Genomic DNA, 56711 nt, shown 5'->3' on the forward strand with positions numbered 1-56711 from the left:
GATCTCTCTTTGCCTATTGACAGAAATGATTTTGCAGAGGGTTACACTTTGTATGCTTTCAATTTATTACCTGATGATGACACCTCAGGAAATCTGTCTGTGATGTCCCAAGGTAACCTCAGGCTGGAAATGCGTTTCCGTACACCTTTAACCTGTACAGTTAGCATGATTGTTTACGCATGCTCTGATTCAATCTTGGAAGTGAATGCCCGAAGACAGGTCTTAGTGGATTATTATTAAGGACCTTTGAGCAAAGACATGAATACCCAAGAGTTGGAAGGGCTCATGAGCCGCTTGATTGGAAAACAATTTTGTGGAGTGATGGCTTGTGATGAATTACCTATTGAGATATGGCCTGAGAGGCCTGCAATGTTTATTGTCAATACCCATCCTAAACACATGCCTGGTGAACATTGGCTAGCTATGACATTAGAACAGGAAGGTGGAAGAAAAATCTCAACTTTTTTTGATTCCTATGGCTTTCCCCCCGGTTTTTCACATTTCCCTAAATCTATTAAAGATTTTTTGACCCTAAACGGTTCAAAGATCTACTACAGCATCAAACAAGTGCAAGATAACCTTTCCACTACATGCGGTCACCACTGTGTATTTTACCTGTGCCAAAGAGCCCGGGGAGTTTCTTTTGAAGATGTTATGTTTCTTTATAAGGATGATTTAAGAAGTAATGATAACTTTGTATCTTGTTTTGTTAGAAAATATCAAAAGTGTTCAAATGTGTGTCGTTTAAGAACGAGTAATCAAGGCGTATGCTCACGTCATATGTTTCAAGAATGCCACAAATGTTAAATTGCTTATTTTTCAAATAAAACATTTTATTGAATTTAATCATAGTCATTCAAAAGTCATTTTCAAAAGTCTAACCACGCCGAGAGATCGGGATTAGGAAAAGGTCCTGAGACGTTCATGGGAGTAAATGAGTTAGCATCATCGCTTTCATAGGGGGGCGGTGTCGTTGGGGCATCTTTAGGGGTGCTGTATCTCGTTGAAGGCTTTTGTTTTAAAGCTTGAATCTGTTGACGAAGCTTATGGTTGGGTACACCCGAGAGGGGAATGTTCAGGATTGCCAGGGCCTTAAGAAACTGACGCCAGCCGGGAGGCCTTCGGTCATCAGCAACCTTGTGGGCAGCCGTGGTACTTTTAAGTAAGTCCACCATATGGGAACCCCTAACAACAGCGCCCTGAAGTATAAACTCTCCAGAATCGTTCCAAGCAGCTAATCCCTTTGAGTCTTTTATCTTGTTCATAATGTATTTAACATTCTTCCGGTTACGTAAAGGCACATGGGTCAGTAGGTCATGCATAACTTTATCTTCAAAAGGCATTTGAGCTTCACCAGACATAGGATCTTCACTAGGTAAGATCGCCGGTACAGGCCTTACCGGGGCCTGGCTATCGTTAGGTTCGACATCTGTTAAAGGGTCCGGTAGGGAAAGTGTTAAATGGTTGGTCTCTCTCTCCCCTTGCTTTACCAGAGTCAAATATCTTTGCATTAGGTTTGTGTATTTTTGGATCTTATCATAAGGGTTCAATCCTTTTCGGTTCAAAACATCCTTCATGGCCGTATCCAAATCATTTTCAGCTGTTTGTCTGATATTTTCAGGACCCTGCATTTGATTTTTAAGTCTATCCAACTCTTGTTGTGGCACCAAGTACATTTTAGTGGCCATCACACCGCGTGTTCAACCCCCACGTCTGGCCGCAATAAGGCTGGTGATGAAGGGCACAGCTATGCTGAGTAAAGGTATAAGAAAACCTCCAGACTGTTGTATACTATGTCTTTTCTTTTGAAGACTGGCCCTTTTATTGGCAAAGAGTTTGATCGCGGTCTTTTGTTTCTTTAATTTTTTCAATTGGTTCAGGGTGAGTGGAATGCGTCCTTTGAGAAGATTCAAAGCAATCTCACATAAGGCTAATATGAGATCTGAAGAACAACTACCCAAGATGGCCTTCCGTCCTTTAGCTGTAGACCCAACTAGCCTTGTCAAGAGGGGCAGGTTTCTTTTTAAACGCAGAGACATAGCGTTTACTTTTTAGGAAGGTATGCAGCAGGCCGCTCCCACGGAAACAGACCTGTACGTAGCCTAAGGTGTTCTGGAGTATTTGCTTTTAAATCCACGATTAAATAAGAAAATGGCTCTTTGGTAGCGTCCTCATAGCTCTCCATAAAGTATGATTTCCTTCCAGAGTACATCTGCTGAGCTAGAGTGCTAATTTGCAGTTTGTCTCTAGGATTTTTAAACAATACCATGTAGTTGGCATTCAAGCTAATGGTACGGCTATTTTTACCTTGGTGAAACACATTCTGGACCAAGTAAAGCACGGACAGGTTTCTATGATGAGTATATTGGGTAAAAGCTCTTGCAATTTCTGGATGTTCGCTACCAGCAAATAGCATATCGTCCAAAACAAGCAGATTGTGTATATGTGGGGGGAGAAGTTGATCATCAGACAGAGAATCGGGTATTCCTTCAACAAACTTGATTTTTATTGTCTTCAATAATTCATCATACAGAGGTTGGTAACAGGAATAACACCATACAATATTGTCAGGCTTTTCAGATAACACATGTTCAGAATTCTCTAAAATACTTTTTACAAAAAAAGTTTTACCACTGTTTGATGGGCCTGCAATTAAGGCCGAAAAGGGCAGTTTTAAACGGGGGTCAAAATCCTCGACAGCCGTCATTATATCTTAAGCTTTAAGACACACTGGGGCTTGTAGCCTAAGTCAGTAGCCAAAGGGCAATGTGGTACCGTCAGGCAATAGCCGTCTCTTGTCATAGACTACCCTGAATCTTTTAGTGAGTGGGGCGTTTCTTAGATGGAACCCCTTTTTATCCCTCACTATTTTGTTGTAGGAGGTCAAAATCTCCAAGTCACTATTCTTGTCATTTACGAACCCGTCGACCAAACGCGTGATTGATTCCAAGTTTACACGCGGGGCATTTTCGTAGTTTTGAGTCACGCCTTTGGCTTTCAACACCACGTGATTGTCTTTAGTCCTAAAAGCATAGCTTTTGGGCCCACATGAGGACCATTCTGTGATATGGTCACCCTCGGCGAGTTCACTAGTTAAACCCCCAAGATAGTTGCTAAGTGGGGGGTTCCAATCCCCCGGCTTGCTTACATAGACCACAGAGTCTGTGTCGTGGTAAAGAACCCGCCGCTGAAGCTGTTCCATGAGGGTGTACAGTTCAAGTCGGGCATAGGCTGTGGTAAATGCTGCAAGAAACACATTTACATTACCTGGGGGTAGAACCCACTTTGGGTTGCGCCGCCATTGCACCAAGGCAATGTCTTGACTCAAGAATGAAAAATGTGAAATTTCGTATTGGTCCGAAAAAACAAATTCCAAAAATTCTTCCGGGTCTTTAATGATCGAAGTTGTTAGCATATGGCTTCTCTGCGCTAACTTCCCCCAAAGGGAGTTCAAGTACAATTTCGAAACATTTCTTTTGGTTTTGTTGACCTGTATTCTGTCAGGGTCAAGAAGTATGCCTTCTCTGTCATGGTAGTCTTGAATGTACTTCTCTTTACTTTCTTGATCTGTGACCGATGCTGGATAGCCTGAAGCCATCTGCTTGCATCTCAAGAAGGTCTTGATGTACTCTTTAAAAAGTGTGTCTGATTTCCTGGAAAAGTTCCACACTTCAAAGATTTTGGCCACACGATACCCCTTCTCCAAAGCCTTAGAGAATTCAGCGGTGACCCAGACACCTGTCAGGGCTCTTTCTTGATCTGAGTGATCACATGGGTTTTCCTGGTTGTTGTTTTCACAGCATGTGCGACAAAGGGGAAAGAAAAGTTTTCCTTTAGACCCCTTGTAAGGCAGCACAGGTATAAACAGACCCCTAGGAGGGTAGACAGTCGCTTTGATTAAACCAAAATAATTTTGGGGTTCGTCAAAGTCGCTGTGAAAAATTTCAGGATGCCCTATAGGATAGCATGAGGAACTCATTACATGAGGATATAGGGATGTAAAATCTACATAGCCTATTGTCTCGTCGGGTTGAGCTACATAACGCAATGTCAAAGCATTGGTCCTGCCTCCAAACAAGGCCTGTCTCGGTTCCAGGGGCTCTGGAGGGTCATATTGGGTAAGGAAGGCCTGAACATGAGGATCCGCCTTTTTCAGGGCTGTCCATTCGTGTTCCCACAAAACCACAACTTTTAACCCGTATGTAGCCTTTAAAGAATTCAGTTTGTCTTGAAACTCTTGGTACATTTCCCCAAAAGTCTTTTGGGTTAGGACACACATGGCCTGGGGGACAAAGCATAATTTACAACCGTGGAAGAAACAACCGTTGTACTCATACACTGTCTCAACACCGTCAATCTGTGTGTATCCATCTACATGGTAAGGCCCAAAAGCCTTCTCCCCCCGATTCAAAGCATGTTGGATAAAAACATTTTTATCCTGGGCTAGGTACTCCAACCATTGAATGGATCCACTAGAGTAGGCCTTGAATTGTCGTCGGTAGTTGTCTGGCGATGGGATCGCTATAGATGCTGGAGTTAGATAGTGTGTACGATAGGTTTTCATGCACGCGGATGCAATAGTTGTACAGCTCCAGGGGTCAATGCCTGCATCTTTGATTACCTCTTCTCTGAATCTGAGGCATCCTTCACGTAGTATAACCACGTCATTGTCACAGTATGATTCCATCTCTTTATGAAAATCAAAAGTTCCATGTCTTACTGTCTCGTACCACGTCATGAATTTCTCACGCTCTTTGGTAGACATTTGATCACAACCGTACATTTCGGGGGCTGGATAAGCTCCTATATAATGTAGATTCTCCTCAGATGTGAAGAAGTGGGGGAAATAGCCTTTGACCGAGTTTTCAAAACCCAAGGCCTCTGGCATTTGAGCCAATCTCATGGGTAAGAAGCTTAAGCTGTCAATGTATCTCTGTTTGAAGGCGTGGTCAACAAAACATAAGATTTTACTCCCTTGAGCAATGACACTGGGCGCCACGCCTTGCTGTATCAAAGGGTTCAGAAGCAGATAGGAGTCATAGGCTCGCGCATTGTGTGCTATAAACGTGAAGTTTCTGTACTGGGCCTTTCTAAAATGTTTTAGAAAGAGTCGGGCGCAATCGGGCCCCTCGGCCGACCACTTTTCACCGGTGAAAGTCATGGTAGATACAAAAATAGGCAAGTGAACCCCTGATTGCTGATTTGTCTCAAAATCATAAAAAACATATTTCTCTGTATGTTCATCTTCAGCCAAGGGCTGAATGTAACACTCATGTGTTACTTCTTGAACAACTTCTGCGTCTCTGCTTTTCAAGGGCCCTTTACAGATTGGGCAATGTATGATTCCACAAACATGGGGTTTAGGGCTGTCTATTTTAAGGTTGTAATTGCAATGACATTTTGGACATTTCTTGTTAATGTCACAAATGCTTACAGATTTACAGGCCTTGGGGTGCCATGTTTCAGTTTTGTGTTTTTCGTAACAGTAGGCCGAACGACATGTGCGGTGACAATCCTCACAGGGTGTCAAGTTTAGCGGTTGCATAGGGCAATGTTTATCCAGACATACTGAACAGTTATAACGGCACGAGTGCCCCCCCTTGCGGGTGTAGCCGGTATGACAGGCTGGACAGACATATGGGGCGCCTAAAAATGCTGTGATGTTAGTTACGGCATAGTAATGCTCATTTTGCACATAAAAGTACATAGTCTTAGGGTGTGGCTCTTGTATATTTTGGAACTTCAAGAGAGCGTCATTAGCCCTGCTGTGGTACAAAACCACAATCTTGATATTCAGAAAGTTTTCAAATTTGCCTATGTCTGAGAAAGCCACAGCCTCCTGTATACCTAAACCCACAGCCTTTTGTAGCTCTTGAGCTTTCTGTAACGCTTCGCGCTCTGTACATCCTGGGCTGAGTAAGTGGGCCAAACCTATGGCAAAGCATAGCTTATTACCATGATTGTGAACGATTATGAGGTAGGCCTTTTTATTGCTTATGATTTCGGACTGCATCAGGCTATCGAGTTTACGTCTCTGCCCGCCGCCCCCTTGTGGTGGCCGGACTAATTGTACTACAAGTTCGAGGGTCCTATCTGCTAGCACGTTTAAATTTGACTGAACAAGGCGTTCTAGCAGGTTAACAAATTGTTCAAGATCTGCTTCACCCCTATTTAAAATAAGCGACACACGGCTCTGCAGACTGTCTCCAAAAATTTCCAACTGTAAGGTATCCCTTGGTTGGCTATAAGCTCTAACTCTATCTACCAGTTCATTCAAAGTGTCCATAAGCATTACGTAAAACACAGCATATTCCCGAATCTGACCCCCCCATGCGAAATTGAAAAACTGTCGAACCTCAATATTGTGGAATTTATTTCGATACAAAACATGTTCACTGCGATCAAGACCATCCCCATCCTGATTTGCTAGACAATTGTCCAACTGTTCAAAAACATCGTATTGGGTTTCAGACTCTTCAGACATGGGTGTTAAAGGCTGGCTTAGAGGTGTAGGTGGTGCAGAATTAAACCTAGGGCTTTCGTTCTGTACATTGTGATCAAGACCTTCCCGCTCCAGATTTGATAGACATTTGTTCAGCTGTTCAAAAACATCGTATTGGGTTTCCTCTTCGAACAAGGGTGTTAAAGGATGGCTTAGAGGTGTAGGGGGTGCAGAATTAAACCTTGGGCTCTCGTTCATCTGGGTAATTAAAGATATGAGTGATTCGGGTATCTGTGATAACCTGTTTTCATCTGCAGACCCTGACTCATTCATACGTGTAATAATTTCAATGAGTTCGGAGGGAATCTGGGATAATAGGTTTTCATCTATAGCCCCTATGTCAATTAGCCCAGAATCATTCATATGGTTAATTATATCTTGGAGCTCTGTAGGGATTTCCGCTAAGAGGGTTTCAATTGTCTCGCTTAGGTCTATAGGGGGCGCCATTTCTCTACTTAAGGATGTGTGTGCTTGTGTTTTTTTACATATGTGTTTTTTAACGGAGGTATTTGCTTGTTTTAACCCTACTGTTGTTTAACATGCGGGGAAGCTCTCTACGCCAGAATGACACATCCTGATTGTATTGATGTTCGAATAGAATACCCATACGACGTTGAAGTAAAGCCTTTCGTGATTTTAAACCCTGTGTAAAAGCCTTGAAAAGCACGGCTTGGTCTATTTCACAAGAGGCTTTTGCCCCACCAGAATTGGCCGCTTCAATAAGGTTGGCCACTTCACAGAACATCAAATCGTCTACCTCAGAAATGTCATTTAAAACTTTGAAATCATCAGGCTTCGCTGTTCTGGTGACTGGGGTCTTTGGCGCCTCCTCGGGATCTAGATGTGTAGCTTCTTGGAGGTCTTTATAAGCCGGCGAGGAGTCTGCATTAAAAATAATACATACAGAAAAATAGGTTATTAACCCTAAAATATGTTTGATAAAAATGTAAAATACATTTCAGATATAAGCCTATATATTAACAATACATTAATTAAATACCTCGGCTTTTTTGAAGAGGGCTGTTCTGAAGAAGCTCTAAGAACTCGGGAACATGTCTTTGGGCAACCCTAATTATAGCATCTGCCTGGTCTGTAGCTTGTGAGCCTGAAATTTAAAAAAAAAAACAGCATTAGTCCATGTTTAAACATATTCAGGCATAAAAATAAAATATATATATATAAATGATAATTGATTCATACCTTGTCCTTGTAACGCTGTCTCGTGAATACCCTCCCAGTAGTATTGTTCGGGTGAAGCGGACCTGTGGATCTGGGCCCTGATTGTCCGTTGGTGTTTAATAGGGGGCGTCCAACGGTCCTGGGTCAGGGGAGTTGACAGGCCGTTTAAAGGCTCTGTTTGCGGCTTGTGTGTAAATACATCCTGGGAGTAGGGCACAATTGTCTCGTATGCATATCCTTCACAGAAACCGTGTAGACTCCCTATGGCACCCGTTCTAGGATGTATTTCCGCTGTAAACACATAAAATAACTTTTAATATAAGATGCCGACACTTTTTGTTTTTAAGGTATAAATATTCTTACGGAATTCTTGAATCTTACTTACTACAATTCAGGGTCGGCGTTGGGATGTAAGCAATTTGTTCCGGAGACCCTACGGCCGGTTCGAGTTCAGTTATATCTCGGAGAATCTGAGTGAAGGTTTGAGAATCTAAAAAAAAAACATTATATAATATTAAAGCTCTAATCATTTTAGCTAATATTGACATTTTATACGTTAAGAATCCGGGCCCTAAGGCCTGTTTAATATTTCTATAATATACAACGTTTTCAAACAATTCCCAAGAACAAACAAATCTAATATATAGCATATGTAAATATTTATTTCCAGAACTAACCTTGAGAAATATCCATGAGGAGGGTTTTTACCAGATGATCTTTTTTAACGGGGTCCGTCCGATAACTATTCCTGGGGGAATGCTGTAGGGTAAATGCGCGAAAACGAAGCTAACAGGGGGGACCTGTTTTGCTTAGCTTTTGTAGCCGTATGACTCGCGTGGTGTCGTATTTTTTCGCGCTAAAACCGCATCAAAGTTATCTTTGAAGCCTAAGGCATGTGGTTCAAACACCCGCCATTTGGTTCAAACATAGGGTATTGGGTGGTGTCTAAACATTAGGTATCTTTTGATATTCTAAAATCTCCGGGGGCTAGCATCTAGATGCTAGGGGTGGGGAGGTCTCGACAGCGCTGGGCTGAATGACTTTTAGGCCTCTGTTTTGCCAGATAGTGTAAACCTTGGTTTCAAACGACCCCCCCATGCATAGAGAGCCTTGAGCGCAGATGCAAGGGTATTTTTTTTAACAAACACCTCGCCCCCTTTTTCTGTTTTTGAAACACACACACACACACACAGGCACTACATCATACGCACGCCCATACGCGCGCACATTGCGCAAGTTTTTTTTCTCAGGGATAGACTGCGCTAAGAGTGAACAAACGCGAGAGTTCATAACGTGGTGAGATTCTGCTTTTAAAACCATTTATTTCATTCAAAATATTTAGTACATACATTTTATAGCGTTACATTCTTAAGGTATTTTACGAAGCCTTTCTTACAGATCCAGGGATCTGATGCAACCACCCCCCATTGTCAGTGTCCAGTTGGTCATCAAAATGCCGGGATCTCTTGCCAGGCTCATCAACACTTGGTAAGTTTTCACTCCAGGGGTACATCCTACGTCGGGCCTTTTGGTCCTGGCTATGTCTCAAGAAAAGCCGAGGCCAGCGCCTTAACTGTTCGCGATTTTTGAAGAGAATGTCCAGCTTATTCATAAGTGTTATGAAAATTGGATAATCCACCCATTTAAAACTAAACACAGGAATAAAAAAGTTGACATCTTTGCATGCTCTGGATGCTACTGGAGAATTGACAGACTTTGTAGCATTACCCGCATCATAAACTTCACAGGCTAAAATTGTCACTTTGTTGTCCGGGTTATAGTCCATTGAAGCAATTCTTAGAGCCTTGAGATCACTGCGTCCGAAGACCTGTTCTTCCAACGCATAGCCTGGCACAGCTGTGCCACTCAGGACCTGTTCAATTTTACAAAGAGCCAGCCTGATGTTTAGCCATTCTCTCATGCCCAGAGCAGGAGAAAAACTCCCAGGTTTTGCCTGATAAACGGGTTTGGGGCCACTGGCGTTGAAGATCTTTACCGTAGAATCCTCCGGCTGGAATATGTAAGACATATGGCCCTCACTCGTACCCAAAAATCCTTTAAAACATTCTGGAGCTTCACACAGAACTTCCTCAATGCTTTGTTCACTGGGTTCATGACAAGCCGAGCATAACATACCATAAATTGACATATGTGTCATTTTTGTTTAATATTCAGGGGGTTTATCTTGTACAATCTTAAACATGCATTGTTTTGGGGCTTTATAAGGCTTCTGCAAAGCCAGCCTCTTTGAAATGTTCATTAACAACCCCCAACACTAGACATCCAGGAACAGTTTGACATGACACCTGGTCACTTACTTACCCAAAAAGCCCCCCCCCCCCCCATCAGGATGTCCTGACCGGAAGCCCAAATATGGGCATGCCCCCCTTCTACAAACCATTGGGGCATCAATCACTACATAGGGTCATAAATCATGATCTTTTTCTGATTTACGACATTGACAACTTGACACTTACCCCAAAGACCCCCACCCCGGCCAGGATGTCCTGACCGGAAGCCCAAATATGGGCATGCCTGCTACAACAGGACATAGGGTCATAAATCATTACATAGGGTCATAAATCAGGCTTGGGTCATAAATCATTACCGGTTGACCTGACAACTGGACCCTTACCCAAAGACCCCCACCTAACCATCAGAATGTCCTGACAGGCAGCCCCTTAGGTTCACATAGCGGTCACATAGGCTCACATAGGGTCATCCATCAAATCTTGACGTGTGACATCTACTTTAATCTCTCTGATGGGCGACACATGGAGGGGGTGGAGACGAGCACAAAGACAGGTGAAACAGATCAGGGCGTGACAAAATTTGGCTTTTTTAATTACTTATTGGTATAAGTATTGCCTGTGCCTAAAGGGGGTATCTAGCCAGCCAGGCAAGGTAGTGTTAAATAGAAGCAGTCAGCCAGTGAGAGTGTAGCCTTTTCTCTCTCTTAAAATATACTTAAACACTAGTGCAGCATACCAGTGTGAAGTGTGCTTGGCTTTTGTCTGTAATAGTATAATAATAAATGCGATTTAGCAGCCGCCTTTATCTAAAGCGACTCACAGTCACGTAGAGAGGACACCAATGGAAAAACTTATTCACAGACCAAGAGAAGCAAGATAAAAATCTATCCAGCTATGACAACTCACAGGGTATTTTCCCTTCTATTGGAAGATAGATAGGCCTACCAATATGATATTCCATGGATAGACTGGTGCCTATGTGGTGTTTTCTGTGTTAGTGATGCACCGATATGACATTTTTGGCCGATACCGATATCCAATATTTTCCTTGCCAATAAAGCCGATACCGATATTAAACATTTTAGCAGCCTTTTAAGCATTCTAGTACAGTTAAATAGTTAACACACACATGGACGCAGCGGTCTAAGGCACTGCATCTCAGTGCAAGAGGCGTCACTACAGTCCATGGTTCAAATCCAGGCTGTATCACATCCGGCCGTAATTGGGAGTCCCATAGGGCGGTGCACAATTGGCCCAGCGTTGTCATTGCTAAGAATAATGAAAATGACTGCAGATTCTACTGGTCATTGTTTTCAGGCTGGTTGTATTGGTGCTAGCTAGGTACCAAGCTAACGCTAGCTACCCAAGAAGTTGCGGTCAAAGAAATTATTATTACCAACGCGGTATTGAAAACACATCGTTCGTGGCCTTGTTTGCTTGTTTGCAGACTTTTTGTACAGCTTTCAGAGTGCTACTGTATCTTTTTTGACACGCAAAGACCCAAACGGCGTTCCATAGTATGTACGTTGTGATGCTATTACTGTGTAACTCCGGTAGGGCAACATCGGAAAAATAGCGCACTTGGTAGTGTGTACCGGTGCTCGACCAGTCGGCGAAAGCCAACATCACACACGACAGAGAACAGTTGATTGTCAAGGGCAATGAATTCCAGTATCTTGGCTTTAATGGATTTTTCCTTTTGAGCTGTCTCGCTGAAATTTTATTGCTCTTTCAAATGACTGCTCGACTTGTTGACTGCTCGATCCACACAGCAGACGTGGGCTAGGTTAGGAATGCTGTGTTGCACGTGTATCGCAAAATATTATGTGGCGTCATTACTAGATGGAAATTACAAGTGTAACTGTGCTCAATGCAATGGCACTTATAAATATAGATCCTTCAAACACCCCCAAACAGGGAAACGGATCCCAATCAAAGGTGTTATCACGTGCTCCACTAAGGCAGTTATTTATCTTATAACTTGTCCTTGTGGTAAAAATTATGTGGATAAAACAAAGCACGAATTAAAAGTATGTATCTCAGAGCATCGTAGCGCCATCAGGTACAAAAACTCGACTTACCCAGTTGCGGCCCACTTTTTGGAAGCAAACCACTCGATTTCGTCTCTGCGTTATATTGGCATCGAACATGTCTCCCTCCCTAGGAGAGGGGGTGACCTTGATCATTTATTGTTCAAACGAGATGCTGCCTGGATCTTTAACTTAAAGACCCTTGCTCCCTTCGGTCTCAACGTAGACTTTGATCTGAAGCCATTATTGTGAATTTGCCATTGTAATTGTTTTTTTGGTCTTATGTAGTCTAAATTGAATCTATGACCGTATGCTATCCATTGGTTTTTTGTATATTGTTCTTTGTATGTCATTTTAATATTTGTGAATTAACCAATGATATTAGGCCATACTTGGCCATGATTACAGACACCTGTGTGTGTGTCTTTTGACACTATATAAACTAATCACCTTGCAGTGTTTGTGATTATACCCAGATGAAGACAGCTTGCCTGTTGAAGCGTTGGACATTACATTTTTGCATCTGAGCTCTCTGAGCAGCTCTCCTTTATTTTCAAGTTTTCCACTCCGTTAGCCAGCACCTCGCCTAAATTGGTGTGCGTTTCTTTTTCCTCTAGATTGTCATTAAGTCATGTACCTAGATTATATAGGTATGCACGTCAGCTTTGATATCGGTTTTTCACATCGGCGTTAAACTAGACATCGGTCGATACCGATGTTGGCATTTTTAGCTAATGCCTCCCTCATACACAGACTAGGAATGTACGATATATCGGTGAACATATCGGAATCCGATTCCTATATGTTCACCGATATATCATGCATTTCTAGTCTGTGTATGAGGGAGGCAGGAGAGGATAAAGAGTGGCCGAATGGGACTGTGAGAGAGGCAGGCAGGGAGAGGGGAGGGTTGTGCAGATAGACCAGAGTGGAGCGGACCCACCAAACTAGGGGTGTGTCAAATGGCTTCCAGCACAGCACAGTGTGATAATCCTAGTGGATAGTTCTATTTTTAACACACTGGCCAGCCGTGTTCTGCCCTGTCAACTTCACTCTGCTCTGTGTCTCCTGCTTGTTGAGCTTCAGTCAGTACGTTGATGCTAGTGGCTCTGATCTGTTGTGCTGTGGCTCGGCTGTGGGACTGGAGGGACTGGAAGGGGGATATAACACCGCTGCTGAAACATAGACCTTCCAACTGGATTGTTTTTGCGCCTGTTGGATGAGGGGACAGAGGGGTCTCTCTACTGCCGTTTTGTGCTTGGTCACTCTATCTTCAAAGGAAATATTGAAGGACTGTTGAGTTTGGAAGCACCCAGAGACTGAAATGAGAGAACAGGACAGAGACTAAGATTTGCAGGATCCAGAGAGAAGAGAGTGGACAGTAGGGGCTGTAAAGCTCATCTTATACTTTATGAAGTTAAGTTTGGACGGGGGAGACAATGTCCAACGAAAGTGACACTGGAGGTCAACCTGCTGCGACAACAACAATCAGCACTATCGCCGTGCAGGCTGGCGATTCTCAGATTATTGTTACTGTGTTCAAGGTACCAAACTCCTAAAATGTTCTTCAGTTGTGTCTTTGGGTTGCTTAGGCTGTCTTTAGTTGTCTTTTTAAGCGTATTTCAGTCCTTGGATTATTTTTCAGTTTGTTGATATGTCAGGTGAACAGAACAGAAGTGCTTAGATATATGTCTCAGAACTCTTTTTTGGTTAGAAATGGCCGTTCACTCCACGGAGATGGAGAAAATCAATCTTTCCAAGCATTTTTAACAGAAATGTTGTCTAATATTACTATAGTGTTATGTCTATATAACAACAAAGACTGGTAATGAATCAGTGCCTGTCAAAATAGATTATTGATCTGTCTGAATCTGATAGACACTGACCTCACAGTGATCATCCATCGATCTCTTTCTTTCCAAAGTGCTGCTGCTATTAAAGGATCTTTCCCAAATGGCACCCTATTCCCTTCATAGTGCATTACTTATCTGGGTCTGGTCAAAAGTAATGCGCTAGCCTACAGTATATAGGGAATATAGCCATTTGAGACACAACCAGAGAAAAGCATTTAATGTTGTCAATGATGTCACAAGCTTGCATAGTCCACATTGTTAAAGCTAGTGTCCTGGGATGTCAATAGCTCTCTCTGTTTGTCCATTATGCTTATAGGACTAGCTCCCAGCCAAACCAGCAGGCTTATCTCAATGCCTCACACACTAACGCCGTACATCTCAACATGTAGGAGACCCTGCAGGGCTTTCCCACAGTAGTGATAATAAGACAACTGACATTAGGTAGGTCTTTTTTTTCAAGTTTACTGTTCTAAGTTATTCTTTTACCACATGGCAGTCAAATACATGGTAAATACATGGTAAATACGTGGGAAAGTTCAAATGTACAAGATATTAGATATGATAAAACACAGAAAGGAGATTGTTTTCAAGTATTAATTAATATTCCTACTAGAGAAGGAAAAACCTATGTTTTGTTTTAAGAGAGATATGTTTGTTGTCCTCTGTTGTATCCTTTGGCGCCAATTTTGCTGACCAATTTTGGTCGTGAGGGGGTAATGGTAACGGTGTTCCCCTGAGTTCCCTGAGTCCCCTTTAAAGTGACTGCCACGGCTGCAATCTAAGGCATGCAATGATTAAAGGGCAAAGCATGCAGAGTAGGAAATAGGCCTAATCTCCACCTCCAGCACCGTCACAGTCACAGTGCCCATGCACACTCTGTGGCTGAAACCAAATAACTAACCACCATTGTCATTGACATATAAATTATTGTCTCAGTGAAAGTTTCCTTACATCTGAAACAACAGGCTACTGTAATGAGTGTGACACTATGTATACATCTTGTAATATAGTTTAACAGTTGTTGGTGATCCTCACACTGCCTAGTATGAACACTTTGTAGCTGTTACAACCACGGTTGTCATTGACAAATCAATTACTGTACCGTCTTTCCAAATATATACAGGCATTATGTAGTAATACTGTCATATAGGCTACAGCAACAGCTGTTGGTGCTTTTTACGCTCAGGGTGACACTTCCACGAAAAGCTTGGCTTTAAGTTAATGTTTGTCACCCAGAGCGGTATCAGTAAGTCATTACGTTAAAGGAATACCTCAGTTTAATGGCTTGACATTGTCTTGGTATGTGTCCCAAATGACACCCTATTCTCTATATAGTGCACTACTTTTGAACAGGGTCCATAGAGCTCTGGTGAAAAGTAGTGCACTATATAGGGAATAGGGTGCCATTTGGGACGTAAGCGCACTAATTGTGTTCCCGGGACAGCACAATATATTGGAAAAGGAGCCCCACGTTGAGGACAACATTTCCATACTCTGTTTACACACTGTGAAATTCACAGAAGGACCATGTGGGTGTCCACAGGTATAATATTACACCAACCTGCCCTGATCGCAGTCAGATCATAAACAACATGTTACATGGCCTTGGCAGGGAAACACAAACAGACCTCGGCTTCCTGCTGGTCTAACTTTGAGTCTCTTTGATACTTAGTATCAAAGATTGTTCCAATGGATACAGACATTTACTCTTAAAGTTTAGTAATAATTATAAACAGGTTGATTCAAGCCCTGAATGCTGATTGGCTGATAGCTGTGGTATATCAGTCCGTATACCACGGTATGACAAAACATTTTATTTTTACTGCTCTAATTACGTTGGTAACCAGTTTATAATAGCAATAAGGCACATCGGGGGTTCGTGGTATATGGCCAATGTACCACGGCTAAGGGCTGTATCCAGGCACTCCTCATGCATAAGAACAGCTCATAGCTGTGGTATATTGGCCATATACCACAAACCGCCGACGTGCCGTATTGCTTAAATATGTACTGACAGCAAAATTGAGAAAACAAACACTGTGTTTTGTAGTGTGAGTCACTGGTGCAGCTGCAGTTGACTGAAGCCAATCCCAACCTGCTGGCGATCGGAAGCAACCAGGATGAAACCAAGAAACTACTGCATGAACACGAGCAGCTCCTGATCAAACTCAAGGTAATCCTCTCATTGGAAATATATGTCACCACTAGGGGGTCCTGGGTGGTGCAGTGGTCAAAAGCACTGCACCGCAGTGCAGAGGTGCCACTACAGCCTGGGGTTCGATCCCACCGACCAGGATTCCCGTAGGATGGTGCACAATTGGTCCGGGGTAGGGGAGGGTTTTCTTGGCTCATTGTGTGCCTGTGACAGGGCAGCACGCCTGCAAGCTGACTCCGGTCGTCAGTCAAACGGTGTTTCCTCTGTCACGTTGGTGCGGCTGACATCCGGGTTAAGCAAGCAGTGTACTAAGAAGTAGGCGGCCATGTTTTGGAGGACACATGATTCAACCTTCACCTCTCCTGAGCCCATTGAGGAGTTGCAGAGATTAGCCCAAAAAATAATAAGAAAATATGTACATTCTCTGCCTCATTCTCGTTGTAGTATTTCTTCTTCATTCCTATAACTAATATAACAGCTCAGGTGATGTATAAATACACTATTCTATTAGTCACAATTTTGACATTATGTCAACATATAACTACACTATTCTTGTCACGGAAGCCTTTATTTTCTATGGTAGAGTAGGTCAGGGCGGGATTTAGGGATTTAGTCTAGTTGATATTTTCTATGTGGGGTTCTAGTTTGTTTTTTCTATGTTGGTGTTTTGGTATGATTCCCAATTAGAGGCAGCTGGCCATCATTGTCTCTGATTGGGGATCATACTTAAGTAGCATTTTTCCACCTGTGTGTTATGGGATATTGTTTGGAGTTGTAGTCACGATTTGTTTGTTTATTGTTTTGTCTTTGCTATAGTTTACTTCTTTAATAAATTATGTGGAACTCTACATTCGCTGCGCCTTGGTCCATCTACAAACGAACGTGACAATTCTATTATTGATATGTCACTATTTTTACATTATGTCAACATATAACTACACTATTCTATTATTGATATGTCACTATTTGACATATATTCTAATGAGACCATGGTGGGCCATGAGGATGAGCTACCCAATGATAATATTAGTTATATAATGTCACTTATTATTTAAGTTAAAAACTCAACAGAAGGGGGCGGCAGAGCAAACAGAGCGAGGCGGGTAGAAAGGACGGGACAGGCAGAGCAGTGACTGTACGCTAGTAGGATAGTATATTTCTCCAATCATATTTGCTGATAGCGATGTTGTGGCTAGAGTGAAATGCTTTCTGTGGCACACATCAGAGTCAAATACTTTCTGTAGAACAAACTTCATGTCAGGATAGGCAACCGAAATTAATAATTATTGTATGTTTGTTATATTAAACATAGAGGAGGGAGTAAAATGTAGGCAATAATCATTTCAGAACAACTACTAGTCGAATAAGACATGGGAGAGATGACAAATTTTGGCAAAGAGATTTATTTATAGACTAATACACTTGAAACAAATTGCCAAACCGAAAACTGCAGACATTACTAGGGCCTCCCATGCCATCAAACCGACATAAATAATTTAATTAAATACAGCCTAACGTGATCAGAAATATCAATTAGCAAGCAAGTCGCAGCAATGAAGAATTGAGTTTGTGCGCGTTCACGTGAGGGGGGGGGGGGGGGGGATTCTGGAAGGTGGGAGATTTTCGGCACAACACCGGCTTGAGACACCATCAATGGTTTTCTTGTCTCAGAGATGGAACATGAAACTACTTCAGTCACTTTCACTGCCTCGGTGGAAGGTGGAATGTTCATAGCAGCCGTTTCAAAGTTGATTTATATTATTTTCACTCAAAGCTTTTTCCCCCAGCCTTGTTATAGACAATAGCTATTTAGATCCAGGCCATTCATTACTGTTGCCGCCTACTGTCAGGAGTTAGTTATGTCTGAGTGCTGAGCATGTTACATCTTATTTTATACAAGTATGATATTATTGGCATAAGCATGTGAACAATTGATATTATTCATGTAAACGTTCCGGTAGCATAGCGGTTAAGAGCATTGGGCCAGCAACCGGAATGTCGCTGGTTTGAATCCCTGAGCCAACTAGGTAGCACATCTGTCGATGTGCCCTTGAGCAAGGCACTTACCCCTAAGCTCCTGTAGGTAGCTCTGGATAAGAGCGTCTGCTAAATGAGTAAAATGTAATTTTCCCTTAAGACATCAGAGTAACTACAGATTTAAACCCCTGAACAACCCCTCTAATTAAAGAGAGATTTTATCACAAAAACAATCCAAAAAAGATTTGCATCCAAATGCACCGTGTCCTTGGTTTATCCACGGCTTTTAATTCAGCTTACTAGCAGCAATCACATAGCAAGGCTTTGAACATTTCAAATGTGTATCTTACAATAGTGCAATTGAACAAAATGTCAATGAATTGCTCCATTAACAATGTTGATTTACAAGTATATGGTAATTTTATGTTTTTAAACAACGTGTCCTCATCAGAGAATGTCAGTATTGTACTCAACGACCGTGTAATATACAGTGACCTCCAAAAGCATTGGGACAGTGACAATTTTTAAAATTGTTTTGGCTCTGTATTCCAGCGCTTTGGATTTGAATTGATACAATGACTATGTGGTGAACGTGCAGACAGACTTTTATTGTAAATGAAAATAGAATATGTTTCTAAACACTTCTACATTAATGTGGATGCTACTATTATTACGGCTAGTCCTGAATGAATCATGAATAATGATGAGTGATAAAGTTACAGACGCACAAATATCATACCCCCAAAACATGCTAACCCTCTCACCATTACAATAACAGGGGAGGTTAGAATGTTTTTTGTGAGTATGATATTTATGCCTCTGTAAATGTATCATTCATCATTATTCATGATTCATTCAGAATTATCCGTAATCATGGTAGCATCCACATGAATTTAGAAGTGTTTAGAAGCTTTGTCAATAAAAGTGACTCCAAAGTGACACAATTCATGAATTTCCATTCATTTCTATTGGGCACAAAATAATCTGAAACACAATCAAAATAAACAGAAAATGTATCCAATAAATTTGTAGAGTCACAAGCTTGATGTAGTCATTGCATCCTATGAATATTGGACCAAATACTTAACTTTTTACTGATTTAGTACAGAAGTGAATTTGTTTCAAAACGTTTGGTCCCCTAAAATGGGGGGACAATACACAAAAAGTGCTATAATTTCTAAATGGTTCACCCGATATGGATTAAAATACCCTTAAATGAAAGCTGACAGTCTGCACATAATCATTGTATCATAAAATCCGAAGTGATGGGGTACAGAACCAAAACAACAAAAAATGTGTCACTGTCCCAATACTTTTGGAGCTCACTGTATGTACATATTGGTGCCAGCCTATTGTAAGGCAGTGTGCTAATAAGAATGTAGCCGGCAAAAAAAACCGGTCCATTTACAATGTTGATTTACATGCAAGTATATGGTAGTGCAATTTTTTAAATAAGGCAGTGCTCTAAACAGAATGCCTCCATTGTGTCAGAAATATGTGTGTATATCCAAAAAAGGAGGCCTGTATAATGCAGAGAAGATACTTGAATGAACTAGGTACCGTATATTTTAGAGACTTTTCTCTTTCCAGAAACATGAGGCAGGCGTGTGGGCCTTGCTGGAGGAGGCAGACAGGACGGCAGAGGAGAAGGAAGATGAAGGGGAGGTGTATGAGGCCATGGCTGTCTCGCTGAGCGACGCCTGGAGAACCCTGATCTCACTGCTAGAGAAGCGCCGGTCGCTGCTACACCTGGCCTCAGAGTTCTTCGACAGGGCTCTCGAGGTAGGTAGGCTAACAGAAAGGAAATGTTCTAGCTACATAGACCATACATAGACCCTGAGCTCACTGCTAGAGAAGTGCTGGTCACTGCTACACCTGGCCTCGAGTTCTTTGACGGGGCACTTGATGTATTGGCCAGGCTAATAAACAGACTGTTATAGCTATACTATAGCTACATAGAACACACATGGAGCATACATAGACCAGACATAGACCCTAACAGATCAGAGCTGTTTTACAGTTCATGTACATGTAGGCTATGCCACAGGGGTTTTCATTGACTAAGCCTGTTACAAAGTGGAATTTCAACCAGTTCTGTGGATCTGAAATGGAAAGTTTGTTTTTCTTTATTTTGTTTGTTGGGGGAAATATAAAATGGCATGATAGCTATCAACACAGAATCCAGTGTTGTTGTTTTGTTATTACTGTGTTGTTACAGTGCGTCTGTTTCCTCCTCTGAAGTTTGCTTCAAAAGACAAAAGAAAACAGCTCATTGTTTTATCAGCTTTGTTAGCATTTGTGTCTACGTACTGGAAAATAAAGATATATGTTTTTTTCCACGAGATAACATTGTAACTGAGAAGGGTCTGTTTGTACTGCAATTAGATATCAGGGGAATTTACTGCCAATGTGTCACAATGGTGCAGTTTCCATGCCATCAGTCCACAGACAGTGCCTCAGAACAAGAGCGTTTTGTGATATTGTAGGCCTATGTGCTGTAATTTAACCAGGCTCTAACGGCTATCCACCCTGGGTGCTGCCACATAAAGCAGACACATTAGAGTTGGTGTGATGATTATGAAACATGATGAGCGGAAGTGTGAAAGATAAAGGAAGCAGATGGTTCCCCCTGGATAACCTCACTGTGGATGTGACTGAGAATTAAACAAATAGCAGAACTGTTTGTACTGTCTGTCCTTTTACATGTTTCATCACTGACCAAACAGTGTTCCTTTTTCAATGTTTTACTTCTTTATTAAATCTATTGTGAATGTACGAAGCCTTTGGAGATCTCCATGAATAAATGTGCAAACACAGAGCACATACTAGGATAAATTACACTGTTGTCTAACTATACAGATAGATTCATGCTGTCTTCCTCCACCTCCTTCAGTTTGCTATCAGAATAGATGAGGCAGAAGAGTTCCAGAGCAGAGAGCAGGAGCTGGCAGATGCGGAGTGTCTGAAAGAACTGCTCATGAAACACAGTGTTATGAAGAGAGGTGGGTATTGTGTTGATACATCTATAGTACAGCCTCCCTTGGAGAAATTCTATATTTATTACCTTTGGCAAATCCCCTTAGAGTAATGACTTCTGGGTCACTGTTCCAGATGTCTGGTAGATGATACACAACCTCAGTCTGATCCTGGCAGTCATTCAGGTCACCCTTGCCCTCCCTTGAGTGAATCATTGTCCTCTTAAAGTTCCTGGAATTAGATGATTTTACCCTTCCTTTCAGTCTCCAAGGCACTGAGATGTAATGAAGAGATAGATATCTGTCAGATGTGAGAATGAGTGGGCTTCATGTTATATCAACAGCACAATAAACTAAAAGCTAGCTGGTTGAGGCTGCTGAAGGAGAAAGGGACCATGATGTCATATGACATCGTAACGGTAATATAAACAACAAGTACTCTCATTCTCATGATAATATTTGATGAGAGATTACACTGTAGTGTGAGATACCTTACTTACTATACAAATTGATCTAGGATGGCTGTATTTACACGACCCACAACTGGATTAATTCATACATTATTTGTATTTTGGCACGTATCTTTTGCAAATAAAAATAGAGATTCTGCACACTACAATCTATGATCCCATGTGGTATGTTGGTGGTAACGTTTTGACTACTTAGGTTTTCATCAGGTCTATATTGTTTTGATTTCCAGCACCTGCTCAAAGACATTGTATCTGAACTTCTAATCATCTTTTCTTATTCTGGCCCATATCTGTCCCTCGGGTCTACTGGAGAAGTAAATGCTGGTTCTAAACAAGAGAGTCTTTCTAATGAGAAACTTGTCAATGGTATCACGTAATTCAGATTTTTGCTGCTATTCGCACTGACTATGTAAGGCCTCCAAGTAATAGTAAATAAACCTCTCCCTCTTTCTCTATCGCTTTCTTGCTCTCTCTCTCCTCTGTCATCGACACCTCCCCCTCTCTTTCCCCAGGCCTTCTGGAGAAGTCAATGTTGGTTCTGAACAAGAGTCGTGGTCTTCTAGACTTCCTGAGAGAGTTCCAGACTGAGGATGGTCTTCAGAGGAGTGAGGCATTGAGATGGGCTGACAGCAGCTATGGCCGGGTGGAAAGTCTGATGGAGATACTGCAGGACAGGAGGAGACAGGTGGACCAACACATGAAGCAGCAGCTCCTTGATCTGGAAGTGATCCTTAACATCTACCAATGGGATCGCCAGGAACAGGAAGTGAGTCACAAACTGTCAGGAAATGTCTATCTAAGATCAATCCGTGTCAGAAATCTCCTTTTGACTTAAAACTTTCACCTATCTCAGGGATGGGCAACATTGATGGGGGTGGGGCCAAAACCTATCTCAGGGATGGGCAACATTGATGGGGGTGGGGCCAAAAATAAATCTGAACTCATCATGAGTTGCCTGCCCCCATGTAGAGTAGAAACAAATGTTCTACCTAGAAATATATAATACCTTCTGGCTTGTTGAGCCATATGGGGTCATGTGTTAAGATGATGGAAGTACAGATGCCTTGTCACGTCCGTTGTTGTAAGAATCGGACCAAAATGCAACGTGGTTTGGGTTCATCATCTTTATCACGTGAACCGGCAAAAAACAATAAAGAACAAAACGAACATGAAGCTATGCAGTGCTCAAGGCAACTATACACAAACAAGATCCCACAAAACCCCAGTGAGAAAAGCTGCCTAAATATGATCCCTCAGAGACAACGATAGACAGCTGCCTCTGATTGGGAATCATACCAGGCCAACATAGAAATAACAAAACTAGAGTACCCACCCTAGTCACACCCCGACCTAACCCAATTTGAGAATAAAAGGCTCTCTAAGGTCAGGGCGTGACATGCCTCTGTGTTTAATATTCTATCTACTGCTTAGTGTAAGGAAGAGCAGTCATGCAGCATAAAACTCTTCCTTTGAAATCATTTACATAAGTACCCAAGAATAAATGCAGTAATGTCCTGACTGCAGTTATAATGTATGGTATTTCATTCAGGTAACCCACTGGTTCAAAAACAAAGCTGACTTGTACTTTGAAAAAGATCATTTGGGCTCAGCTCTCACAGAAAATGAAGAGCTCCTTCAGGAATACAAAGAGTTTGAAGAGAAAGCCAAGGTATGATACTTTAAATATGAATACACTTTGGGACATATTTGCCAAGTGATTGACTGATATTTTCAACAGTAAACAACAAAGCTATAACAAACTTTTATTAGGGCATGTCCAATTTTACTGTAAGTGTGTGACTATTATAATACTAGGGCCATGAGCATGACATCTAAGTGACTAGTATAGAAATAATATTTGATTTACAACCAATCTAATATTCCCTGTGTGTGTCTGTGTGCGTGTGTGTGCATGCTTGCGTCCTGTTCTGCAGGACTGGAGTGTGTTGGTGGAGAAGCTGCTAGCCCAAGCTTCAGAGCTGCAAGTGGGGGAAGCAGAGGGCTGTGCTGAGGATGAGACGGGCCATGTCTCTGAGAGAAGTGTGGCTCTCAAAGCCTTGCACAAACACTTCTGGAACCTCATGATGGGCCGGCTGGCACAGCTACAGGAGAGCAATTCCTTCTTCAGCAGCGCTAACACGGTACAGACACAACTGACTACTATACAAAAACCCCCTTAGGAGAGTAGGTACTGCATTAGCAGTAGAAGGTAGCTAGTGTAACTATACATATCACCTAGAGGAGAGCAACGGCTTCTTTAACAGTGGCAACAAGGTACAGTACATTCTCTACATGTCTTATGGCCATAGATTATCAGGGCCACCAAGGTAATTGCTGATTAGTGGTCCTAGAGATTAAACTGTTCTATATCTATGCTTGTGTACACGTAGCCTTCAGGAGAGAAATTCCTTCAGTGTCATCAAGATAGTTACTGTAACCTTCTTAAGCACTGCCAATAAGGTACGCTTTAACAAAGAAATGGAGGCTAAACTTGTAGGATATAGTCAGACCATCCAAACATGTCCGTGCAGGAAGATTAAAACAACGCCAACAATTTGGCTACTTTCAACGCGTTACGGTTTCACACAACCTAATGTACATATCATGTGCCGCTGCCTTTCGCATGCCAACAAGGTAGCTAGAATACCGTACAAATCCTGTGCCTCTTTCTTTAGCAGTGCCAATCAGGTACCTAGTGTGGCTACTGTAGGCTTGTATTACATATCACCTTGAGGAAAGCCTTCTTTAGCAGTGCCAACCGGGTACCTAGTGTGGCTACTGTAGGCTTGTATTACATATCACCTTCAAGAAATCTTTCAGTAGTAGTTCCAACAAGGTAGCTACTATACATGTAATATCATGTGCCTGACAAATTTGTGATGAGTAATTATTATTGCAGTACTAAGTGCTTACAACTGTATTTGAGGTACTCTACACAAGACTAGGGAACTAGTGACTTTAATTTGATATGAACATGGTGCCCTCTAGTGGACAATAAGGACATACTATTTGTGCCATCTACTGCATCATGAATTGTGACTGTTATTATAATGAGCAATATTACATTTATTCAGGACTTCTGCTGAACCATCTATCATGTTTACATGAGTACTTAATGCATATTGTCCTATCCTCTCATTCCTGTTTTGTCAGGCTTTTGAGGTCCTGGGAACTGTTGAGAGTAAACTTAAGGGGTTGAAGACCCAGACACTATGGTTGCCTGAGTTGGCCAAAAAGCACGAGGACCTGTTGCGAAGCATCAAAGAGTCAGCCAACGACCCTCTTCAGAGAGGGCAGCTCATACTACAGAAGGCCAAACCACAGAGGTAGGGAGGTAATATGGCATCCATATTAGGACATCCTTAGTCCTCTGACTCAAAACCTCACCCCCACCCTAGTCAAGTTTAAAACCTGCTGTGGTTAACAATCACCACAGACTGCTTATCACTGGTGTAGCAAAACAGAGATTTTGAGTAACATGTGATTTCAATAGTAAAGATGTCACTGCTATCACTGTATTCTGAAATCAAATATGCGTGTTATATCCAATGCAGTGTGTTCAAACTAGGCCTTTATATTAATAGATGGATGGATCAAGACTGCGGATAATATGATTACTACATGGAGCATTTCACAGCAGACATGCCTCTTACTATATTTCTAGTTCCCAAGTTGAAGGCGTGAAAAGGATGCTGGGATATGTCAGAGACCGGGTTGATGCTCTAATTCAGGAGTGTCATGCTCACCAAGCACGGGCAGCCAAGAGACAGCAGCTGGTGTCCCAATGTGAAGACCTCATAGACAAGGTAAATCAAATCAAATTTTATTTGTCACATACACATGGTTAGCAGATGTTAATGCGAGTGTAGCGAAATGCTTGTGCTTCTAGTTCCGACCATGCAGTAATATCTAACAAGTAATATAACCTAACAATTTCACAATAAGGTACACACAAGCCTTACGATTTGTCCCAAATGGCACCCTATTCCCTTTATAGTGGCTCTGGTCAAAGGTAGTGCACAATATAGGAAATAGGGTGTCATTTGGGATGAACCCGTAGCTATATTTTTATTGAATTACATTATATTATGCCTTTGAGTTGCCAAAATAAATAGTGCACATACGCCGTACCGGTAAACATGAGACGATCAAAATAATTAAAACAAAGATGGCAACAAAACTGTAGGCTATTACACTATAATTGATCAATTTCACATGTCAGTCACATGAAACATTTGTGAATGGACTTGAAAATGTGTGGAATACTCTCCAAAATGCCGTGTGGGTCGACAATAAAGTGACAATTAACGAAGGTAGAGATGAGTGGCCAAGACAGAGAGGCGCTCGGACAGCAGTGGATGCATACATTCATATTCATTAGGCTGTACATCAAATTTTTAATTTAATAAAATGTTTGTACTTTATTGTGCTTAACAGCCAGTGTGTATTCTTTTTAACATACTATTAACTTACTTTTATTTATTAGGCAAGTCAGTTAAGAACAAATTCATATTTTCAATGACAGCCTAGGAACAGTGGGTTAATGGCCTTGTCCAGGGGTAGAACAACAGATTTTTACCTTGTCAGCTTGGGGATTTGATGTTGCAACCTTTCAGTTACTAGTCCAACACTCTAACCACTAGGCTACCTGGGAAATTGTTTACAACTTGCTATCTATCCCATAAACGAAAATATATTTTAATCTTCTGTGGTTTGGTAACTTCCTGTTCTTCAACCGACTCTGGCTGGACTGAAGAAGACGCACATCTTGGAAAAATTCAAAGTATGCAAAAGAGCCTTCAACTGCAAAGGGCATTGTGATTCCACTCCGTTATGGACGGTCCCCATACAAATGAATGCCATCCGCCGTAACAAAACGGAGTGCTTATGGTTAATGTGAATGAGGCATTATTATGAATGTAATTATTAATGCATGACAATCACTGAATGTCATTCATTACACTTTTTGGTGTTTTGTAACAGATGTCTCTTTCCATTCGTCAAATGGCGGGTGCACAGTGCATTGTATGGATGTGGGACAGCGGGAATTATTTTAGTGGACGAATGTGCGCAGGTAGCCAGGTTTACACAGGAGCCTTGTGATGGGATTGTTTGACAATCAAATGGTTGTGTTTATGCCACATTAAAAGGTTTGCCTAATACATTTTAAAAGTAAAACATCAAATCTTTAGTATTAGGCCCACAGAGATGCTATTAAATGAATAGGGATTCTTAATATGTCTCACTGGGCTGGATTCAGAGTTGAGGTATGTGCAAGTTAAGACTTTTGAATAATATAATTCACTGTCAATGGGAGAGGTGCATAAAAGCATATATTCCATTTTTTAACAGACACTTTCATCCAAAGTAACTTACAGTCATGCATGCATACATTTTAAACATGGATGGTCCCAGGAATTGAACCCACTACCCTGGTGTTAACAAGTATCATGCTTTACCAACTGAGCTCCAAACGACCAGTTAAACATATCTCAAGTCAGATTACAGCCCAGTCTCAGACGAGTAGTAAGGCAAGTTGACAGCCTACGATCAACTGCTAACACTTTCATGTGTGTGTAAATGTCCTTGTATTTCAGTTGACTGCATTTGACTGAATTGTGGAACTAATAAAGTAAAGTAAAAGTCATGTGTTTCTGTCCCAGATCTCTGTGTGGCTAAAGAGCAGCAACGGTGTCCTCTCCAGCAACACTGAGCCAGGCTCCCTGCTCTCTCAGTCTGAAGACATGCTCAACAAACACCTGGAACTCTCCTCACAGACACAGGTAGAGTCAGGAATATCACTTGTAGACTTACTCAACCTTATTCAAATGTATGACCCCTTTGTTTATTTACCCAGCTCTTATACAAAGGTTGGGTCACTTTCTTTCAATTCAGGAATCTCAGTTTACTTCCTGAATGTTGTTTTCAAATAGACCTAACCCTGTCTTGTACTGTACTGAAGTATACACACTACATGACCAAAAGTGCTCGTCGAACATCTCATTCCAAAATCATGGGCATTAATATGGTGTTGGTCCCCCTTTGCTGCTATAACAGCCTCCACTCCACTTCTGGGAAAGCTTTCAACTAGATCTTGGAACATTGCTGCGGGGACTTGCTTCCGATCAGCCACAAGCATTAGTGAGGTCGGGCACTGATGTCCGGCGATTAGGCCTGGCTCGCAGTAGGCGTTCCAATTCATCCCAAAGATGTTCGATGTGGTTGAGGTCAGGGCTTTGTGCAGGCCAGTCAAGTTCTTCCATACCGATCTCAACAAACCATTTCTGTATGGACCTCGCTTTGTGCACGGGGGCATTGTCATGCTGAAAAAGGAAAAGGCCTTCCCCAAACTGTTGCCACAAAGTTGGAAGTAAATAATCATCTAGAATGTAATTGTATGCTGTAGTGTTAAGATTTCCCTTCACTGGAGCTAAGGGGTCTAGCCCGAACCATGAAAAATAGCCCCAGACCATTATTCCTCCTCCACCAAACTTTACAGTTGCCACTATGCATTTGGGCAGGTAGCATTTTCTTGGCATCCACCAAACCCAGATTCATCCGTCAGACTGCTAGATGGTGAAGTGTGATTTACATTTACATTACATTTAAGTCATTTAGCAGACGCTCTTATCCAGAGCGACTTACAAATTGGTGCATTCACCTTATGATATCCAGTGGAACAACCACTTTACAATAGTGCATCTAAATCTTTTAAGGGGGTGGGGGTTAGAAGGATTACTTTATCCTATCCTAGGTATTCCTTAAAGAGGTGGGGTTTCAGGTGTCTCCGGAAGGTGGTGATTGACTCCGCTGACCTGGCGTCGTGAGGGAGTTTGTTCCACCATTGGGGTGCCAGAGCAGCGAACAGTTTTGACTGGGCTGAGCGGGAACTGTACTTCCTCAGAGGTAGGGAGGCGAGCAGGCCAGAGGTGGATGAACGCAGTGCCCTTGTTTGGGTGTAGGGCCTGATCAGAGCCTGAAGGTACGGAGGTGCCGTTCCCCTTACAGCTCCGTAGGCAAGCACCATGGTCTTGAGCTTCAACTGGAAGCCAGTGGAGAGAGCGGAGGAGAGGGGTGACGTGAGAGAACTTGGGAAGGTTGAACACCAGACGGGCTGCGGCGTTCTGGATGAGTTGTAGGGGTTTAATGGCACAGGCAGGGAGCCCAGCCAACAGCGAGTTGCAGTAATCCAGACGGGAGATGACAAGTGCCTGGATTAGGACCTGCGCCGCTTCCTGTGTGAGGCAGGGTCGTACTCTGCGAATGTTGTAGAGCATGAACCTACAGGAACGGGTCACCGCCTTGATGTTAGTTGAGAACCACAGGGTGTTGTCCAGGATCACGCCAAAGTTCTTAGCACTCTGGGAGGAGGACACAATGGAGTTGTCAACCGTGATGGCGAGATCATGGAACGGGCAGTCCTTCCCCGGGAGGAAGAGCAGCTCCGTCTTGCCGAGGTTCAGCTTGAGGTGGTGATCCGTCATCCACACTGATATGTCTGCCAGACATGCAGAGATGCGATTCGCCACCTGGTTATCAGAAGGGGGAAAGGAGAAGATTAATTGTGTGTCGTCTGCATAGCAATGATAGGAGAGACCACTCCAGAGAACACGTTTCCACTGCTCCAGAGTTTTACACCACTCCAGCCGACACTTGGCATTGTGCATTGTGATCTTAGACTTGTGTGTGGCTGCTCAGCCATGGAAACCCATTTCATGAAGCTCCCGACAAACAGTTATTGTGCTAACTTCCAGAGGCAGTTTGGAACTCGATAGTGAGTGTTGTAACCAAGGACAGACGATTTTTACCCTCAGGTCACTTCAGCACTCGGCGGTGCCGTTCTTTGAGCTTGTGTGGCTTACCACTTCACGGGTGAGACATTTTTGCTCTTAGACATTTCCAATTCACAATAACAGCACTTACAGTTGGCTGAGGCAGCTCTAGCAGGGCAGAAATTTGACGAACTGACTCATTGGAAAGGTGGCATCCTATGACGGTGCTACGTTGAAAGTCACTTAGCTCTTCATTGTGGCTATTCTACTGCCAATGTTTGTCTATGGAGATTACATGGCTGTGTGCTCGATTGTATACACCTGTCAGCAACGGGTGTGGCTTAAATAGCCAAATTCACAAATTTGAAGGGGTGTCCACATACTTTTGTGTATCTATAGCGTATGTGTTACCATAGAGTTTTCTCAACCCTGGCCATTTGGTTTTCAGCAAACAGCCAGTGAGGCAGAGGCCATGGCAGAGCTGCTAAAGGAACTGAGAACACTGGGGTGTCCTGAAGCTGCTGAGTTCTCCAACAAAGCATCACTGCTAGAGGAGGAGCTGAAGACAGTCACCAGGAACATCACATCTCGCATCGAGAATATCCAACCATACGTGGGCTTCTTGCGAATAGCAGAGGAGGTTATTTTCTCTTATCATTTCATGAAACTTAGGAAGCTTATGGTTGTTAAATATCTGTACAGTTAGTTTGGTACAGTGGTGTCTGACTAAATATTGTTACATAGTTATGTACAGTGTACATGTATGTATTTCATTCATATTTTGTTGAAAGCACAGGTGATTTAACTGAAATGTGTCAATAACCAAAATGTAAATCAATCTGAAATGCAGTTGGGGAAGCTACTCTGAAAATATAATTTACCAAGCTGCCAGTTACTTAACCCTAGAAGAAGTTAAGCTAGACTAAAGTTACCCTTAATAAGAAAAATATAGTTCAAACTACTTCATGAAAAACTATCATATGTAAATCTGAAATGTCATAGATGACAAATTGCAAGAACAGATCACTTTGGGATCATATGTTAACAAAATGTGTAATTTAGCCTATTAATCACAAAAACAATGTTTCAAGTGAGAATCAGGCAGGTCGGATGCCGTAAAAGAAAGTAAACGATTGCTTACTTCACCCATATTTTAATTTCCTTTTGCAAGAAGAGTAGTGTTCAGTTCCAGTAGTTAGCTGCACAACTACATGGCAAAAAAAAATGTACTACTGAAAACACTACCTAGATTTGAATTTAGTTCAACTACCACCAAGCTACTGCAAAAAGTAGTTAAATTACTAGTTGAACTACTTGTAGTTCACTACTCCACAACACTGCTGAAATGTAATATTCTGAAATGTGTGACTCCTATGCTTGTTCAGGTGGAGGAACAGATGCAGAGTCTACATGAAAGCTATAACAGGAAGCAAGAGGAGGAGGAGAACGAGGAGAGTTTAGTCACGTCTAAGGAGATAGCTGACGCTAAGTGGCAGTCCATGTTGGAACGCTTTCTCACCATGCTGGACCTGGGAAACAACTACATCAACTACTCAAACATGGTGAGAGACATTATTGAGCCTCAACCCCTCCATACACTGTTATCCAGGTTAACGTTGCTAACGTTGAGCCTTCCTATAAGCCATTGCTTTTCTGCCTGCACATAATAATAATAATACATTTTATTTTAAGCGCTTTTCAAGACACCCCAAGTCACTTTACATATACAAGATAATCAGCAGGATAAAAAGCAACAATATCACACATTTAAATAAGTAAGTACAGTATATAAAAGTACACCAAATATAAGGATAGACTAACCATGGACAGCACTAAACATAATGACAGACTAACCAGGGCAGTGAACTAAACAGGGTTTCAACAGTGGAGTCAGTTAGAGAGGGTCTGAGTCGTGAGATGATTTTGAAGTGGAAGAAGGCTGACTTGGTGATGTTTTGGATTTTGTGTCCAATTGACAAAGTGGGGGTCAAATGTAACACCCAGTTCCTGACTGGAGTTGGAGTGGATGGTGCAAACGTCGATTGTCATGTTGAGTTAACCCAGTTTCTTGATGAGGGAGTTGGGGCCCATGAGCATTGTATCTGTTTTGTTGTCATTTAGTTAAAAAAAGTTATTGCTTATTAAAACTAAATGACGATAAAACAGAGGTCATGCCTAAATTAGACAAACCTTACAACCATTGATTATTGCATTTCATTATAAGTATGGTTAGCATGGTTTATTATGTCTTGCTTTGGAAAAATAACTTCCACCCACATCCAGGAGCCCTTCGTAAGGGCTGTAGCATACAGATAAGATCCAGTACCTGATAATAATGGATTCTTTATGTTGACATCGTCAGGTGAGTGAGAACCTGAACCTGAATGTGAGGGCAGCCATCGGTGTGGTGGAGAAGATCATGGAGGAGCTGAACAAGAAGAAGATGGATCTGTCAGACCTCTGGACCTCCTGGCAGCTCCACGTCAGTCAGGTGAAGTCTGTCAAGAAACAGTGGAAGAAATACAAAGAACAACTGAAAAAGGTACATAAAAATAAGTATGCAATGTATACTGAACAAAAATATACACTCAAAATGTAAAGTGTTGGTCCCATTTTTCATGAGCTGAAATACAAGATCCCAGACATTTTTCATCCACACAAAATGTCTCTCAAATTTTGTACACAAATTTGTTTACATCCCTGTTAGTGAGCATTTCTCCTTTTCCAAGATAATCCATCCACCTGACAGGTGTGACACCGGTGCACTTTTTGTTGGGGACAATAAAAGGCCACTCTAAAATGTGCAGTTTTGTCACACAACACAATGCCACAGATGTCTCAAGTTTTGAGGGAGAGTGCAATTGGCATGCTGACTGCAGGAATGTCCACCAGAGCTGTTGCCAGAGAAGTGAATGTTAATTTCTCTACCATAAGCCGCCTCCAACGTCGGTTTAGAGAATTTGGCAGTATATCCAACTGGTCTCACAACTGCAGACCACGTGTAGCCACGCCAGCCCAGGACCTCCACATCCGGCTTCTTCCCCTGTGGGATCTTTTGAGACCATCCACCCGGACAGCTAATGTAACACCCAGTTCCTGACTGGAGTTGGAGTGGATGGTGCAGACGTCAATTGTCATAATGAAACTGAGGAGTATTTCTGTCTGAAATAAAGCCCTTTTGTTGGGAAAAACAAATTCTGATTGACTGGGCCTGGCTACACAGTGAGTGCCCTATGCCCTCCCAGGCCCACCCATGCCAAGTCATGTGAAATCATAGATTTGTTCTTAAAAAATGTATTTCAATTGACTGATTTCCTTATATGAACTGTAACTCAGTAAAATCATTGAAATTGTTGCATGCTGCATTTATATATTTGTTCGGTATATATCCATTACAAATTCCTGAATCACAACCAATGTATTCTCAATTGATCATAAATGCAATCTCATTTAGTGTCAAGAACCCCCCCCTGTTTTTTTGGGGTTTTTAATGGAGTTTTTTTTTTTTACAGACTGTTCATGACCTAAATAGTGTGGAGGAGGTTCTTGTCCCGACCTCTAAAGTAGATCTGGGAAGTGATCTTCAGACTGTGTCCAAGCTACTGGAGAACTTTAACCTAGCTAAGCCCCACTTCCTGGTAAGAACTATATCCTATCGGCCTGTCATAAATAGTAGGTAGAAGAAATAATAACATTATTATGTATAATATTTTTTTACAGAAACCCAATGATTTTATGTTTAATAGTTTTACAGTAGTACCAATAGTCTATGTTAGTAGTTAGTTAGTATACACTTTACCATATGTATACAGTATCTTTACAGTGGCTCTAAGTAGAATGACACTATGCCTACATTTGTGTTCTGGTCCATTATGTGATATCCTATAGATAGATATACATCATTATTCTACTATATCTCTATTTACTGTATGTCCCCTGTAGCAGTTGAATGCAGAGGTAGAATACATGGTGAAGACATCAGAATTGTTGGCACTGAAAGGAATTCCAATAAAAGAGAAGAATGAGAAAGTCACAGAGATGCTTCACCTTCATCAGAGAGTGAAAGATAAAATCAAAGAGTACGAGTCTGTCCTCAACATGGCCGTGAAGTTCCACCAGCTCTATGACGAGGTAACAACACATCGTCTAAGGGTGCTGTACCACCCTATTGGGTACAACCCTATTCCCTAAGGAATAGTGCACTACTTTTGACCAGGGCTAATAATGTGCATTATATAGGGAATAGGATGAAATTTGGGACTCACTCTTACATACTGTATCAGGGAGGGTGTTATCTTTGCTGTAGTCCCTTCAGAGTCATTGTATCTGGGTCTTTCATGGAAAACTATATTTGCGGTGTGTTTGAGAGAACACATGGGATCAGTTTAGGATAGCTCAAAGCTCCCTGCCCTTCACAGACATGTTCAGCTTGAAATGTCACATAAATACTGTAACTATCAGAGAGTTACTTACCTATCTAGCTTTTCTGTAGACACCAAAGAACACAGGATCAGTTAAGTGATGCCCTGGAGATACCTCGTGGACCTTTTTAGACAGAAATGTACCATAAAAGATTGATACTTTGCATGCTTTGCAGGTTTCCCATAAAAGATACCGCAGAAGACACTAACAGAATATGACCGCATTACTTAGTAATTTTAAAATCAATTCTTTAACAGCTGGTGATATACAAACATCATTAAACACACATAGATTCTGATTAGAGAAACAAATAAACAGCCTCCCAATTGGTTCATTGTTTTGTCCCCAGTTGGATAAGCTGTCAATGTTGGAGCCTGTGACGGGGTTCAGTGAGACAAGCCAGGCTAAGATCCAGCTGATCCAGCATCAGGACAGGCAGAGTCACGTCAGACACCTGTACAAGCTGGCTATCTCTCTGGGAGGAGATATCAGCAACACTGTACAACAGTTGGTGAGAAGACACACAGCCACACAGCCACGTCAGACACCTGTACAAGCTGTACATCTCTCAGTAACACTGTCTGCAAGGCAACACCTCATCATTCACCGCTGTTTGTCTGTTTATTTTTATTTTTTATTTTGAAACTTTACTTTAATGTTTTTTTTTCCCCAGGGACAATCCATACTAATGGAATGCTAAATAATAAATATTAGTGTACTTTTGAAGATTGTTACATTTCCTGATCATTATCTAATGATACAAAAATTCTCTTTCCTGCCGTCCCAGCATGACTCAGGTTTCTCTGTACAGCGTCTGCAGGAGCGTCTGGCGAGACTGGAGAGAAGCTGTGTTAACTGGAGTGCTGAGGCCAACAGGTGTGAAGAGAGCCTCACTAGCAACGTGTACTACTGTGTCTTCAAGGAGGAGATCACTGAGGTGAAACCCTCTCTCGCTCACACACACACACACACACACACACACACACACACACACACACACACACACACACACACACACACACACACACACACACACACACACACTGCTTCAAGGAGGAAATCACTAATGTTGGACAGTGAAACAACCCTTTGGCTTTATCTCAATTAGTCTATTAGTGTAGGTTAGGGCTCTCCAACCCTGTTCCTGGAGAGGTACCCTCCTGTAGGTTTTAACTCTAACCCTGTTCCTGGAGAGCTACCCTCCTGTTGGTTTTAACTCTAATTCTGTTCCTGGAGAGCTATCCTCCTGTAGGTTTTAACTCTAACCCTGTTCCTGGAGAGCTACCCTCCTGTAGGTTTTAACTCCAACCCTGTTCCTGGAGAGCTCCCCTCCTGTAGGTTTTAACTCCAACCCTGTTCCTGGAGAGCTACCCTCCTGTAGGTTTTAACTCTAACCCTGTTCCTGGAGAGCTACCCTCCTGTAGGTTTTAACTCCAACCCTGTTCCTGGAGAGCTACCCACTTGTAGGTCTTTGCTCCAACCCGAGTTATAGCTAACCTGATTCAACCAGCTAATTATTAGTATCAGGTGTGCTAGATTAGGGTTGGAGTGAACCTACAGGATGGTAGCTCTCCAGGAACAGGGTTATGCACCACAATTCATCTAACCCAGGCCCCAGATCAAGATCTCAATTTATCTAACCCAGGCCCCAGATCAAGATCTCAATTTATCTAACCCAGGCCCCAGATCAAGATCTCAATTTATCTAACCCAGGCCCCAGATCAAGAGCTCAATTTATCTAACCCAGGCCCCAGATCAAGATCTCAATTTATCTAACCCAGGCCCCAGATCAAGATCTCAATTTATCTAACCCAGGCCCCAGATCAAGAGCTCAATTTATCTAACCCAGGCCCCAGATCAAGATCTCAATTTATCTAACCCAGGCCCCAGATCAAGATCTCAATTTATCTAACCCAGGCCCCAGATCAAGAGCTCAATTTATCTAACCCAGGCCCCAGATCAAGATCTCAATTTATCTAACCCAGGCCCCAGATCAAGAGCTCAATTTATCTAACCCAGGCCCCAGATCAAGAGCTCAATTTATCTAACCCAGGCCCCAGATCAAGAGCTCAATTTATCTAACCCAGGCCCCAGATCAGAGCTCAATTTATCTAACCCAGGCCCCAGATCAAGAGCTCAATTTATCTAACCCAGGCCCCAGATCAAGAGCTCAATGTATCTATCCTAGGCCCCAGATCAAGAGCTCAATTTATCTAACCCAGGCCCCAGATCAAGATCTCAATTTATCTAACCCAGGCCCCAGATCAAGATCTCAAGTTATCTCACCCAGGCCCCAGATCAAGATCTCAATTCATCTAACCCAGGCCCCAGATCAAGAGCTCAATTCATCTAACCCAGATCAAGAGCTCAATTTATCTAACCCAGGCCCCAGATCAAGAGCTCAATTTATCTAACCCAGGCCCCAGATCAAGATCTCAATTTATCTAACCCAGGCCCCAGATCAAGATCTCAATTTATCTCACCCAGGCCCCAGATCAAGATCTCAATTCATCTAACCCATGCCCCAGATCAAGATCTCAATTCATCTAACCCAGGCCCCAGATCAAGAGCTCAATTCAGCTAACCCAGGCCCCAGCTCAAGAGCTCAATGTATCTAACCTAGGCCCCAGATCAAGAGCTCAATGTATCTAACCTAGGCCCCAGATCAAGAGCTCAATGTATCTAACCTAGGCCCCAGATCAAGAGCTCAATTTATCTAACCCAGATCAAGAGCTCAATTTATCTAACCCAGATCAATAACTCAATTGATCTAACCCAGGCCCCAGATCAAGAGTTCAAGATTGGGATTGATGCTTGTCTCTAGAGGGTCTATATTCAAAGTGACATTCCCTCCCTCCCTCTCTCCTCCCTCTCTTTTTCCTTCCCCCTCCATCCATTTGTCTCACGTCACTCAAGAGAGCAGATTCCTCTCCTATCAGCTGTGGAAGGGAAACCCAAATGAGAGGCCTCAATACCAGGGCCTCAATCCCCTACTTATTAGGAATGTCCTTGGCCTAATAATGATTATATCTGCATGTCATATGTAGGCCTGTGGGTGGTACTAATCTAAAGTTTGCACACATCTTTATCAGTGAACATGTTTCATGTTCCAAATCTATTCATGCTACTCTATTTTTACTCCAACACACCCTTTATGGCACAGCCAAGATGTTTGTCCTCTACCTCCATCTAGTGGACGATGTTGTCAGTATGTAAGTGTTTATACAACTTGAGATGCTCTGTTTTAATATACATTTTTTGGTCCATTTCTTATTAATTCACCACTATATCAGTTTTCATTGTTAATAACTGCAATCAGAATGTATTTTTCATTACGGTGTTTCTGTTACCTCACACGGCTTGTTTATACATACCCTAGAAAGGCTCTATCTACTGTATAACACACATTTTCCAACACTTGAGAAGTGAGGGCATAATTATTATTTTCTGGTTAGGTTATTTCATCTGGCCAGCAGAGGGAGCCGCTGTTGCCTCCTGAGAGAAAGTAGAGCGCTCCTAAATATGTCATGAATAAATCACCTTGCTTGGACCATTACTTGGAATACATGTGATACAGGTTGACATACTTCTCTGTTCTCACTATACTAAGGACACCATACAGTTGGCTGAGCATACCTAGACATACCTAGACTTTTACCAGATACTGCTGCAGGGGTGTACTCTTACAGTGCATTCGGAAAGTATTCAGACCCCTTCACTTTTTCAACATTTTATTACATTACAACCTTATTCTAAAATGGATTAAATAGTTTTTTTCCCCTCATTAATCTACACACAATACCCCATAACGACACAGCAAAACCAGGTTTTTGTTTGCAAAAAAATAAATAATGAAATATCACATTTACATAAGTATTCAGACCCTTTACTCTGTACTTGTTGAAGCACCTTCGGCAGCGATTACAGCCTCAAGTCGTCTTTGGTGTGACGCTACAAGCTTGGCACACCTGTATTTGGGGAGTTTCTCCCATTCTTCTCTGCAGATCTTCACAAGCTCTGTCAGGTTTGATGGGGAGCATCACCGCACAGCTATTTTCAGGTCTCTCCAGAGATGTTCGATCGGGTTCAAATCCGGGCTCTGGCTGGGCCACTCAAGGACATTCAGACACATGTCCCGAAGCCACTCCTGCGTTGTCTTGGCTGTGTGCTTAATGTCGTTGTCCTGTTGGAAGGTGGACATTCACCTTTGTCTGAGCTCCTGACCACTCTGTAGCAGGTTTCCATCAAGGATCTCTCTGTACTTTGCTCCATTCTTCTTTCCCTCGATCCTGACTAGTCTCCATGTCCCTGCCGCTGAAAAACATCCCATAGCATGATGCTGCAACCACCATGCTTCACCGTAGGGATGGATTTCCTCCAGACGTGACTCTTGGCATTAAGGCCGAAGAGTTCAATCTTGGTTTCATCAGACCAGAGAATCTTGTTTCTCATGGTCTGAGAGTCCTTAAGGTGCTTTTTGGCAAACTCGAAGCGGGCAATCATGTGTCTTTTACTGAGGACAGTCTGGCCACTCTACCATGAAGGCCTGATTGGTGGAGTGCTGCAGAGATGGTTGTCCTTCTGGAAGGTTCTCCCATTTCCACAAAGGAACTCTGGAGCTCTGTCAGAGTGACCATCGTGTTCTTGGTCACCTCCCTGACCAAGACCTTTCTCCCCCGATTGCTCAGTTTTTGCCGGGCGGCCAGCTCTAGGAAGAGTCTTGTGTGGTTCCAAACTTCTTCCATTTAAGAATGATGGAGGCCACTGTGGTCTTGGGGACCTTCAATGCTGCAGACATTTTGTGGTACCCTTCCCCAGATCTGTGCCTCAACACAATCCTGTCTCGGAGCACTACGGACAATTCCTTCAACCTCATGGCTTGTTTTTTTGCTCTGACGTGCATTGTCAACTGTGGGACCTTATATAGACAGGTGTGTGCCTTTCCAAATCATGTCCAATCAATTTAATTTACGGTACCACAGGTGGACTCCAATCAAGGTGTAGAAACATCTCCAGGATGATCAATGGAAACAGGATGGACCTGAGCTCAATTTTGATTCTCATAGGAAATGGTCTGAAAACGTATGTAAAAAATAAAAAATAAAAAAATAATAAAAAAAATAACTGTTTTTGCTTTGTCTACACTTTGCGTAGATTGATGAGGGAAAAAATGTATTCAAGATATTTTAGAATAAGGCTGTAATGTAACAAAATGTAGAAAAATTCTGAATACTTTCCGAATGCACTGTATTTAAAAGTTGGTGCTAATTCCATTTAAATTAATAAATTCAGGAAGCACAGTAAACTGAAATTCCAATGTCAATTGCCTTATTAAATAGTATAGGAATTTCTGTTTACTTCCTGTATTGACTGAATTGAAATGGAATTAACTCCGATCATGTCTTATGTAATCGTACAGACTAGTCTACAATATTTTTTTGTGCATGAATCAAGAAAGAAAAAATTCATTAGTAACGACAAAGTATTTCATGTTAATAACATAATAAGCATTAAGCTGTAATGGTATGAAATTGAAATAAATTTTGCTTAGAAAAAGAAAGAAGGGAATTTTTTCTTTCTTTGCTGTGCCATAAATTACCATGAAATAGACAGATGGGATATAGCTTATGTCAGAATTGACCAGGATTGACCTTTTGTAGCAGGTTAGGAGAACTTACGCAGCAGGTTAGGAGAATTAACGTAGCAGGTTAGGAAAAGGGTTAGGCTTAGCTAAAATGCAAAAAATGGCAACTTTAGACGTCCATTTGACTAGCCAACAGCCTTTTATAAATATCGATGAGTAGACACCATGGTATTTTATTAGCAGGAGCAGTTGCTGCTGCTCATCAGCTGTGGTGAGACTCCATTTAAATCCGATCAAGCTCTCAGACCGTACCCTCAATTTACAGTAGCACAGCCTAGGCTAGGCCTAGTGCCTACTTCCCTTGAGAGCCATACTGCTCTGGTTCTGCAAACTAAAGGTCCATTTTCTTCTTGAGCGGATGGTCAGGCGGCCGGAACATAAATTCTAGACTGCAAATTGACTGCAAGAAGCCCAAACGGATATAATATTTGACGAAAAATTATCATTTCAAACCTTGCTTATAACTTGTATACGATCACATACAGTATATTTCTATTATGCATGGGAATCTCTGTCATCTGTAATCTCGAAATAGTATTTCTTAATGGGTATGTTTATAGTTCTCTCAAGGTTATTTACTTTGGTTCTATTAAGTTATCAGTGGGTCAGAAGGTCTCAGTTAGGTCTCCGTAGCATCTGGCTCAGTAGCTATACAGTAATTGCTTTGGGACATCAAACAGCCTTTCCTTAATGTTTCCTTCTTTTTTCTCTCTCTCTCTCAAAATTCAATTTAAGGGCTTTATTGGCATGGAAAACATATGTTAACATTGCCAAAGCAAGTGAAGAAGATAATAAACAATAAAAATTAACAGTAACCATTACACTCACAAAAGTAAAAAATAAAAATATATTATGTGCAAATTGTTAAAGTATACAAGGGAAAATAAATATGGGTTGTATTTACAATGGTGTTTGTTCTTCACTGGTTGCCCTTTCCTTGTGGCAACAGGTCACAAATATTGCTGCTGTGATGGCACACTGTGGTATTTCACCCTGTAGATAAGGGAGTTTATCAAATTTGGTTTGTTTTCAAGTTATTTGTGGATCTGTGTAATCTGAGGGAAATATGTGTCTCTAATATGGTCATACATTTGGCAGGAGTTTAGGAAGTGCAGCTCAGTTTCCACCTCATTTTGTGGGCAGTGTGCACATAGCCTGTCTTTCTCTTGAGAGCCAGGTCTGCCTACGGTGGCCTTTCTCAATAGCAAGGCTATGTTCACTGAGTCTGTACATAGTCAAAGCTTTCCTTAAGTTTGGGTCAGTCACGGTGGTCAGGTATTCTGCTTAGGGCCAAATAGCATTCTAGTTTGCTGTTTTTTTGTTAATTCTTTCCAATGTGTTAAGTAATTATCTTTTTGTTTTCTCATGATTTGGTTGGGTCTAATTGTGTTGCTGCCCTGGGGCTCTGTGGGGTCTGTTTATGTTTGTGAACAGAGCCCCAGGACCAGCTTGTTTAGGGGACTCTTCACCAGGTTCATCTCTCTGTAGGGGATGGCTTTGTTATGAAAGGTTTGGGAATCGCTTCCTTTTAGGTGGTTGTAGAATTTAACGTCTCTTTTCTGGATTTTGATAATTCTGCTCTACGTGCATTATTTGGTGTTTTACACTGAGGATATTTTTGCAGAATTCTGCACGCAGTCTCAATTTGGTGTTTGTCCCATTTTGTGAATTCTTGGTTGGTGAGCAGACCCCAGACCTCTCAACCATAAAAGGCAATGGGTTCTATAACTGATTCAAGTATTTTTAGCTATATCCTAAATGGTATGTTGAAATTGATGTTCCTTTTGATGGCATAGAAGACCCTTCTTGCCTTGTCTCTCAGCTCGTTCACAGCGTTGTGGAAGTTACCTGTGGCGCTGATGTTTAGGCCGAGGTAATCATCGTTTTTTGTGTGCTCTAGGGCAACGGTGTCTAGATGGTATTCATATTTGTGGTCCTTGCAACTGGACCTTTTTTGGAACACCATTATTTTTGTCTTACTGAGATTTACTGTCAGGGCCCAGGTCTGACAGAATCTGTGGAGAACTCAACATGGCGGTGTTCGCCTTAGCAATCTCACTGGAATAAAGACCTCCATTCCTGTCATTATTGAAGAGATTGTGATATCTCACATCTCAAAATAGGGTTACTTAATGTTAGATCCCTCACTTCAAAGGCAGTTATAGTCAATTAACTAATCACTGATCATAATCTTGATGTGATTGGCCAGACTGAAACATGGCTTAAGCCTGATGAATTTACTGTGTTAAATGAGGCCTCACCTGCTGTTTACACTAGTGACCATATCCCACGCGCATCCCGCAAAGGTCAGAGGTGTTGCTAACATTTACAATAGCAAATATCAATTTACAAAAATAAAAATTACTGCGTTTTCATCTTTTGAGCTTCTAGTCATGAAATCTATGCAGACTACTAAATAACTTTTTATATCTACTGTTTACAGGCCTCCTGGGCCATATACAGCGTTCCTCACTGAGTTCCCTGAATTCCTATCGGACCTTGTAGTTATGGGAGATAATATTCACATTTTTGGTGACTTTAATATTCACATGGAAAAGTCCACAGACCCACTCCGTTAGGCTTTCGGAGCCATCATCAACTCAGTGGGTTTTGTCCAACATGTCTCCGGACCTACTCATTGACACAGTCATACCCTGGACCTAGCTTGTCTCGTGGAATAAATATTGTGGATCTTAATGTTTTTCCTCATAGTCCTGGACTATCGGACCACCATTTTATCACGTTTGCAATCGCAACAAATAATCTGCTCAGACCCCAACTAAGGGTCATCAAACGCCGTGCTATAAATTCTCAGACAACCCAAAGATTCCTAGATGCCCTTCCAGACTCCCTCCACATAACCAAGGACGTCAGAGTACAAAAATGGTTAACCACCTAACTGAGGAACTAAATTTAACCTTGCGTAATACCCTAGATGCGGTCGCACCCCTAAAAACAAAAAACATTTGTCATAAGAAACTAGCTCCCTGGTATACAGAAAATACCCGAGTCCTGAAGCAAGCTTCCAGAAAATTGGAACGGAAATGGCGCTACACCAATCTGGAAGTCTTCCGACTAGCTTGGAAACACATGTCAGGGTTGTGTGCGGAGAATATTAGGAGTCAAACGCAGGACACAGGTGTTGAGCGAAACCACAGTGTTTTACTCAAAATTAAGGCAAAATTCCACAAATGGAAATAAACAGATACATACACGTATCAACCACAACACCTAACGCACAAACAATCACGGACAAAACAGAAATGAAAGCCAGAGGGTTAAATAGGGAACATGATGGGGGAATTGAAACCAGGTGTGTATAATACAGACAAAACAAAACGAAACTGAAACATGGATCGATGGTGACTAGAAAGCCGGTGACGTCGACCGCCGAACACCACCCGAACAAGGAGAAGGGCCGACTTCGGCGGAAGTCGTGACAACACAGTACCGTGCAGTATCGAAGAGCCCTCACTGATCATCCAATTTTCCAACTTAATTGAGGAGAATAAGAAGTGATAAGCAGTGATAAATTCATGAACTTCTTTGACGAAAAGATCATGATCATTAGAAAGCAAATTACGTAATCTGCGTATTTCTCCAAAGCTCAGTTGTCCGGAGTCTGCACAACACTGCCAGGACCTAGAATCAAGGGAGACACTCAATGTTTTTAACACTATATCTCTTGACACATTGATGAAAATAGTCATGGTCTCTAAACCTTTCAAGCTGCATACTGGACCCTATTTCCAACTAAACTACTGAAAGAGCTGCTTCCTGTGCTTGGCCCTCCTATGTTGAACATAATAAACGGCTCCCTATCCACCGGATATGTATCGAACTCACTAGAAGTGGCAGTAATAAAGCCTCTCTTGAAAAAGCCAAACCTTGACCCAGAAAATATAAGAAACTATCGGCCTATATCGAATCTCCCATTCCTCTCAAAATGTTTTGAAAAAGCTATTGCGCAGCAACTCACTGCCTTCCTGAAGACAAACAATGTATACGAAACACTTAAGTCTGGTTTAGATCTTATCTGTCTGAAAGATATCAGTTTGTCTCTGTGGATGGTTTGTCCTCTGACAAATCAACTGTAAATTTCAGTGTTCCTCAAGGTTCGTTTTTAGGACCACTATTGTTTTCACTATATATTTTGCCTCTTGGTGGTGTCATTCGGAAACATAATGTTAACTTTCACAGCTATGTGAACGATACACAGCTGTACATTTCGATGAAACATGGTGAAGCTGCAAAATTGCCCTCCCTGGAAGCCTGTGTTTCAGACATAAGGAAGTGGATGGCGGCAAATGTTCTACTTTTAAACTCAGACAAAACAGAGATGGTAGTTCTAGGTCCCAAGAAACAAAGAGATCTTCTGTTGGATCTGACAATTAATCTTGATGGTTGTACATTTGTCTCAAATAAAACTGAAGGACCACTGCATTACTCTGGACCCTGATCTCTCTTTTGATGAACATATCAAGACTATTTCCAGGACAGCTTTTTTCCATCTACGTAACATTGCAAAAATCTGAACATTTCTGTCCAAAAATGATGCAGAAAAATGTATCCATGCTTTTGTCACTTCTAGATTAGACTACTGCACTAATCTACTTTCCGGCTACCCGTATAAAGCACTAAATTAACTTCAGTTTGTGCTAAACACGGCTGCTAGAGTCTTGACTAGAACCAAAAAATGTGATCATATTACTCCAGTGCGCTACGGTCACAAGACGCAGGCCACCTTATTGTCCCTGGAATTTCTAAGCTCTCCTATAGAGCTCAATTTTTATGGAATGGTCTGCCTATCCATGTGAGAGACTCGGTCTCGACCTTTAAGTCTTTATTGAAGACTCATCTCTTCAGTAGGTCCTATGATTGAGTGTAGTCTGTCCCAGGGGTGTGAAAGTGAACGGAAAGGCACTGGAGCGACGAACCGCCCTTGCTGTCCCTGCCTGGCTGGTTCCCCTCTCTCCTCTGGGATTCTCTGCCTCTAACCCTATTACGGGGGCTGCTTTGGCAAAGTGGGTGGGTGTTACGTTCCCCAGTTTCTGTGTTGTTGTGGGTTTGTATGTGTGTGTATTTCAGGAAATGGCTTCCTGGATTCCTAAAGCAGCTGATTGGTCGGCCCCATCGTTGATTGGAGCGCTGACCCCTCCCTCTCATCAGGGGAAATACCTGTCTCTTCAATTACCAACTCCTTCTCCAGCTTGATAAAAGCCAGTGTTCCTCCCTCAGGGAGGAGAGGTTCTTTTTATGTCCTATGTTGGTTGTTGGTCAGTGAAAGTTTTGTTGATATTATTTTGTAGCCGCTCTTTCAGAGGTATGTGTATGCCAATAGGACTTAGTGTTTTTGGTTATTGAAATTGTTCACTTAAAGTATTGGTTAATTCTTCTGTTTCATTTGTTCCCGGGGGGGATGGGGAATGCACCTTGGGAGTGTTTAGGCAAGAGGCCTGCGGGCATACATAACCCGTAGTATTTAATCAGTCTATGCACACTAGGTAAGACCTGGGCGGACCACCCCCTGTATTTTGGTTAGCGCGCCAGGTGGTGCTAAAGGTTAGTTAAGAAGTGGGAAGGCAGGTAAGGTAGGAGAGGGGACTCTTTAATTTTGTAGTTTCTTTGCTTTTGTTCCGTACAGCCCCTTTTCCCCACATTACCGTGTTAATGAATAATACATTCCTTGTAAACGGTATTTTTCTCTGCCTCTGTCATCCTTCCCCGCACCTACGATCACATACATTTTCACACCACGGGGAGTTGAGATGTAGCGGGGTGTTGCATTCCCTACTCCAAGAGGCGTACATAACAGTGGTGTTATATCCTCCCTGGTTGGCCCCGTCCGGGGGTATCATCGTACACAGTGTCTCCCGTCCCCTCCTGTCTCAGCCTCCAGTTTTTATGCTGCAATAGGTTATATGTCAGGGGGCAAGGGTCAGTCTGTTTCAGTATATCTGGAGTATTTCTCCTGTCTTATCTGGTGTCCTGTGTGAATTGTATGCTCCCTCAAATTCTTTCTCTCTTCTCTCCGAGCCCAAGGACCATGCCTCAGGACTACAGTGGCTTGCGAAAGTATTCAACCCCTTGGCATTTGTCCTATTTTGTGGGGGGGGTGGTGTATCATTTGATTTACACAACATGCCTACCACTTTGAAGATGCAAAATATATTTTGTGAAACAAACAAGAAATAAGACAAAAAAACAGACAACTTAAGCGTGCATAACTAATCACCCCCACCCCCAAAGTCAATACTTTGTAGAGCCACCTTATGCAGCAATTACAGCTGCAAGTCTCTTGGGGTATGTATCTATAAGCTTGGCACATCTAGACACTGGGATTTTTGCCCATTCTTCAAGGCAAAACTGCTCTAGCTCCTTTAAGTTGGATGGGTTCTGCTGGTGTACAGCAATCTTTATGTCATACCACAGATTCTCAATTGGATTGAGGTCTGGGCTTTGACTAGGCCATTCCATGACATTTACATGTTTCCCCTGCTTTAGCAGTATGCTTAGGGTCATTGTCCTGCTGGAAGGTGAACCTCCTGACCAGTTTCCCAGTCCCTGCCAATGAAAAACATCTCACAGCATGATGCTGTGGGAATGGTGTTCCCACCATGCTTCACTGTGGGGATGATGTTCTCGGGGTGATGAGAGGTGTTGGGTTTACGCCAGACATAGCGTTTTCATTGATGGTCAAAAAGCTCATTTTTAGTCTCATCTGACCAGAGTACCTTCTTCCGTATGTTTGGGGAGTCTCCCACATGCCTTTTGGCGAACACCAAACGTGTTTGCTTATTTTTTTCTTTAAGCAATGGCTTTTTTTCTGACCACTCTTCCGTAAAGCCCAGCTCTGTGGAGTGTACGGCTTAAAGTGGTCCTATGGACAGATACACCAATCTCCGCTGTGGAGCTTTGCAGCTCCTTCAGGGTTATCTTTGGTCTCTTTGTTGCCTCTCTGATTTATGCCCTCCTTGCCGGGTCCGTGAGTTTTGGTGGGCGGCCCTCTCTTGGCAGGTTTGTTGTGGTGCCATTTTCCTTCCATTTTTTTATAATGGATTTAATGGTGCTCTGTGGGATGTTCAAAGTTTCTGATATTTTTTTATAACCCAACCTTGATCTGTACTTCTCCACAACTTTGTCCCTAACCTGTTTGGAGAGCTCATTGGTGTTCATGGTGCTGCTTGCTTGGTGGTGCCCCTTGCTTAGTGGTGTTGCAGACTCTGGGGCCTTTCAGAACAGGTGTATATATACTGAGATCATGTGACACTTAGATTGCACACAGGTGGACTTTATTTAACTAAGTATGTGACTTTTGAAGGTAATTGGTTGCACCAGATCTTATTTAGGGGCTTCATCGCAAAGGGGGTGAATACATATGCACGCACCATTGTTCCATTTCTTTCTTTTTTTTTAACAAGTTATTTTTTAAATTTCACTTCACCAATTTTGACTCCATTACATGAAATCTAAATAAAAATCAATTTTAATTCCAGGTTGTAAGGCAACAAAATATGAAAAAATGCCAAGGGGGTGAATACTTTCGCAAGCCACTGTACCTGGCCTGATTACTCCTTGCTGTCCCCAGTCCACCTGGTTGTGCTGCTGCTGCAGTTTCAACTGTTCTGCTTGCAGCTATGGACCCCTGATCTGTTCACCGGACGTGCTACCTTGTCCCAGACCTGCTGTTCTCGACTCTCTCTCTCTACCACACCTGTCTCTATCTCTGAATGATCGGTTATGAAAAGCCAACTGCCATTTACTCCTGAGGTGCTGACCTGTTGCACCCTCTACAACCACTGAAATTATTATTATTTGACCCTGCTGGTCATCTATGAACATTTGAACAGCTTGGCCATGTACTGTTATAATCTCCACCTGGCACAGCCAGAATAAGTGTCACGCCCTGACCATAGATTGCTTTGTATGTTTCTATTTTTTGTTTGGTCAGGGTGTGATGTGGGTAGGCATTCTATGTTTGTATGTCTATGTTTTCTATTTCTATTATGTTTGGCCTGGTATGGTTCCCAATCAGAGGCAGCTGTCAATCGTTGTCTCTGATTGAGAACCATACTTAGGTAGCCTGTTTTCCCACTTTGAGTTGTGGGTGGTTATTTTCTGTTTAGTGTTTGTTGCACCTTTCAGAACTGTTTGTTGTTTTTGTTCGCATGTTCATCTTTATTAAAGTATTATGGATAAGTACCTCGCTGCACTTTGGTCCTCCTCTCCTTCTCCCGACGACAATCGTTACAAGAAGTCTGGTCACCCTTCAGATCCTGGTTCTTCTCTAGGTTTCTTCCTAGGTTCCTGCCTTTCTAGGGAGTTTTTCCTAGCCACTGTGCTTCTACATCTGCATTGCTTGCTGTTTGGGGTTGTAGGCTGGGTTTCTGTATACTGTAGCACTTTGTGACATCGGCTGATGTAAAAAGGGCTTTATAAATTCGATTGATTGATTGATAGACATTTGACTTCAGATTCTAGTAGGGTGAGGCCAGGTACTGCAGACTGTTGTAGTGCCCTCGCCAATTCGTTGATATATATGTTGAAGAGGGTAGGGCTTAAGCTGCATCCCTGTCTCATCCCATGGCCCTGTGGAAAGAAATGTGTGTGTTTTTTTGCCAATTTTAACCGCACACTTGTTTCTGTACATGGATTTTATAATGTCGTATGTTTTTCCCCTAACACCGCTTTCCATTAATTTGTATAGCAGACCCTCGTGCCAAAATGGGTCAAACGCTTTTTTTAAATCAACAAAGCATGAGAAGACTTTGCCTTTGCCTTTGTTTTGGTTTGTTTGTTTGTCAATTAGGGTGTGCAGGGTGAACACATGGTCTGTTTTACGGCAATTTGGTAAAAAGCCAATTTGACATTTGCTCAGTACATTGTTTTCACTGAGTAAATGTACAAGTCTGCTGTTAATGATAATGCATAGGATTTTCCCAAGGTTGCTGTTGACGCATATCTCACGGTAGTTATTGGGGTCAAATATGTCTCCACTTTTGTGGATCATGTATATGTTTTTGCTGTTTGTTCTTTGTTATAGGGCTAAAAAGATTAGAGAAGTGGTTTACCCATACATCTCCGTTTTGGATAGATAACTCTTCGTGTTGTTTGTTTAGTGTTTTTCAATTTTCCCAGAAGTGGTTAGAGTATGGATTCTTCAGTTACATTGATCTGATTTCTGACGTGCTGTTCCTTCATTTTCCGTAGTGTATTTCTGTATTGTTTTAGTGATTCACCATGGTGAAGGCGTAGGCTCAGATTTTCTGGTTCTCTATGTTTTGGTTGGATAGGTTTCTCAATTTCTTTCATAGGTTTTTGCATTCTTCATCAAACCATTTGTCATTGTTGTTAATTTTCTTAGGTTTTCTGTTTGACATTTTTAGATTTGATAGGGAAGCTGAGAGGTCAAATATACTGTTTAGGTTTTCTACTGAAAAGTTTACACCTTCACTATTACAGTGGAATGTTTTGTCCAGGAAGTTGTCTAAAGGGGATTGAATTTGTTGTTGCCTAATTGTTTTTTGGCAGGTTTCCGCACTACTTTCCTTCCATCTATGGCATTTCTTAATTATTCAGTTCCTTTGGCTTTGATGCCTCATGATTGAGTATTGGTCTGTACAAGTACAGTAGACTGTGATTTTGCTGTGATCTGATAGGGGTGTCAGTAGGCTGACTGTGAACGCTGTGAGAGACTCTGGGTTGAGGTCAGTGATAAAGTAGTCTACAGTACCACTGCCAAGAGATGAGTTGTAGGTGTACCTACCATAGGAGTCCCCTCGAAGCTTACCATTGACTATGTACATACCCAGCGTGCGACAGAGCTGCAGCAGTTGTGACCTATTTTTGTTGATTATGTTGTCGTAGTTGTGCGTAGGGGGGCATATGGGGAAGGGAATGCTGTCACCTCCAGGTAGGTGTTTGTCCGCCTGTGTGCTGAGGGTGTCAGATTCTTGTCCAGTTCTGGCATTTAGGTCACCACAGACTAGTACATGTCCCTGGGCTTCAAAATTATTGATTTTCTCCTCCAGGATGGATAAACTCTCTTCATTAAAGTATGGGGATTCTAGTGGGGGATATAGGTAGCACACAGGAGAAAATGTTTACTCTGTTAAGATAATTTCCTTCTGAATTTCTAGCCAAATGTAAAATGTTCCTGTTTTGATACATTTTATAGAGTGAGTTAGGTCTGCTTTATACCAAATTAGCATACCCCCTGAGTCCTGTCCCTTTTTCACACCTGGTTGTTTGATTACCAGCTCTCTGTAATCTAGAGGGCAACCAGTGGGTCCATGTCCTCTATACCATGCTTCTTGTAGGATGACAACATCTAGGTTCCTGCTCTTAAGGCCAAAGGCAGATGACCTCAGGCCTTGGATATTCCAGGATGAGATAGTGAAGGCTTTGTGTTCCATAAAGTCTCTGTCTCTCTCTCTCTGTGTGTGTGCGTGCGTGTATAAAACAGAGACTCCCCATATACCCATCTCAGCTAGGGAAAAAGATAGTTAGAGGTAGTTATACGAGGTTCCCGAAATGGGATGTACAGGGAGGCTGGTTAGGCTGCAGCTGTCCTTCTCTGACATATGAGCTGGTCATTCGGAGACTCTACACCACTGCAGAAGTCCGTCGGCTGGTACAGAAATGGCCCTACTGTATAAATCACGTCTCCAGTCTTAGCCAATAAATGCACCAAAATAATCCTTACACTGACTGAATCTGAATCCAACCCTGCTCTGCTACACTGTTCTGTTTTCCTGCCAAGATAGGATACCCTAACCCAGCCACCCTCCCCCGCCTTCATATCTCTGGTGGTGCTGTTAGATGGTACATGTTCAATGTTCTGTAACTGTATCAAAGGGAGTGAATTACAATGGATTTAGATGTCAACGCAGATAAGAAACACAGGATGATGATGATGAAGATATGAGGCTTTTATGTCTTAACTGATTTAAATGTTTTGTATTCGGATTGAAAACATTAGTTATTAATAGATCATGATTGTTTTCATTTCAGCTGAGAAAGTCATTCAAGGACCTCAAGAAGAAATTCAACAACTTGAAGTTCAATTATATGAAGAAAAACGACGAGTCATGGAACCTGAAAGCAGTGAAAAACCAAATCCAGCAGATAGAGATTTATGTTGAAAAGTTACAGGTGAGACACACCCTGTTTGCTACAACAACAACAACAACATCACATTTCCCTCATTCCCTGCTGTTCAATGGATTTCAAATTATGCCTAGGTCATGCATATTTTGTTTGCCTCTTTCTCTTTCTATCTTAATTCTTTCTCTCTTGATCCAGATATTGCAGAAACAGATGCAGGTATTTACAGTCAAAGTGACTTCCAGCACAGAGAGGCATCTAATAGGCAATAGCCCCAGAGAGATAGAGGATGCTGTGAATGAGCTACAGAGACAGCTGGGGGACTTTGACAAGACTGTGGAGGAGTACAAGCAGAATCTGGACATGAGCATAAGGCTGCAGCAAGCCATGGATGAGGTGTGGATGGAGAACTTAAGACAAATAGTTTACCCTCTACTTGCCAATTGTGGAGAAAAAAAATGTTGGAGAAAAAATTCAACCAACATCTTGTCAGAAAGCATCATAAAACTCAAGTAATTGGATATAGCATATTTTGTGTTTGCCTCTTATCTCTTATCTGCTGCAATTTTTTCTGCTTTTGAATTTCAGTATAACTTCTGGTGTGATGAAGCAAGTGCTACAATTGTGAGAGTAGGGAAGTACTCTTCCCAGTGTAAGACCAGGGAAGCAGTGTCTATTCTATACAAGCAGTTTGAGAAGTTTGTTTGGCCCACTGTGTCCCAGCAAGAGGAGAGGATCAGCCAAATCACAGAACTGGCTGTCCGTCTGCATGGTAAGGAAACAGACCACACACAATAAACCACCATCTTGACTTTAGACAGAATTCTTATGGTCAGCTTTTTGGGAGTAAGGAAAAGTATGCCTACATAAAGCGGACCAAAAATGCTATTGCAAAATGTGGGGGGACATGTCCCCCTGTCCTTATTGGAAGTCACGCCCATGACACTGGCATTGAGGACTGTATGAACTGTTTTTAATGTACAGGTGCTGAGGAGGGAAATAAGTATACGGAGAAAACTGTCACCAGACACAATGAGTTAGTGGAATCGATAAAGGAACTATCTAATGGATTGATGGATTTGGAGGCTAAACTACAGGTACGATGAAAAAAGCTTTTTTGCCTGGTTATTTTCCTCAGATATTTTAATAGAAAATGCCTCTTGAAAATATGTGATTGTTCTCTAATTTCAGACTGAGGCTTTGAAGCATGAGCCTGAAATAAAAGAATTGGATAATGACATACAAGAGGAAAACAAACAAGAGAAAAAATCTAACCAAGAAATAGGGAAAGCTGAGATGTACCCCCAGGAGTCTCTTGATGTGGTATGTTTATTGATAAGGAAATGGTACACCATTTTGTTGGCTTCAATGGGTTTTGGATCCCACTTCTGAAACCATCTGTAATCTGTCAAAATATATATACATATTTTCAGTCTCACAGTTTATCATACTGTGTGAAATGTGTGTTTCATTTATTTTTTGGACATTATAATGTATGATTTCAGCAGTCTGAGCTGAAAGAAACTGGACACACTCCCGAACTAACCATGGGATTGAATGGGAAAGAGGTACCCATCAAAATAATTGAAAACACAAGAAGCAAGAAACCTCAAATCCGCAAAACAAGGAGCCAGGAACTACCAGATAAACTCCACCCACAACATCACAACAAAGTGTTATCAGAGCAGAGCAGGTACCTTCAACCACCACCACTATCTACACGTACATCTTCCACTCACTCACAACCCATGCTTGCACACACACACACACACACAGGGCCGTGCACAGCCCTTTCAGGGGACAGGTGTTAACGGGCATCCACATGAGCATAGGAATATTTATTTATGCAACAAACATATTACTTTAGTGCCTTGCTGCAAACAGGATACATGTTTTGGAATATTTTTATTCTGTACAGGCTTCCCTCTTTTCACTCTGTCAATTAAGTTTGTATTGTGGAGTAACTACAATGTTGTTGATCCATCCTCAGTTTTCTACTATCACAGCCATTTAACTCTGTAACTGTTTTAAAGTCACCATTGGTGTCATGGTGAAAACCCTGAGCGGTTTCCTTCCTCTCCGGCAACTGAGTTAGGAAGGACGCCTGTATATTTGTAGTGATTGAGTGTATTGATACACAATCCAAAATGTAATTAATACATTCACCATGCTCAAAGGGATATTCAATGTCTGAAAATAGTATAATGCACAAGGTGCAATTTCGAAATTGAGTAGTTTTACTCTTGTCTTGTCAGTCATTGCATACCTTAGAGAGCTATTTATAACTTTTATAACTAAGTTTTTTAGCCCATAGATTTTGTTGTAATGTTTGAGTCACTCAAATATCACATGAATAAACATTAGGCATGGCAAAATATGTAGAATTGCAAGAAAATGTGCTTTAAAACTGCAACATTTTCTCTGTACCCCATGACAAAATGTGTACAATTATAGGAAATAAGCTTTAAACCTGCAACATTCTCTTCACCAACAAGAAGGGTGTGAACAGTTTGTGTCATGAACAGTGCTTGTGCCCATAGAAATAGACATGGCGGGAGAGTGGGATGTTCCCCAATGCTGGAAGGGGGGCCTGAGTGAAAAAAGAGAACCCCTGGTCTAGACTATCTGTGTTGCTGCTGCTGACTGAGGAAGGGATGGAGTTGGTTCGGAGCAAGTGTCGTTGATGCAGCCTATCTACTCTCTTTCTGCCTCTGTTTTGCGTGTATCAGTCAACCAGACCGAATATTGATGATGTTAATCAAATGTTATGCTTCTGTAGCAGTACTGTTGATATTTACTAACTAGGTAGCTTGAACGTTGACTGCATCTCAAGCCATGCATGTTTGGATACCGGGCTGGATACCGGGTTTACGCAAGCTCTGTACAGGGCAGACCAACAAGTGCAACCAACGAACATGGTGTGAATGTGGGAGTGGCGAACTTGATGACGTTGCGACAACTTGCAGGCAACAATGACAAAACTTTATAAAAAATATGATACTTATACCACCACCCAAAAGGGCAGTTGGCGAGTGGGACGGCAAAGGGGCATGTGCTGGAAACAGGTTGACTCCTATCGGTGCACGTGCCTGAACACACACACACACACACACACAGAATCCTCTCCCCTTACCTTTTTTTGTTTTGTTGATGTTCTTTTTTGGTTTATTATGTTTCTTCGTAACTATTATAAATAGAAAACGTGAAAACGCTATATAAACCCATGTATTATTATAATTATCATAGGTATCATACCCAGGAGTTGTGCTCGGAGACCAGCAGAGTGGAGACTATTACCAGCAGGTTGACAATGGAGCGAAAAGAGCAGCTGAGCACCTCTTTCTCATGTACACACACCTTCAACCTGTCCTGTTCACCGCTGGAGAGGGACAGGAAAGTCCATGCGCTCAACCAGGCAGGGATCAAGTCTCTGGTCACCCCTCCTCCTACTATTCCTCCTCCTCCTGCCTTCGCTTCGGCTCCCAGCTTCTCTGATATCCATAGAGAGTTCCAGAAGAAGGAGAGACAGGGCCCTGCTCAGAGGAACTTCCCTGGGTTTCATACTTCTAATACTGATCAGGTTGGTCTTCTTAAGTCCTCAAACAATTGGTTTCCCCTGTTTTTCATTTCCTCAAGTCCTTGTTGTTTTTAACTGAGGTATTATCATGACTTATTAATATACTTCACTACTACTGGGGTTTTGACCTCTCTCTGATTGTTTTTTCTAATCCTTACAGGGTGAGCCTTTCCCCCAAGATGCATCACTCCTGCTGCCGCCCGCAGGTGGTCTGACGGAGGGGAACCTTCAGCGGCATAACCTCATGACAGAAGAGTCCCTGTCCAACGACGAATATGAGTGCACTTCCCCCGACGACATCTCCCTGCCCCCGCTTTCCGAGACCCCAGAGTCCAACATCGTCCTATCAGAGAATGACCTGGACCTGGATGGTTTCTGTCTCAGCTCCCAGTCCCACACCATTCACATCAACCAGTACAGCCACCAGTTCCACTCCACACATAATGATTACAGCAACAGCCAGAGCCAACAGAGGATCAGAGAGCAGACTGTAAGCTGTCCCTCTCCTACAGTGGGCCTTAACACCAAGTTCAGAGCAGAGTCCTCTTCTTTCGTCCACAGCCCCCTGACTGTCCCAGCACCAAGCCTGGTCTCAAACATACTCTCCAATATTCTGAAAAGCAGGGGCATCCCCAACCTTCCAAACTCCAACCTCCCAAATCTCCCACCGGTCGCCCCCCTAGGCCTAAACGAGTGCCACCAGACCGTGTATTCCGTGCATGAGAGCTCTGTCACAGAGATGCAGGAGAATGTGCATGACCCTAGCACCATGATGGTTCGAGGAGCTGCCTTCCCCGCTGCTGCTGCCGCTAGCACTCTTAACACGCATGCTACCCCCTCCCCATTAACCACCACAGCAGTCACACTCACAGACCAGGGCCAAGACCCAGACCTCTGCAATCCCACAGCCATCAGAGAAGAGATCAGGCTGCCTGGTACCAGCTGTTCCATGGGGAGCACCCTAGCAGGCCAGGGCCCTCCTCACTTCTCCAAACTACTGTCTAGTCCCACAATTATGGAGAGGTCGCCTGTGACCCTGGAAGTGGAGGTCACTGGATTTCCAGAGCCTACTTTAACATGGTGGGTAGCTCATAGGCTTTAGTCATTCATTAACATAGAATCTGCATCTGAAATGGCATCCTATTCCCTATGTTGTGCACTACTTTTGACCAGAAGTAGTGCACTCTAAAGGGTATAGGTCAGGGTGTCATTTCTGACACAGATGGAGTATTGGTGCAAGTAGAAATGGAACAGTAGAACTTCATTATTTTAATAAAATCTGTATTATTTTTACTCTTCATAAGCATGACAAGTCTGGTTACAGTAGTATTAACAGTCACTGCTTTTTGTGTTGGGGATATTTTATTAACCAATTCCAAAAGGATCATTCAGGTGGAGAGAAAAGGACACATTGAGAAATGATAAGATAGATTTCTAAACTGCATTAAGTAGTGTTAAATCTGAATCCCAAGTCATGTTTTGTGTGGATAACATAATATGTATTTATTTGACTAAAATCCTTTACTGTTGACTTATCCAACCTTTTGTTTTGATTCCTGTTTAAGAACACAACTTTGATAACACGTTTGATCATTAATGGCACGTTCTAATTGTAAATAATCTAGTTGTTTTGATTGATTGTGCTTCAGCTCACCCTTTGATAAATAGGAATGTGATTTGTGTTTTTCTTGTTGTGATTGTGTGATAATTGACTTCTTGCTTTAGGTTCAAGAATGGAGAGAAATTGACCAATGATGAGCACATAGAACTGTCCCAAAAAGAAGGCAAACATGCATTGTTTATACAGAAAGTCACTGAGGCCGACGCAGGTCTCTATGTGTGCCGGGCCGTCAACTCAAGTGGCACCCTGTCCTCTAGCGCCGCCCTTCAGGTGAATGCAGGTAACAACAGATGTCCCGATCCCAACTGCCCTCTTCTCAAGCTGAACTGGCACACTTGTTTTGTCACTCTGTGTTTTCTCCTGTATCTCCTGTACCTACTGCTATTATGAAGAAAGAAACAAATATATTAAGCTTTTTACTGCCAGTACCTTTTCCACTCTCACTATAATGGGAAGTAGTGTTGACTTTGAACAGTAGTACACTGGATAACCCTAACTTCAACTGTATGGATGCATGCGGTGTCATCTCCAAACCTGGACACCACCACCACCCTATTACACCCAAAACCACCTGTGTGTATGAATGTCGGGTTAATTTATTTTGTAGATTTGTATTTAATCTCTGCGTAAAAGTATTATCTCAATTAATTTATATCTCAACTAAAGTCGGTATCTCCTTCGTATACTTTTGTCTAGAAAGTCAGTGCATTGAGTCTGTGCCTCCATGACTAAAATGGTTTGCAATTACAGAATCAAGGTATTAATTTACTAATAAAATGCTAAAATCAGTAATTTAGCCAATTTCTCTTTTATTGTATTACGCCCATCCTAAACTTCAAAGCTCAGAGATTAGATGGTAAATTGTTTCAGCCAAATGACCTTATTAAATGTATTTTAAATAAAGTAATGCAGATTCCGAGTCAAAAGTTTCATGAATTGTTTGTGCTCCCTCTACTACCATCTTGTTATATCAGTTGTATGGTTCTACAGTTTAATGGTAATGTAAGATGCACATTTATAAAATGATCTATCAGATAATTTTTGGCTGTTTTTGTATTTCACTTTATCACTTCACCCCCCCCCCCACTCTAAAATCAAAATACACTTAATTAAGGGAAACATTACTTTTTAATTATTTGAAGATTTACATAATTTATTTACCAATTGACTATAGCT

The 56711-nt window shown here is 42.1% G+C and overlaps 2 protein-coding genes across 3 annotated transcripts; one reads left to right on the forward strand and one right to left on the reverse strand.

Annotated features, from left to right (window-relative positions):
• Positions 1 to 4476: 4476 nt before the first annotated feature.
• On the reverse strand, positions 4477 to 8690 carry LOC129816552 (uncharacterized). Its single transcript, XM_055871139.1, has 5 exons — positions 8359 to 8690; positions 8067 to 8171; positions 7703 to 7972; positions 7503 to 7607; positions 4477 to 7384 (listed from the first exon to the last, which is right to left on the reverse strand). Exons 1-5 carry the CDS (start codon positions 8372 to 8374, stop codon positions 6999 to 7001), a joined length of 882 nt encoding a protein of 293 aa, XP_055727114.1. The 5' UTR covers positions 8375 to 8690; the 3' UTR covers positions 4477 to 6998.
• Positions 8691 to 12812: 4122 nt separating this feature from the next.
• On the forward strand, positions 12813 to 56454 carry LOC129816553 (coiled-coil domain-containing protein 141-like). 2 transcript variants are annotated; one of them, XM_055871141.1, is made up of 26 exons: positions 12813 to 13507; positions 15867 to 15989; positions 19539 to 19730; positions 20842 to 20950; positions 21906 to 22159; positions 22943 to 23062; positions 23328 to 23534; positions 24547 to 24719; positions 25058 to 25199; positions 27057 to 27176; positions 29614 to 29805; positions 30551 to 30727; positions 31528 to 31707; positions 32678 to 32803; positions 33108 to 33296; positions 33937 to 34098; positions 34375 to 34524; positions 50245 to 50385; positions 50536 to 50733; positions 50926 to 51109; positions 51322 to 51434; positions 51529 to 51660; positions 51846 to 52030; positions 53584 to 53917; positions 54075 to 54994; positions 55640 to 56454. In XM_055871141.1, exons 1-26 carry the CDS (start codon positions 13403 to 13405, stop codon positions 55923 to 55925), a joined length of 5214 nt encoding a protein of 1737 aa, XP_055727116.1. In that variant the 5' UTR covers positions 12813 to 13402; the 3' UTR covers positions 55926 to 56454. The 2 variants fall into 2 exon arrangements, with proteins under 2 accessions (XP_055727116.1, XP_055727115.1); XM_055871140.1 differs by having other exon boundaries at positions 12814 to 13507; positions 51843 to 52030.
• The last annotated feature ends 257 nt before the right edge of the window (positions 56455 to 56711 follow it).

The sequence above is a fragment of the Salvelinus fontinalis genome, chromosome 19 (assembly GCF_029448725.1).
Source record: "Salvelinus fontinalis isolate EN_2023a chromosome 19, ASM2944872v1, whole genome shotgun sequence".
Classification (NCBI taxonomy): Eukaryota; Metazoa; Chordata; class Actinopteri; order Salmoniformes; family Salmonidae; genus Salvelinus; species Salvelinus fontinalis.

Bases quoted from the DNA above. Each gene is read 5' to 3' on its own strand.
- LOC129816553 (XM_055871140.1), top strand. From the start codon at position 13,403: ATGTCCAACGAAAGTGACACTGGAGGTCAACCTGCTGCGACAACAACA. The intron at 30,728-31,527 runs GTGAGAGACATT...TGACATCGTCAG, and splicing joins ACATCAACTACTCAAACATG to GTGAGTGAGAACCTGAACCT. The intron at 34,525-50,244 runs GTGAAACCCTCT...TTTTCATTTCAG, and splicing joins TCAAGGAGGAGATCACTGAG to CTGAGAAAGTCATTCAAGGA.
- LOC129816552 (XM_055871139.1), bottom strand. The intron at 7,973-8,066 runs GTAAGTAAGATT...ATGTGTTTACAG, and splicing joins AACGCCGACCCTGAATTGTA to CGGAAATACATCCTAGAACG. The intron at 7,608-7,702 runs GTATGAATCAAT...TTTAAATTTCAG, and splicing joins GACAGCGTTACAAGGACAAG to GCTCACAAGCTACAGACCAG.